This window comes from Photinus pyralis, unplaced genomic scaffold, assembly GCF_008802855.1.
Source record: "Photinus pyralis isolate 1611_PpyrPB1 unplaced genomic scaffold, Ppyr1.3 Ppyr1.4_LG7, whole genome shotgun sequence".
NCBI lineage: Eukaryota > Metazoa > Arthropoda > Insecta > Coleoptera > Lampyridae > Photinus > Photinus pyralis.
The window spans coordinates 23,695,425-23,767,513 of NW_022170738.1; the positions used below are offsets into that span (position 1 = coordinate 23,695,425).

Below are 72,089 nucleotides of genomic sequence, written 5' to 3' on the forward strand. Positions count from 1 at the left end.
GTTCCCTTAAATGGCCTTGAGAGCTGAAAAATAATAGGCGTGTATTATATTGATCGGTGCGGTTAGTGAGGTTCCAACACTGATTGCCATATTTTATATACGAATCGCGGTATCACTTTGCTTTCCCTGTGGTCCTTACAGTTTTTGTTGAAGTGTATGTAATATAGATCGTATATAACACAAAATTTACAGATTTCGCAATCCATCGAAGACATTGGAAATCATATCTGTATAATGCCAAATACACAAATAACTCTTATTCAAACGGATCACAATGTCACCCTTCTGAATAATAAGCGTCTTAACATGCTCATAACACTATCAAAGGAGATGTGAGAGAATTTTAGATTGGAATTAACAAAACAATTGAGAACTATAAAGTAAGTACTACCGTATCAACAGTATCCGTGACTTTTCCTTCACCTACCGATCACGATCGAGTACTGTTCAATCGTCACTTGATGCGACACCGTTGTTTTTTTCGCGTTGAACGAAACTTTGTACCCATATACGGAACCATAAACATGTAAAATTAGATAGTAAGGTTGTAAAGGATTGGGGGTATTACACCCCTAAATTAAACACTATACAACAATTTACAATGGGCGTTTATTGAACAGTAACAATGGCTCGATACATTGCTCTATTTGTCGACCGCCTTTCTTGGATGTCGCGTTAACATTGGATTCTTCTGGAAATTATGATCGCGGAAACTTGATTGAAATTGGAGTGATAATCGTAAGAGATGTTCTAAAAAAAAGTAGAAAAGTGGTATGTGACGATGATGAGAGGTGTAAGCAACTAAGCGACTAAATTCACTGTTTATATGGCATATTGGAGCTAGGGACGCGGAATACCTGATCCTGTATTTGAATTTGAGATAAGATTTTAACTGTTTATTACAAAGACATAAGAAATTTCGGCGTATCTAACATCATTTATTTCCAATAATCACACAGGAGAATGTCAAAAAATAAATGCCCTCCTTACTACGTGACCATCATCCATCTAAAGTGCAGAACGTGTATCGACTTATCAAATCCTATTATCTTCAACTATTGCCTAACTTTTATATTATTTAATAGCATTATAAATATTTTACAAAAGCGTTCGATAGAGAAGCGCTCACATGCATTCGGATGGGGGTTCGTCACAAATAAAGTGTTTATTTTTGTCCAACTGTGACCAGTGATGTGAATACATTTTGAGATATCATCGGAATTGAGTTGCATTGGCTCGGATTTTGATAGCTTTCAGTTTGTGTGCCTAATGGTTTAAAAACTGAAACACTCATTTCTGTTATGCACTATCGCCTCCGGTTTAAATTATCATATAGCCAACTGTCCAGCGGTACTCCCTAGATGATACTATCGCAAAAGTTGCTTCGTGTCTTTATTATTATGTTATATATCTTCTGATGCATGACGCACCGGGAGCGCTTGCAGCGGTAATCTAGTTACAAATACTTCAAACTTTGGTGCATTTGCCATAATACAAATTCTTGGTTGGAAAAGTCGAACTTGCCTCTTTGCGCGTCAAATTAAAGTCAAACTAGGAAATTGTTTCGAAGTGGAACTTTATATGAGACTGTTGCGATTATTTTGCATTCAAACAAACATATGTTTACAGCGCAATTTGACGGGGTGGAAATTACACGGTCATAATGACAAATTTGCATGCATGCATACGCTATTTTACATGAAATATACTAAAAGTGTATGAACACACCAGTTGAAAGTAGGCTAAATACAAACCAATTTGTTACCACAGCGCTCATGTAACTTTGGTTTCTATTTATATTAACGACCAGAACGTTTGCAAACGGACATCTCTTTTGTGTAAAATGTAGTTTTCTCACAGAGTGATTTTTTGTCCTTATCCTCGAAGAACTTTTCCATCTGTAACCAATGAAGCATTACCGGTCGTTGAAGTTTACAATTTACTCTAAAAAGGAGTGTTTGATAAGCTAAGATTCTCTTTTATGCATAGATCAATTTAGCTACACTTAATTATTGTAAAACGCCCTACAGACGGTACGATTTGTCGTAAAACTTATCGTACGACTTGGATCTGAACAATAATCGTATCGCGTGTGACCTTGTTGTTTGACTTATCGTTTACATTTGTAGGGAATTACATCATACGACAAGTTAAAACGATATTTGATACGACTTATCGTTCTTACTGGCATCAGCACCTATACTAACGATGGGCCACCCTGTATAATGTAAATTCCAATGTATTTCAAGGTTAAATGTGGTCGCTAATTTAGATTGAACACAATTGCTGATTTGTATTAGAATTCTTAGATGTTTGACTTTGTTTAAATAATCGTCTTGCATTTTGTTTTAAAGTTAAGACTACGTTTAAGAAAGAACATCTGGAAATAATTGCATAGTCTTATAAAAGTTTATCTCATTGTGCTAATATTATATAGACAGCTTTGATTAATTAATGTCATATTTTTTATTTGATTAAAGCCTAAAGTTTGATGGTAAATTTATTACAATTTAATCAAATAAAAAAATATAATGGAAAAGCTCTTTAAACCAGACAAGTTTTCTTCAAACCCTGATAGTCCTACGGCTCAACAAGAATGGCTTCATTGGATTCGACTATTCGAAAACTTCACTGAAAGATCCGAATATGTAGTGAAAGACGAAGATCAGTTGCAGGTACTGTCAAATTTTTTATCTTCTAACGTATTTGAATACATTAACGATTGTAAAACATACCAAGCCGCTATAGATATTCTTAAAGCCCTTTATGTGAAACCGAAAAACTTGATTTATGCTAGACATCAACTTGCAACTCGAAAACAACTCTCAACAGAATCAATTGATCAGTATTTGACTGCTCTCAAGTCGTTAGCCAAGGAATGCCATTTTAAGGCGGTATCTGCTGAACAAAACAAACAAGATTACATTCGAGACGCCTTTATTGCAGGTTTATTTTCATCTAACATACGACAGAGACTTTTAGAGAACAAGTCCCTTGAACTAGATGAAGCAGAAGAAAATGCTCGATCAATTGAAAGAGCAATTAAAAATTCAGAAACGTACACAAGTACATCAAATTCTGATGGAATATCTAATAACCAATGTTATTCAACACGTTCTGGAACTACTTACAAATGTTACTTTTGTGGAGGATCTCGTCACCCGCGCTCTGTTTGCCCAGCTCGTGATTTTATCTGTACGAACTGTACTAAAGCTGGACATTATCCAAAAGTATGCCTTTCCAAGAAGACTAATAGAACTGTTAAAACTTCTGCAGCTCTTAATGATTCAATTGAACCCAAATCATCCTTGGAAGAAACATTCATTGCAAGTATTGTTGGGGCTAGTTCTTTACCAACTCTATCTAAAGCTACTATAGTAGCAAACATTAATGGAAAAATAGCACAATGCCTAATTGACACTGGTAGCTCCAACAGTTATATCAATGAGAAATTTACAATTATTAATGGGTTTGAAATTTTCCCTGAAGGTACAATTACAGTATCCATGGCATCTACCTCATTGTCATCTTGTGTAAGAGGATGTGTTAAAATAGATCTGAAAATATTAGATCACATGTATATAAACACAAAACTATTAGTCTTACCAAACTTATGTGCTGATATTATTGTGGGCCATGATATCTTAAAATCGCATTCGCGACTTGATGTTAATTTTGGTGGTCCCAATCCACCCCTTTCTATATCTAGCGCTACAGTGTTTCCTCATGTAAATATAGAACCAATTCGAATTTTTTCAAACCTCTCCTCTAATGTGAAACCTATTGCAACAAAGTCACGACGACATTCAGCAGAAGATAATGAATTCATCAGAGAAGAAGTAACCAAGCTCCTTCAAGCTGGAATAATTGAGGAGAGTTCCTCTCCATGGAGGGCCCAAGTAATAGTTACTAAAAATGCTAATCATAAAAAACGCATGGTCATAGATTATTCAAATACTATAAACAAATTCACCGAATTAGATGCTTACCCAGCACCATGTGTGGAGGAGGTGATCTCGGAAGTAGCCAAATATAGTCATTTTAGCACAATAGACCTTGAGTCGGCCTACCATCAAGTTCCAATTTGTGCTGAAGAACGACCGTTTACGGCATTCGAAGCTTGCGGGAGACTGTATCAATTTACAAGACTTCCTTTTGGTGTCACTAACGGGGTACCGGCTTTCCAAAAATTTAATGATAAAATAGTCGACACTGAAAAACTTTGCGGCGTTCATTGTTACATTGACGACATTACAATTGGCGGACGCAATAAAGTTGAACATGACGAAAATCTTAATAAATTCCTTGAAGTAGCAAAGAAATACAATATCAAATTAAACGAGAAGAAGAGTAAATTTTCTACTACTTCCATTAAACTGTTAGGACATCTTATAAGTGAAGGATCGATCAAACCGGATCCCGATCGTTTGAAGCCTTTGCTGGAAATTTCTCCACCTAGTGATAAAGGATCTTTACAGAGAATAGTCGGTATGTTTGCTTATTACTCGAAATGGATTCCACGATTCTCTGAAAAGATTCGTCCTCTGATGATTAGCAAATCGTTTCCTTTATCAAAAGAAGTCACATCAGCTTTTTCAAAACTTAAGAGAGACATTGCCAACTCTTTACTCGTATGTGTGGACCCGAAATTTGACCTCTGCTACGATTAAAACAAACCTTTACAATCTTTTCTCCATATTCGGGACTCCTGCATATATTCATTCTGACAGAGGAACATCATTTCTCTCGAAAGATCTCATTAACTATCTTCATACACAAGGCATCGCTACGAGTTCATCTACTCCATATAACCCTCAGGGCAACGGACTTGTCGAACGGTATAATGGAATTTTATGGAAAACCATGTCTTTGGCTATGAAGAATAAGGCATTAGAGATTTCGCGATGGGAAGAAGTTTTGCCAGAATCATTACATGCCATACGTTCCCTTTTATGTACATCTATAAATTGCACTCCTCACGAAAGGATGTTCTCCCATGCACGTCGTTCGACAAATGGAATAGCTATACCTTCTTGGTTAGCAAATCCAGGAAAGGTACTAATGAAGAGTCATGTACGAACTTCTAAGTACAGTCCATTGGTCGAAGAAGTGGATCTGATTGAGGCAAATCCAGAATATGCTTTAATCCGACGGGCAAATGGGAAGGAAGTTACGGTTTCTTTAAAACATTTGGCTCCAACAGGGGACAGTTCAATATTTGGTCGTGAAGAATCTACAGGTCAAGATCACAGTTTTGAATCTGATCGAGCTGTTCCTCATGTATCAGAAGTTCCTGTCATTGAATCCAATTCCTTCCCCAACCCAGTATTAACAGAAGAACAAACAAGATCGCAACGAGAAAGAAAACTACCGTTGTATCTACAAGACTACATTTCAAAATAACTAGGGGAGAATGTGCTAATATTATATAGACAGCTTTGATTAATTAATGTCATATTTTTTATTTGATTAAAGCCTAAAGTTTGATGGTAAATTTATTACACTCATCTAAATCCGCTCTTGGGATAAGAAGTTCGTTATCGTTCACTGAAAGCTAATTTCTTCGAAAATAAGCAGCTGTACGTAGATGTAAACATAGGTGCTAATTCATGGTGCTGCTCATTAAACAAGTGGGGCGCCGGCGGTATTTCTTTCAAAGTTTTGCCATTAGTAAAAAGCGAATTTGACTGGCGAAAGTTAAAAAAATAATAAGGAATTGTTTGAAAAAGGCAAAGGGGACATTATTATACGGGGCTGTTTAGTGAGGCTTTTTTGATTAGTGAATTACAGTCAGTATTGGTGTTTATAAAATTCTTGCAGAAGGAAGTCTGATAGGTTCTACGAAACTTTAATTCGTCGTTATAAAAGTGAATTTTCGAGTTCGAGTTAGGCTCAAGCGTTTTCTCACGTCCATGGAGAAATAGTTTGAGCGTGTGTCGTGAAGTGTGTCATTTCTATAAGGTTTTGAAAGTACTCGGTAAAGTAAGATTAGCCACCACCAAAAATCCACTTTTACATTTGTAATCAAAGTCAGTTCGTTTAAATCAAGAATCAACTGAAAGTAAAGAAGTGAAGATTCCGAAGCACTGTAATAATTTAAGTTGGGTGTTATTTAAGTACTTTATTTACATATCATACTAAAGCTACATTTCGATGATACCAACAGGTTCGAGCTACCTACTCAAACGAACTAACTATAAGCAATAATCCATGCCACCTTCCTGTACGCAACTATGCAATGTTATTCCATTGAACTCTCTAGGTTCACAGTACAGACAGGAAGTATGACATAGAAAATAAGCATATTAATTTTGGTTTACCACCACAGCACCATCAGTTGATGTTGTGCTTTGTGTGTCAGTTAAACAAAATCGCAGTTATGACCGAATGTTAAGAATTATTAACTCTTTAAGGTAACTGAAATTTTCTTTCAAATTTAATTTAAATCAATCGCATGTGCGTTCTCGGGCCCTGAGTGCCTTTCTTTCTTACTATTATTGATTGATCTTTGTCGAATAAATTTGTATCGTGTGTAAATGATAAGCTGTGTATTTAATCGAGTCCAAGTTACGACCCAGGATATTAGATTCTCATGATAAATTTCTTATTCGTACCCAGGACTAGTACCAGGTTAGGTGTTAATTACAAATTTGTTAAATAATTCCTTGGAATTGTAAGGACGTGTTGTGGGACATATTACAGTCAAAATGTTGATATAAAAAATTGTGGCAAAGTGGACAGGTGTTAATGTAAAGTTTTTGAATTCAGACGTAATTTCACAAATAATACTTAGTTCGGTATTAGAATTTTGTTAATTTGAAGGAAGGTTGCTGAAAATAGATACGAAAACAGGTCATTTTATTAGAGGCTGTTGGTGGCGTACAGAAGATGACGAATTGATTGAATAATTATCGGAATTTTATTCCGCTGACCCATCCAAATGAAACAGTGCGAATTCTAAGGAAGTATGAATACTGGATTGCCATAATGTCTGCCACTGCGTTGACACATGACGCAACGTTTTCGCGTCATTAAACATGACCTATGTCAATTTTCCGTATGCACCCCGTATTAAATTGATGAAACAGTGGAAACCTATATCAACCCCTCGACAATTAACAATACTCGCACGACAAATATTTTACTGTAACCCACGCACCCCTGAAATATCCTCAACTTCTGTAAACTTCGCAAAACTTATACACGAAAACGATCGTAAACATTTTCATCTCTGTATAATACATAGATAATAAACTTTGGTACGCCGGTGGTTGAGTTTATGTTCACAAGTAGGCAAACTTTACCATTGAAAAGCCGCACTGTTATAACTACCAGTGTAAGGCCTCTTATGAATTACCTATACGTCTCGTATTTCTTGGTTGCACGTCAAAATGCTCCCATTTGAGATTCTCAAAGCCGACTGGATTATAGCGTGAAGCAAAAGTTTTACTTTAGTAAACTGCTTTAGCTGAAACGCCCCTAACTTTTCGGTTTATTGAAAATAAAGTCAGTTAAGATTATTATTTTACAAAATGGCAAGCTCCTCATAATTTCGAGCACAATTTCCGATGTATTGAAAACAAATAAGAAGGTTGTATTTTTTAAACAGATTTATGCGATTTCAAGGTTTTTGCATGCTAATTACCAGTGCCTCGATTTTAAGGGTAAGATTTAAGACAGCTTGAGGTTTGACTTACATTAGTGTATTAGTCAAAAAGGGGGGAACTCGTGATCAAGGTATTTTCATTTTTAATTTCTGTAACACCAATCTCAATAGAATTCTTCCTCCTATATTGCTCGAGATCGTTAATTTTTAGTTTCATATCCGCAAATTCACTTTTTAGTTGTTTATTTTCATCTTCTAGATGTTCGATTTTGTTCAGGCTTATCAGGTTTTTCCTTTTTTTTGGTAACTTGCATCCAATGAGTTGGCAAAACCCTTTTGATTAATTATGTCTGATAGATACAATCAATGCATAAATTTGGTCCAAGATGATAACATACCCTTGTGAGGTAGCTTATGACTCGGAGGCATCCTGGTCCACCAAACACAAAGGATCCTGTAAGAAAGATTTGAAAACCCAAAGGAGAAGGTGCTGAATCAAGGTGAAAGGGACGAAATGAGAAGAAAGGTAAAAGAATGCAAGAGTGCAATAGCTTGAATTAGGCTATTGTTTTTTAAAAATATTAAAATTAAATGTTGATAACAAAATACCCTGTACTTGCTGAAGGCAATCGTTGGGACTCACGGGAGTAATAAGCTAACCGCATTAAAAACCTGACTGCTGAAGGCAGAAGTTAAGAAACTAAAGAATACAAAGGGATCTGAGTTAAACATGGTTTAAAAAAAGGAAATCCTTATTTAGATTTAAAATCTCATTCAGGGAGTGTTGAGGCCTTTCTATGTACTGGGGGTAAATCTTTTTCATTTCGAGAAAATCAAGCTTAAGGCTTTTATTACAACAATGTAAAATCTCAAAGTCGTCTTTATTAAATGAATGCCCTGAACTTAGGATATGGTGTGCGAAAGAGGATTTTTGGCTAGGAGTTGAGAAGTTTAGGTTATTTCTTTTGATTAAGGTGATGTGTTCCGAAAAACGCCTTAATCAAAAGAAATAACCTAAACTTCTCAACTCCTAGCCAAAAATCCTCTTTCCGTTCCGAAAAACGGGTTTTGAAAGGACGACCCGTTTGTCCGACATAAACCGTTGGGCAAACTCTACACATTAGTTTATAAACCCCTGACCTCGATAAGGGGGGATCTCATCTTTAGTTTTGACTAAAATAGATGTCAGGTTATTTCTAACCGAAAAAGAAATTGTAATATTGAGAGGACGGAGCAAACGAGTAATGACTTCGGAAAAAGTGCCAATATAAGATAAGGAAACATATATTCTGGGAGAATCTGTAAGTTCTATAAATGTGTAATAGATATTGTAGCCAGAAGATGACCTTTGGTCGAAACTAGTCGCTGCTTCATTAATTTGTTTATTAAATTAGTATGGGGAAGGTTTTGTGTTTTGTCGGTATCTAATATACACTACCCCATTTTGAGTCTCATCACACCATGCATATCTCCGATTCATTGTTTCACTTTGTTAATAGGAAGACAATTCTTCTTTTAAAATCACATATCCGTCTAGACTACCAGTGTTTCACTAGCGTCACAGACTGTATGCTCTCTTTAACAATAACGCCAGATAGCCTCGTTAATTTTTCATTCTTTCTATTTTAGAGAAAAACCACTTCCACTAATAAATCATACGTCGTTGTACATAATTGTTCTTCGGCGACCCTCGAAATTACGCACCGTCGCCCGAACTGATAACCTGCATTGCTTATCTCGCACGTGGCATTGTTTATCTCAAAACCAATTAATTTTTGTACTATAATAACTAAACTTTTAACTCACGTTTAAATGTTCCCTTATATATGCGTTTTAAATTTATCATACGAACTCAATACAAGGAATTGAACTAAATGGTTTAAACAATTACCTACTAAGTTTGCAATAAGGAACTGACATTAAAAATGACAATTCTACAACATTTTCTCATTTTGTGTCCATTTGAAATAAGAAAATTATACAGGATGTCCTGACTGGTATTTCCGATACTAAAACCGAAATTACTTCAACAACACGTATTTTTTACACTACAAGGTGGCTCGCTCTATCTTCGGCATTGTTTCAACCTAGAGAAATCACTCTACCGAAAAATCTAATCTTCAAGGCATTAAGTTACTCCGCGCAATCGTTGACTCACCCTGTACTGTGCAAAATTATCGTAGGTAATTGCACCAGTGCATCAAAATTACCGATAATTTTTTTGAAAGCATGTTGTCTAAAAACTGCATGAGTTTATTTTCATATTTTGGCGAAAGAGCCCGACACCGAAGGTGGAGGGCTCTTTTAACAAAATATGAAAATGACCGAATGCAGTTTTTTACTGACAACATGCTTGAATAAAAAATTATCAGGTTTATTTTGATGCACGAGTGTAATTTAGGGGAATATTTCCCGAACAAGCATTACTTGTCAAACTGACGTTACCTAGTTATAAATTGTCGGTGTATTGTGAAATTGTCCAAAGGAGTTGCCAGTTGCCATGGATATGGACAGTGCAATTATCGCAGGGCTCTTTCGGTTTCTACAGTGCAATTATCGCTGTAATTGAGCGATAATTTCACACCTCATATGGCATTTATGACATATGAGGGAAATATTCAAATTAATATCTCACTAATAATTTATTGTTCGACATATTTCGTAAAATAACGAAGGCACGGATTACTCTACGTTGTATCTCAGTGCAAATAAAAGGAAAACCTATCCAGTCGTAGATGTTCAGGTAACAATTTTGATAAAATGTTTAGGACGGTAAGGACGTTAAACTGCTTTAGGTAGAGACCGAGCTTGGCTGTGTACCTTCTACCACCGTAATTTCTTAATTAAATTTGAATATAGCAGACTGTGCCAGCGTACAAGCGATAGATAGGTACGATAAATATCTAATAGGAGTCGCGACAAAAGGCTCCCCTGTTCACAATGCGATGATGAGACGTTATTACAGCATGAATTATGTATTTCAAAGACAACACTGAATCGCCGAGCCATATAAATACTGTCTGGGTACGCGTCTTTGTCGACAAGTTATTTGATTTAGATCTGCTCGATAATTAACAAATGCTGTGACTTCATCAAAGGGTTCTTATTTATATCCTATAAGTAGTGAAAGAATATTAGTGTATATAGCCACATTTTAACGACTGATTGTATCAAACAATCGTGACGTTAGGCACCGACATTTGTAATCCATTAATAAATAAAAAAAAGGAAAAAGTAAAAGGTCAACGTGTTTCATTCCTCCGACACCCCGAGGGATACCGGAGGCGGGCTGCTCAGGCATTCCCGACCCTTTTCAGCCAGAGAACGGGAATGTAAGGGTAAAGTTAAGGATGGGATCAGAAGGAACGAAGCAGGGGTGGATGGGGAACCATAAAGCGGTCCGTGTACTTGACTATCGGCCCACCAAGCGGGTGGGGGAGGGGGTACTCAATGCGCCCTAATTTCAAACATTTATGCTTTTTCTAACACTGATTATTATGATATACTGATAATTATTTCCCAACAACATAAATGCTTCTAGATTATTGTTACACAATCTGTTCCTTAATCGAAATTATACATTTCAGAACTAGTTTCAGAATTGCGAAAGAATAAGGATCAATTAATTAATGTGTAAGTCTTAGAATGGATTAATATTTATAACAGTAATTATAAGCGCGAAAATTGGAAATGATTGAAACGCAATTCGATTTGCATATATAGCAAACGCCGTTCTTTCTGGAAGGCTCCCGAGTATTCTAGAATGTTCTCTAACAAACACGTCGTATTTCCCGGAAAGATTGCGTCACATCTGTCTTCGCTCTTTATCGCCGATTGTTCTTCTTCCATGGCGCCCCTGAATTGCTGGAATATTCGCTATAATGTTTCTTGATATAAATTCTACTGGTAATCGCACTATAACAGCATCTAAAACAGCTTAGACAACTACCACAAACGGCATTTTTAGAGAAATCATCTACATTTTGTTTTTTATCTACATCGTTCAGAAGCAATGCGGTGGACGGTTGACAATTTTTATACATTTTTTTTTCAAGAAATTCAATTGTGGTTGCCCCCGACAGGATCTTAAAATTTCTTCTCGTAATCGAACAGGTATGGCATTTTTTCCCAACGTTTTTTAAGTAGATTATTAGGCAATACTTCATTTTTAATATCAGGGAGATTATGTGAATTTAAAAAGGAAAGATTCATACAGAAGTCTGTATACTTTGTGAAGATCTACCTTTAATGGTTTGATTTTAAGTTTTGTGTTTTTATTTGAGTGGTGCTACCAGCCGCAACTCGCTCATGGATCCTACCGGCCCACCAGGAAAGTTAGATAGATAGATAGATAGATACTTTTATTTCTACGTTCATCATTGGATATACACAAAAACAGACAAAAAATAACAATCTGTTCTAAAAAAATAATAAAATAATAAACTAAAACAAGTAAATAAGACTCATTAAACAATTACTGTTGTGTTGAGGTTACCATCACTTAAAAAAACCAAGTTAATTCCCGGTATCCCGCCGGCCCCATCCACCCCTCGAACGAAGTTAGGGTGCTGAGAGAAGAATTAACAGATTTATTTATTTAGTATATAGCGTTATAATTACAGCTGTTCAACTATGTAAATTCGCAGGCTCTAGTACCTTACTTTATGTTCCCTCGATGTCGCTTCTCTACATGTAGGTGTTCAAGCAACGCACCCCTGTCACTAGCTCAGTAGAGACGTTGGCCGGAACCAACTATAACATTCGTATACTTTGCCAGCACGGCGGCAAATGTTTCTGACCACTGACGTCACGCAGGGTCTCGCGCACAGGGGGTCGATTTTTGAAACCAGTCGCATCTATTCGTATACGCTTAGATGCGAAGACTTAAAAACGTATACGTTTTCCAAATGCAATTTTTGACTGTTCGTAACTGCCTGGAACCGAAACGTACAGTGCATATGACAACGTCGCCTTTGTTGCTTGATTAGAACTAAAGCGGACTATTTGACGTTTGGGTTTGAGCTTAGGTGGTGAAATGAAGATATTGATCAGTCATTTCAAATCAAAGAATAATAATATTTTAGGCACTGATTAGAATGAATACTCAAAACACGATGGACACGCTAAAGCGAGGGTGCAATATCTACCACGCAAAACCAAAAAAGGTGGCTTGTGGAGTTTGCTAAAAAACACCGCGATTATCAGGGAAACAAACTACGACCTTGACGTGCAAGAAAATGCAAGACTCATGGAAAGAAGTAGCTGACACATTTTGATAAATTGTGCTTCATTTAAGCCTTCTATGGGGTTGCAAGGGTTACGGTTCCTATTCGGGCGATAATTGCGCTTGGCATTTTCTGAATTGTCTATTACAAACACATTCACAGCTTCATCCATTGTTGTAAGTAGATACCTCTCAAGTCTCAAGAGTCAAAACTTCAACACTAACCAATACATAACCCACAAAACGTCAGTTGCGAGCGTTTGCGAACGCCATTTACCCGCTCGCAGAAAAACGAACACAATTGAACGTATACGCAATATAAACGTATGGTCAAACATTGCAAATATACGTTTCTTTACGAATACGTATACGTTTTAAGGAAACGTACGGCCAAAAATTGACCCCCAGGTACGTTTTCTTGCTGCGCGCCGACCCTTGATTTTAAAGTGCTTACAGCGGACGTAAATATCAATATACTTTGCCCCCAATTTTTTTCTGATCAAAATCTCTCGATTTCAGTTCAAATAAAAAAATGTCGAACCTGCCCATTGTACTGATGGGAATGTCAACAAACATGACGTTTCCGAAACTACCGCCCTCTCCTGATAGAAATTTAGATTAATTCCAGATTCCTACAGGAGTCAAATTTCGAATTAATCACATTAAATTTCACATCTTTACAGCTCAATGATAGCTCAGTGATGCAAAATTTTTCCTAAGATTGAAAATTCAAAAGCTGGACGATAGTTCAAGTTTTATTTCCCAGGGCGCCTACGTAATAGTATTTTACATTATTAGCCAGGTAAGTGAGTTTTTACTGGCGATAGGAGAAGTTGACTGGCGAGCCGTCAGGCGAGCCCGCCTGTCATCTCCTAGAGCCAGTAAAAACTATTACCTGGCGTATAATGTACAATATTTTATTTGTCACTCATTTGTAAACAATAGTAAACGTAAATAATTAGTTCTTAAATTGATCTCAAAGAAATGTCTAAAATATCATGTTATCCATGTAACAGAGACTTCGCATTAATTCTGGCCAATGAAATTAATAGATTACTAACTTGTAAAATTTTTACACGTCAGCTGTCAGTTTTACAAGTCAGTAGCGTTTAAGGATGACGTTTACCCGTTTGCGTTTTGTCTTGTTAATCAACGTTTACAACTGAGTAACAAATAAAATTCTTGATCGGTTTAGAACGTAGAGTGGTAATCCAGCTTCAACGCCTATTGAAAAATGTACCTTCGAAAATCTTGAATGACAGAAATTGGAAACCAAAGTTCCATAGGTACCGTGAAGCTATTGGGTCATTTCTATTCCTAGCTGTCGCTTCAAGGCACGACATTTGTTTTTCCGTCTGATTTCTTTGAAGAAAGATGAATTTTCCTAGCGTAAGGAATGGGGAATGGTAAAACAACTCTTGAAGTACATCAAATGAACCCAGAACCGTGGAATGTTGTGGAAGCATGGTGGTGATGAAAAACGGGATCTTGTCCCATTGCTTGGTCAAAATGCGTATCTACGTCAACAGCCCAATCAGAAACTGTTATAGCAAGTTTGGCTGTAGGGGAAGCTCACAAGGTTGCTCGATGAAATGGATTGCAAATGTACTCCTGTGTTTAAAGCGCCAGTAATCTAATGGAGAATCCTGTTTTCCACAGCTACACAACTCATATTGACAACAGAAGGAAGTTCATCTGTGAGGGTTCGGATCTAGGTTTGGATTCTGGTCAAACTAGAATTCAGTATGTGCCTTCAAGAATTTGTTCTACTCACCAAAGCTCTCACTAGACAGCGTTTCGAGAGCCTTCGTAGGATCACCGGAGTATAAGTGAAGTGCCTGTTTGTGAGTGAATAGTGCTTCTATTCTGTAAAGACTTCATTTTTCGGAGAAGTGTTGATGGAAAATCAAATTACCAGCCCTTAATCATTTCGAATGTTAATGTGTTGCAATGAGGGTACATACATAACAGATTAATAATGTCATGTCACTTTTTGCCGTATTAAGCTCAAGGTTATTTTATTTCAAACAACCTTGTATTAAGGTGGCCTTTACAAAAAGTGCAAAAGTTACATTGCGATTTCCTCAATAACTTTGTTTCGAGGTAAAATCATGAGCTGCTGTTAACAACCGATGGTTGCTAAAGGTTTTACCTTGTGAATGAAGTTAAATTTGGTAACAAATTATTATCAGTGTGGTGTATGATAAAAATGAAAGATTTATATTTTATATGGCAGTTTTTTCCTAAATAACGGCGGAAGTGCAGGAATTAGCTAAACAATTTTTGTTTCATGCATAATGTCGTAACATTATATATTTGAATGAAGTTATTGTGGAAACAAATTTGCAATGTTTCAATGTAAACGCCACCTTAAATTAGAAATCTTTTACATTAGAATCTTCAGACAGGGACTACTTCAGGTTGCTATTCCAAATAATTCAGGAACATGACTATAATAAATCAATGACGTGGAAAGCCTTTGCATCCACCTAAATACTTTGTCGAAGCATAGGCGTGCATTTCAATATTCGAAGCCGGATCGAACTACAAAGATTAGAAAGATCGGTCGGATATTTATTAAACTTTGAAGTGACTGTAAAAGGATACTTATTCAGAGATAAACAAATGAATTTCTGAAGTGGCACAAGATGTCAAAACCTTAAAACCGAAACTAAGTCACAAAGCAGCCAATTCAAGTAGTAAACAACTTAATTAGATTGAGAAAATTACGTTTAAGAATTGAAAGGAATGTGAACTGTAAGTTATTTTTAAGAAAATGCGCTAAGTTTTTTTATTATTTCGTCTAGTACCACAGTAAAATATTTATTGGCACTAATCTTTAAGATGCACCTATAAAGATTTAAATTAGAGAAGCATAGTTTTATTATACGTGCATTCTTGTTGTGAGTAGTAAAGGGGTAGAAGATGAGTGATTTGGATGGAGGAAAGGGGAATTGTAACAACGCGAAATTATAGTTTTATGACCTTTTGCTAAGCTGTAAAATGTTGTAATGACGGAATAACCGCATCAGTCTCGGTTAGCTCTTTATGGTGGTGCCTTGGAGTGATTAAGGACTTAGTTTTTAATAAAGCGAAATGGCACGTCATAGTTTCATAAAAGGGTTCTAGAGTAACATTTACATAATTGTCACAAACGGACGCTTGTTAGAAGTTTTCAACTGGCGGACCTGAAAAATTAAAGTACATTGCTGGTTCACCTCAGGGACCGCTCAAGTATGTATGTGGAAACCACGTTTAAATTAAATTTGTCGCCTGATTGTCCAAAGTTTGTAACGAACGCATTTAATTATACAGCGGAGATGCAAAACGCATTCAACATTATTTGGAAAGCAGATCAAAACGGGATAAGTTTGAATTTTGCGCCTACTTCCCTAACTAATTAATTAGTTTCGATGCTTTGTCTGGTACGTAGTTAAAAGCACTTCCTTGCTGGGGTTAATTGTCTTTTTTTTAACAAGAACGCTGTTCGGGGTTAACACGCTGAATTTTAAACAAATTTATTACGTTTTCCTGTTTTCCTGCTGATTATAATCGTTTCCGTACGAGCGAAGAAGAAGGTTAAGTGGAAAACTTTCCGCTTAACGAATGAAAAGCGATTGTCGGTATTTGACATTGTTTTAAACATTCGAAGAAATGTTAATAGTATTTAAATGAAAATTTGTTCTTTTCATCCTACTACCGACGCTGAATATTTGCGGGTGATTGTCGAACCCCCCTTTAAAATTAAATTGAGTTTTAGGTTTCCATCTATTCAAAATTCAAACCATTAGTTTTGTGTAAATGTCATTGATTTAATGTATTTCATGATTTTATTTTAGCTGTGGCTGAATTTATTCACTGAAAATACTCGCCTTTACAAATTATTAAAACTGCAGGGCTTGCAAAAAGTTATTGTTTTGTTAATTACCCATTCCATTTCACTTCCATATGGTGTTTTTCACTGCGGTGAACCGCTGCGAATAATTTTTTGGATGCGCAAGCTTGAAAATAAGCTGCTTGGGAACTGTTCTATTCTAATTTCCGCCCTCTTAGGGTAAAAGCTGTTAACTTCAAATAGAAAAAAGTCCTCTAAAGGCAGGTGCGGGTGACTGTAAAGTTTAATTACTTAAACGAACTTCTCTGTGCGTCAAACTTCCGCTTTTTTTTCCTATAAACCGCACAAAAGTTGCGAAAGATAAATACGATAGTAGTACGCTAGGCAAGGAAATATTTCGAATCGGTTTTGTTACCTACCATTTCTCAAAATTAATTAAAACTTTATTACACAAGAAGCACTTAAACGCGCCAAATCTAAGTGGGTACTGTTTCGTTAAATCGTTTTAACCTCCAATTAATCGCATAATAATTTATAATGCGATAATGGCCTTGTTTAATGTAAGCTTTGTTCGCAATCTACACTATCCTCTTAAAATCCAATAAATCGGATGAATTTATAACGATGCTATTAATTAGTTTGATCAGCTGGTAAATACCCTAAGTCCTTCGCGCTCGAGGCAAGTAATCCTACCTTCGACGGTAAATGAAGGTAAGTTGTATACATTTAAAATGAGTACAGGGTGCATTAGATTGTCGAGTACAAATATTTTTAATCCAATAGATTTATCTGGTCTAGTTAGTCTGCCAAGATATACCTAATCGAACTCAATTGCCTGAAAATCAAAAGATCTTTTTTATTAACAAAGATTCGATACAACTGAATACCGAACGATCCTTGAGATCGTTTAGTTTTAGGCTGTAACTTTTTGGCCGGATAGGCAAACGGACAGACAGCAATACCAAATTATAAACAAGGGTGGATCCGGTGATTGGAAAGTGCACGACTGCAAACAAAGGTTACCAAAATGAACACGAAGATATTTTATTCCGTCCTTGCATAAATCCTGTAATAAAATAAAAACATAACAATTTTCTAGGCCGTGATACAATTAATAACGTAATAATAATAAAAAGATGATGTCCTGATTATGTCAATTAAAAAAATACAATGAGTTTTTCTTAAAAGTGAAAACACAATTTCCTGCCTATGTTCACTTTAAAAAGAAACATATCGACATCATTTACTGCTTTTAGCTTGGTACCAGTGCGCATTGAATTAAATTGAATAATTGTTATAGACATCGGACAGTGCAATTTTCTAAGAGAAACTGCACGTGCATTCCATTACCTTTTGGTGTATTGCTTAGAAAATCAAGGAGGGCCCATTTAACATTGTAATTATTTCCATTAAAATTGAATAATAAATATTGAATTCTGTTGAAATGGAATATTTCGTTGAGGAAGTCATTTTTGAATCTTGCCGCTAGAAATACGCAAATTAGGAAGTTTTGAAGTTGTAAAAAATGTCAAGGTTTGGAAGTGTTTTCCTAAATAAATTCTGGTCATGGTGATGTAAGGAATCTATCTGGTTTGTATGGATTTTGGATCCTCAATTACTGGCGTTCAGATTGCAAGAGTGTAGACCATATTGTACCCTTTTTTTTAGCACAGCGTGGGACAAAGAACCTAAGGGTAAAAAGTACTGATTCTGCAGCTTTAGATTGCGTAGGATTGATTTACGGCCTTTACAATCCTCTCAGATTGGTAGTAAAAGAGACACTAACTAATAAAAAATTTAGACATCGCCATTTTGAAAATAATTCGCCATTTGTAGGTGAGAAAAATTAATTCATGTAGGGGGGTTCATTCAGCGTTGAAAAATTTAAGAGATGAAGTCTCTTAGCAATCGAGGATAGATCGCAAGATTTCAATTAAACGGGACATGAAATTTGCGGAGTGAAAAATTTGACTTCGTTGTTTTGTTTCGGAATCATAAGAGCAGTTCAGGAAATGTAACGTTGTTTTGTAAAATTTTCCGGCGAATTACCTATTAACAGGCGAAGTTTGCGTTTTAATATACACAAAGGATTACTATTATGCAATAAACCGAAGAGGAAAGTTCAGAGTCTTAAGTGTAGAGTGCAAACCTAAATAACCAAATTTTCCTTCAAATAGGAAAGTAATTATTGTGCTGACTAAACGAGTCGATCAGTCATAGTACATATAAATGGCGAAATTGTAACTAAACCTGTCGATGTTTTCAACGAATAAATTCATTTTAAACGGACCTTTGCTGGAGATGTTTTTTTTGCAACTGCTTACTGGTGATTTTCTGCAATTATATTAAACAGTAACAAAGTTGAGTAAACTGAGTAGTGTATACAAATCACGTTCTTGGAAGTTAAAGTCCGCTTACTAGTAACAAACAAACACTGAAACCAAACCCATTTTTCTTCTTGCTGGTCAGTGGAAAAGCGTGACAAATTTTGTAGTTAATTTTCACAGAGTAAAGGGCAGAAACCTGCAGTAAGCAAAACCATCAAAAAGGTAAAATTTTCAAAGGATTTAAAAAGAATTGGAGTTAGGGTTAAACATCTGAAACTATTAGCTTAGTTTTGATAAATTTACTTCTTGTAAATTCGATCTTGCGATAAAGAGTGCCGGTATCGCTGTGCAAGCTAATTAATTTCAAGATAAGGACGTGCAGTTTATGCAATGCAATGACGACCCGTTAATAAATTAAGGAAGAAGAAAGGAATGTTGAAGAGAAAGGCAAATTGTTTTAAATAAGCCAACCGGGCCTAAATCGATGCTTTTTTTGTGGACGTGTTTGGCAGTCTATCGTTATCGAGACTTTTTTGAAAAGACAGTTAATCTTTATGGTTAAAGTGCTTCTAGAAGAAAGTCTAGTCGAGTTAAGCTCAAGTGTGTGTTACGTTACACGGAGAAAGGTGTTTAGCGGAAGCGAGTTTTACGTTTTACAAAGATGTTTCCCGATATCGGTTTAAAGGGAGAATTGTCCATCATAAAAACGCAAATTTTACGTCAGTAATTACAACGAAACCAGCGTCGTCTAAATCGAGATTCAATTACCACCGGATATTTTGGTTTATTACCACTTTAAGGTAATAAGGATTTCTTTCAATTTATTTGTTCTATTGATCGCTTGTTGCATGGTATTTGTTTTTGGCCCTGTGTGCCTATGTTCCTTTCAGATTATTTGACTTGAATAAATTTGTTTTATCAGTAAATGATTGTGTTTAATCGAACCCAAATTATGACATAAATAAGAGTTCTTGTATTAAATTTTTCTGTTTCAGGTGTTAATTAAAGATTAGTTAGTTAATTCTTTGGAATTTTGAAGCGGTTAAGGCTGCTGAATTTTTCATATTAATATTTATGTCAATAACAACATTTTGTCGTTTCTCATTGTTATCTGCTGAGTTTCTCCTCGTTTTCTCCTAAGACTACTAATTTTCTATTCTGGCTCACTTTTTCGTTATGGATGGAATTGCATTTTTACATGGATCCGCCACCTTCAATTAGATTGACATTAAAGTTATCACGTGATACATTACTGAACTACTTCGAAAAGTTGCACCTGGAAATTTGAATATTGTTACTGAATTTTAACAGCAAGTATTAACGAAGACTTTTGGAGATAATTGCTCGTGTGAATTACTTCGATATTTCTGATTGTACGTACATCACTTTGTCATTGTACATTACTCGAAGATTTATTCATGTTAGCTTCATGACGTTAAATCCTTGAGATTAGTTTGGTATACGAAGATATTTAGTTCCCTGTGTATTGTAAATTAGTTTTTGAAGTTAACGAGACCTATTCCAAAACCCATATAATTATACCATTTTTAATTCCGTTATTTGTGTCATTTATTCGCGTTAGTTTATTTACAATTTGATTAATTAGAGATCATTGTTTTATTATGGAAATTTAGTTATGCGTGGGCATCGTATAGTTACATAGTAGTTTCGTTGAAGTTGACGTCACATTTATGCTTTTATCACCGATTCCTACGAGCGATTCGTTGTCGATCAAAATTTTGCATTATTGATTCTTATTAATGGCGGTTTTAGTATTCGAGTTATCTGATTAGTCAAACGTTAGTCATTGCTATCGCAATATTTATCTGCCCTCTTGTTTGTTTGTTTTTGTTGTTACCTGTTTCACATAAGGCAGAAAGCGTCCTTCAAGCACTCGGGAAGGCCGTTACGATCAAAATTGAAAGGTAATATTTTCATACTTCTTAATGTTTGATTACATATTGTTTTCGATGCCTATGAATTGTAATTAATATATTTGTTTGAATAGTCATTTAACAATTGATAGTTTTCCAGACTACGAGTTGATCCCCTTTGCTAAAAATTGAGATAAATTTAAACGTTGACATTTCAGGTCTCGATATGACAGTGTCCTATTTGTAATATATTGAGACCGTTTATTAAATTACCTTCATTTGTGATAACAATTATTGTTTATGTTCTACCCTTTCAATTATTTTATTTCTTGTAACGTTCCGTTGAATGTACTCTTGGTTTGGGTAACTGACTGAATGCGTTCTTAATGTTTTAGTAGTTGGTACAATTGACATAGACATCATATCACTTTTGGTTTTGTCATTGAAATGACAGGTCGATCTTTGCGAAAAATGTTGATTTGAATGGGAAAATTCCAGTCATCACACTAAAATTGTTTGAAGTAATTATCTAACCGTTTTTATGCAAATGACGGTATTCTCTTTAGGTTAAAGTTATTTTCATACAATTACACGTTTTTTTAGGTTATGCCATATGTGTTCATTCAATCATCTATTACCTATCTTTGTTTTACCTATATCGCAATCCGAAACCCATTTATTAATGGGCTACATAAGTCCGAATTAAGTGGAATTAGGTCTGATTTTGGCTTTGTAGTTTTTGTTTGTGCGTTAAGAGCATTGAGGTGATCGTATTAAAGAAGTGCCATGTTCTGGATGCAATGCAAACACTCGCTTTCGAATTGAAGAATGGTGGTACCTGTCGATTAGATGGAACTGATCTGTTAAGAATCGCTACGCAAATGTTATCTCAACTACCGGAACTTGCAGGTAGCTTCTTGGTAATAGCTTTTGTCGTTAGTTGATCTTGCCGTTTATATTTGCTAATGCCGTGACGAATTACTCTGATTTTATATTTTGAATACAAAGTTGCAAATGCATGCTTAATTAAGTGTCCGATCTTTGGTAAAATTCACATGGATTCTGTCTGTAATCCAGGGTATATTAAGTTATTCCTACTTTATAAGTGATCCGCTAGTTAAGTATATCCTTTCCCAGAATTACTGATTTATTTACTATTTTATGCAATGAAATATTATTTGAGTCTGGAGTGTTCATTGTCAATACCAACCGGTGCCCGAGAATATTTTATTTTATACTTTTTATTTAATTTTTGGCGTATATGAGCTTTGTCAAACCTCGGTGGTTGTTTCACCGGAAGACCCATTTCCCCTGACTATCCGCGGCCAATTCCCTTTTCCTTCTCGAGGTTCGCTGCATTCTTTAGCCTTTAGACCAGAACAATAATCCTTAGTCTGTCTTGTTCTCCCTTTCGGTAAATATTCTCTTCTTTTTTGAAAGTTGCTGACCAAATCGGGCCTATCCGGTTTCTATATTTTCTTTCGATCCGTTTTGGCTAGTGTACGACAACCCATTATTCACTCGACCAATCTCTACTTTGCCTAAGCTTAACGTGTAGTTATCTCAAGGTAATTTTGTTACGTTTGCTCAAAGTGAACATAACCCATAAGATAGAATGAGAACTTCAGTTTAAGCAAGTAAAGAAAATTGCGAATTAAATAAAAACGAGTAGGTAATACATAAAGAAGCTATTGAACAGGAAATATTGTATGCTGTGGCAGGTTGAAGTTTAATATTAGGTATATTACAAGGAAAAATATTATTAAGTACATCAATATTTTTAGAGCATATGGAAGTCCCCTCTAAGAGTGAACCAAAACCAAAGGAGTTTGGTATTATTTTTTCTCATTAATTGTTTTCAGTTCTTTTGTGTGGTTTAAATTTGTATTTAGCATCCATCACAAAACTGTAGAGAAAACTGAAGTTGGAACGAGATTATTTTCAAAAAGGTATTCAAACAAGTCCATTTATATAGGTATTTATTTGAGACTGATCAAACCAGAGCATCAGGTTTTAATTTTCACCTATAAGTGGGGATAAAGGACTAAGTTTCTGCAAGATAAGAGTCAATTAAAATGTATTCATCACTGAACTAGCCGTGGTACTAATATGCCGTACAGAATAACATTTATTTTTTTGGAGCTATCCCTTGCATAATGTAAAAGTTAAAAATATCCTACGATGTTCAATACATGCGAGAAGTAGTATAAGGGGAATCTAGAACTACAACACATCTGCATATTAGAGAATCTGTATTACGTCATGAACCCAAACCGTAGTTCCAAAGACGAACTGATTGATTAGATCGCTATCAATAAAAATATATAACTGTTAGTTTAATTATTAAAACAAACTTCTAGCGGTTTACTTAGCGTTTTTCAACGCGAGCTATAATTAAAAGTAAACGTCACAAGGATAGTTCTGAACTTAAAACGAGTTCTTTGTGCTCAAATGTAATTTAAATTGAGTTAGGAGGTCTTTACACGCTTGGACAATGCAGCGGGATCCAATTAACATGAAAATGGAATAAAATAATGCGTTTCGCAAATAATACCCTTCAGTAAATAATACTCAGTTGAAGTTCCCGGGCACATTTCCTCACTGAAGTTTATTCCGAAATTAAAGTCTTATTGTAAATTATACGGCCGTATCCACGGGCGAAATTCTAGGTCAATCTAAAGTTAAATACGTTCAGATTTAATAAATATGTTAATTGGGGACGGATCTTTCCGGTGATTTTAGTACGAATTTCGGCACGTTCATTTTTGCGCCGCCGCCGGTTATTAGCATAATCCGACTGGAAAAGTTGTAAGATGGCTTTGTGCTGTGCTTAATCGCGCGAGTTCTGCTTGAGAGAGAGAGAGAGAAAAAAAAGGTAAAAACTTACCGGCCGGGCTCTCCTCGATCCAAAAGGAATCATCCAAGGTGTAATCGGCTTCTGAAAATTTAACGAATGAGTATTAGCTTATTTATGTGCGTATAGTCGAAACTTTAGTGAGCTAGAAAATATGGCCTAACCACGCAAGTGCAACGTGAATTATGTGTCTATTAATAAAATAGGGCAAAATGCGTATATTGTCTTGTCTAACATATCGCCGTAGTGAAGCTGTTCAGCTACATAGAGAAAAGTTCATCAAGCCTTAAATGCATGGAGTATTTCAAAAAATCTGTGCGAAGCTAATGTAACAGTATGCAGTGCTTTATGCTTTTATATTGTTGTGTTTATTTCGTCTGGAAGGATGAAATCTTCTGAAATCCTAATTAAGATGGTCTCCTTTCTGTGTAACTAACATTCATAATTAAATTTCATTAATTGTCGTTGGTCTATGTAACCGCATGGAGATTGGATATTGTGTTATACGAAAAAGAGGTCAAGGTTTTTGTTTACATTTTATTTAAACGTAGAAAGTTTCCGGAATTTTTGGGTCTTTATCTGTTATTAAATGTAAATGCTTAATTTAATAGACAGGTTGAGATGAAATTTTATTTTTCCTAGAATTTAAGTTTGGATTTATCTCTTAATGTCTGATAACAAATTGATTTAGAAAAATAATCTACCTCTATTTTTGTTAGACTAAGAACGTGCGTTGCCAGTAGTTTTGTTCCTCTCTTGGTTGTCAACTGTGTATGATTGGTTGCTGTATTTTTTGTTATCGGAAGAAGTTATTCGCCTTAAATAGGACAAGAAAAGCGTTGTTTTTTAGTCTACGCAGAACTACGTTTCATTGAAATTTTTAATTCGCCTTTTTTCCCATTTTGTGAGCGGAATTATGTTTCGTTGTAGATGTATTCGCTTCTTTCGACTTCCATCGTTGATTTACGGCCAGTTTATTATTCATTTGAAGCCACAGCCAGCATCGAAAGTTTTCGTTCAATGTGGGATTGAAGATTGAAGAAGTTTTGGTTGTGAAATTTTTCTACGTTTGTTCGTGTCGAAGTTTTTTTTGTCTTACCGGCTGGAGGATTGTCGTAAAGTTTTGGCCATCAAAGTTGCTGCAAGGAGAGGTTTTTGTCGCCGCTTCTTAAGTTTGTCTTCAACATGACTCAGTTTGAAGTTGAGTTTTATTGTGAACGTCCTTATCTACCCGAAGAGGGGATGCTGCGATTATCCAATGTTGTTACCTAGTCCATAACTTTTGATTGAGAAGTCTAATCGAAAAAGTACGAATTGTTTTGGATTCTACGCACCAAAATTAATAAGAAAAAGTGTTTTCCCGAGAAATTTTGTTGTAGTCGATTTTTGGTAAAAAAGGAAGGTTATACACTGCCTTTTTTTGAGGCCCGAAGAAAAAATTGTCTCAGATCGAACCGGAAAAAATTTTCTTATAGAATGTGGCCTGTAGAATCCATAATTTCAAACAGTTCCAAGATTGGGCTACTAGTTCAAAAGTTACAGACCCTTGAATTTTCTTTCGAAATTGGTTTCTAGTCTATAACTTTTGATCGAAAAAATACGAATTGTTTTGGATTCTACGCACCATAATTAATAAGAAAAAGTGTTTTCCCGAGAAATTTTGGTGTAGTCGATTTTTGGTAAAAAAGGAAGGTGCTTTTTTTTGAGGCCCGAAGAAAAAATTGTCTCAGATCGACCCGGAAAAAAAATTTCTTATAAAATGTGGTCTGTAGAATCCATAATTTGAAATAGTTCCAAGATTGGGCTACTAGTTCAATAGTTACAGCCCTTCGAATTTTCTTTCGAAAATGGTTTCTATTCAATAACTTTTGATTGAGAAGTCTAATCGAAGAAGTACGAATTGTTTTGGATTCTACGCACCAAAATTAATAAGAAAAAGTGTTTTCCCGAGAAATTTTGGTGTAGTCGATTTTTGGTAAAAAAGGAAGTTCTGCCTTTTTTTGGGGCCCGAAAAAAAAATTGTCTCAGATCGACCCGGAAAAAAAATTTTGTTATAGAATGTGGTCTGTAGAATCCATAATTTCAAACAGTTCCAAGATTGTTACTAGTTCAAAAGTTACAGCCCTTTGAATTTTTCTATCGAAATTGGTTTCTAGGTAGTGTAGTAAAGTGTCATTTGTGTTAATTGAAAATTTAAATTTTTGTGAACTGTGTACGGATACCTTTTGATTCGATATTTCAATTTTCGGACCAGTAATGTAAGTAGTTAAGTATTAATTTTAGTCTATTTGTAATAATTATTTGTGTTTATGTACCAATTCCCTTTTGTGTATTAAGATTAAATCGCACTTTTGTAATTCTCCAAAAAGGCGGACCAGCTTACGAAGGAATCAGCGGTGGTATATACAGGCTGATTCAAATTCGAGGGCCACCATGGGGATCTCGGGAACTGTAAGATATAGGTAGGTAGTTTAAATTTGGCAAAGTTGCGTATTTTGATGCTTAATAAAATGCAGTTTTAAAACTGAAAAAATTCCGATACTTTCGAAGATATCCGGAAAAAAACGAAATTTGGTAAAATCGTTTTCATTTTTTGCCCTTGACGTCACGGACCAAACGTACATTTCTATTTATCACGTGCTTTTTTTCATTTATTTAATCACCAGTGAATAAACAGAATCGTCTGAATCGTATTTCGGCTTCATGAATGATTGATCATCCTTGTTTCGGATTATCTGTTGCTATTATTTGTTCAGTAAGGTTTAATTATTCAATTAGTAGGGATATTTTTGAACTTAATTAGGAGTAGGTTCTTGGTTTTGGTAAAGATTTGTTCTTTTTAGAATTTTTATGAACTTTTTGGAATTAGTGGCGCTGTAGTCATACAGAGGAAGTACAGGTTTTTAGATATCAAAAGAGACCTATATGGGAATTACATAACCCCCAAAATATATCGCCCCCACCCCAAAACCACTCCCAAGTGGGTCAAAATCTACCTTTTTTAAAATTTTTCTTAATATCCCTAAAACTAAGCATTTTAAGAAAGAATGTCAAGAGAGAAAAATTTTAGAGAAGAAAATTTCCTACCCAATAGGTATACATCATATTTCACAAGGCACTTTTTGCTGGCTGTTTAACAGAACCCTCAAGTTTTGAAAATTGATTGAAGGGTAAAATGCGTATGTGCTGGTTTATAAAAAAACAGAAGGAAAGTATTTTCTGTTAACCACGACATATTTTCAGACATAATGGCCTCTGGGGAACAATTTGATCCATCGGGTGCTTTTTGTTAGATATGCTGTCTAGTTATATAACGCTGCAAACACCGGAAAACAGTGTAAATAGTATATTAAGTATGGAGAACGGTAAGGGCACAGATTTAAATAGTATATTTAAATCTGTGGTAAGGGATTTTTACCGTTCGAAGACAATTGTTTGGAGGAGGAGCGAAGCGACGACTCCAATTATTGTCTGAGAACGGTAACCCTTAACGTTCGACGTGCTTATAAAATTTTTTGCGCGATCGAAATTAAAATTATGTAACCAATATAAAGGGCCCCACACACCTCGTTCTTTCTCGACGTTTTTACCCGACGGGTAAGACGGTTCGGTTAAAACTGTTGCAAAACCGAGGTTTGTGGACTAAAACCGTCGGTTTTACCCGTCGTTCCAAAATGTCAAGTTGTGCTTGATTTTTGTCGGTTTTCGTTCCATCGTTTCGGGTAAACACGAGGTGTGTGGGCTAAACACGACGGTTTTATCAGTGGTGGCACATGCACATTTTAATGCACATTTGAGATAATGACTGACTTAAGGCAAGTCAATAAGCAATTCCTCACGGAATTTATTGAGTTATACAGAAGTATTCCGTGTCTCTGGAAAATCAAAAGTGCCGAATACAGCGACCGAACAAAAAAAATAAAGGTTATGAAAAATTATTGGTAAGACTAAAAGAAGTGGACCCATCAGCGACAATAGACACAATAAAAAAGAAAATAGATTCACTCCGTGGTAGTTTCAGAAAGGAAATGAAAAAAGTTAAGGAGTCAAGAAAATCAGGAGCAGGAGCGGAAGAGATTTACACTCCTCACCTACGGTACTTTGAGCTTTTGCTGTTCCTGACAGATCAAGAAACCCCAAGAGCTGGTCTAGAAAATATAGATCAAGAAGAGGACGAGGATGAAGTAGAGGATAATTCGGAAGCTGAATTGCAGGAAGTAAGTATTTGTTATACATTTTATTGAAAATATTGTTTTAAATGAAAAGGGAATTGTTGATATTTATTGCTTTAAATGTAAAGGTAAAGTAAGTACAATATAAAATGGAATTTCCTAGCTCTGAATTTACAAAATCAAAAACCTATAGCAACAATGATATTAAATAAAGGCTTCTTGCCAAGGGACACTTCCCTCATTACAGAAATACTGCATATATTTTTCGCGAACGTGTTTGGCATTGTCTGTAGCATTTCAGTTGTGGCTGCTTTGCAAATTCACCAAAGTGTTTGGTTCAGGCCGTAAGCCCAGTTGGATTTCACCCCTTTCTATATCTTCACTGTCAAAAGAAGTTGGTGGGCTGTAATAATCACTGCTGCTTTCTCGTAAAAAATTGTGCAGCGCACAACAAGCCAACACCACTTTGTCGATATTTTCTAATTTCATATTAATGGCGGTATGAAATAGTCTAAACCTGGCGGCCAAAATTCCAAAAGCATTTTCGACAATTCGTCGACATCTGGATAACCGGTAGTTAAATATTCTTTTTTCACTATTAAGTTGTTTTTGGCTAAATGGCTTCAGAAAATCCTCGCGAAGAGCAAAGGCTTCATCCCCAATAAATACATATGGAAGGAGACGCCCACTGTTTTTTGGTTCACTTGCTAGTGGTATCCTTAATGTTCCGTCTTTCAACTTGTCATAAAAAGTTGTGTACTCTATAACGCCACCGTCAGATACTCTGCCATTTGTTCCAAAATGACAATAAATGAATTTATAATTTGCATTAACAACAGCTAATAGCACGAGACTATGACTGCATTTATAGTTGTAGAAATAGGAACCACTATTATGAGGTGGTACGATCTGGACATGCTTCCCGTCCACGGCTCCGAGACAGTTAGGAAAATTCCATTTGTCTTCGAACTCTCTCGCTATAGCTTTCCAATCATTTTCCGTTTTTGGAAACTGCAATTGAATTACATAAGTTACATAATTACATAAATTACATAAAAGTATTATTTTTTTAGAGCGGATTAACTGCAAGTGGACAAGAGGAGTCACCGGCCCCATCTCCAGTTGCGATTGTAGGGCCTTCGCGACCTACCTCCGCACAATCAACTGCTACTATGTCCAGCAGTAGTAGATCTGTTACCACCAAAAACAGTAGAGCCAAAAGATGTAAGGCCGATGACATTCTCATGAAAATAGATAAACAATTGGACAGTCAATCACAAGTAGAAGATCAATTTGATGTAATTGGTAAAAATATTGCTCATAAATTACGAACTTTACCACAGCATACAGCACTGTTAACGGAGAAAATTATAATGGACGTAATATTTGAAAGCCAATTAGGAAATGTACACAAATTTACAAAAATGAATCTATACGACACTCGAAATCAACAAAATTGGTCAGCTCAGCAGAACCAGCCGCATTTTCCTCCAATGTCATCATTCAATCCACATAGTTTTCATGCACCCGTGCAACAGCAGAATTTACTGTACCCAGCATCTCAGTATTCACAACAAAGATTAGAGGAACAGTATCCAGGTACTCAACCTCCAATTCAAGAAGTGGGCCACACTGCTCAGAATACAATACAAAATAATCAAACACAGCAATATACTGCAGCTACATATATTGCCCAATTTTCAAGTGAACTTCCGGAATTGTAAATCAAACAGAACTATAATAATAAAGTGATTTTGAAGCTAATTCGTCTTAATTTTCTTACCTTTAAGTACTCATTTTTCAGTACACTATAAATAGCATCACAAGTTTCTGGTATAATTTGGCCTAGTGCTTGAGGCGAAATAACTGCAGAAAATTTGAGATCTTCATAACTTCGGCCAGTGGCCAAAAATCGTAATGTTGATGTTAGGCGCTCGTGAGGGCTAATGGACGGCCGTAAATGAGTGTCACTTTTTTTAATTAACGGTGTTACCAATCTTAAAAGTTTTAGATAGGTTTCCTCATCCATACGAAGATAATAATTATGCCAATCTCCTGGCTCCAATCTTAGTTCCTCCAATAAATTTATATGGGACAACATACCTCGCTTGAGTAGCAATTCCTTGGTCCATTTGGACCGTGATCTTTTCTTCGTGGTTCCTTTTTTTTAACAACTACAGCCGCTGCCACTGCCAACAACTGTACACGGTTCATCTTTGAAAACTGACACAATTTTACCCGAGGTGTGTAGGCTCAACAGTTCTCGTTCCATCGTTCCAACAGTTTTACCCGTCGGGTAAAAACGTCGAGAAAGAACGAGGTGTGTTGGGCCCTTAAATATGCACTAAGAAATTAACAAGCAGAATAAATCGAAATAATCGAAGTGGTATGGTGTACATCACTAGGTAACCAGTTTATTTGTCAAAATTGAAATTAATAATTTCATAAAATTGTACATGTGTCTGATGTAGGTTGCTAGCTTTGCACTACCTTTATGACTTTATGAGCGTCTTTCTATAGGAAACAATAGCACAAATTGTACGTTTAATGTACCTAACAATAATTAAAGATTAAATGTAATGTAAGACTGTTGATTTTTAAAAAGGCGTCGGTAAGTATTTTTGCTGTTCTGTTTTTAGATCGGTAAGTAATTTTGGCGTCGTCGTAATCATAGCAACTGGTAAATGCTACGTACTGTCATGGAAACACACATGGTAAATAGCCAGAAATGGCCGATCGCGCAAAAACGATATCAATTTTATGTAATACCGTTCCTTTACTTTCAATTTTTGTTTTCAACTCTAGCTTTAATAATTTCCGAAAACAAAATAGATTTTGAATACAAAAATTCAAGATGGCCGCGCCTTGGCAAACACCATCACATTGGAGGAGTATTAGGGCCTTTTTATCTCGTATACATTTTTATGAAAACTTCACCTGGCTTGAGGTCGCCATCACCATATTCAAAAAACCTAATTTATTGAAGGTATACGTTCAGTAAATGCATTCGTAAATCTATTTATCACAATTGCAATTGTAATTAATGGGCTTGTCATTTTTAATGGCTACATTATGATGTACTTGGCGTTTTACATATTTGCTCATTGTTAATTACGTTTTATATTCTCAATATCATTTTAATTACAAATTGTTTCAGGCACTATTACTTATTATTAACTACGCCAAATTATAACAGATAATTGATAAAAAGCAGCATAACTGATCGAAAGTATGTACTTGTTATTGCATATTAAATAAGGTAAGGTTTTTGAGATATAATGGGGGGAAATAAAGTGTAAAAGTTACGATTATTGAATACCTTCTAATGGCCGCGTTCGTTTTCTTGGTAGCAACGTTAAGCCAGAAACATCGTTTTACAAGGGGCTGCGTTTCCTTCTGCTTTTATTTTATGGTTTTTGTATGTTCAAAGTTCCTTTTACGGTTTGTTTAAAGTTTTGTACTCGTATGCAGCCATTACATAAAATGCTACTTGCTTCCTACTTCCAGTTTGCTTTGTGTAACTGACATAATTAAAAACTGAGTCAGTCTCAGAACTTTAAATTACATTACGCTGTATACAATATCATTGTAGATACGTATGCGCAAATATAAACAGGAAAGGGAGGTGTAATTAAAATGTTCCGATCGCATGGTGCCGTACGGGTACCACAATGCATAAATTTGCTTAATTTTTATTTGATTTAGTGTCAGACAAAAAGCGGAAACGTAAAGCTTGCTCAAAACACAAAGCAGTGCCGGCGGTGGCATTTTTGCGCGACGGAAAAGAGGGGTGTGAAATAGGTTTACTTACCGTGACCGATACGAGGTCGTATTTTGCTGTAAACACCTACGAAATGCTTAATTATGTCAAAAACGCGACAAATGCGTCAGTTTCAGTACTCCATTTAATACATTAAAGCTCATTCCTCACAAACTCAGCGTTGCAGTGAAGCATCCGTATAAATATAGTGTGAAATTAACTTTTGTTGTTGCATTTTTTTAGGGCGTGTGTATATTTGTGATTTTATTAAATAAATAAGCCCCCGTGTGTCACATAACGAAGGAATATTTTCAGCGTTTACGGGCAATTGACCGCTCTACAAAGCTTCTAGATTCGATGAAGAGCACTGGGACGTATAGTAGGAGGGTTGATTCCAGAAGGCCAATAGCGCGAAATTTACTGTTTTGTACTTTTAACTATGGAATTTATAAATAAATGTGAAAGATAAAATGTCTTATGGGAGGGATAGGAACGGTAAACAATGGGTATGACATCTGATACTTGTATACCAATTAAATTGGCAGAAACCATAGGAAATTGGTTCCAGACGATACTGGTAATGGTGATCAAACCACAAACAACAAAGTAAATTGCTAGATAATTCACTTACTACACCGAATATTATATCTTTATGTTCGAGATATTCATGAATTTCACGATTTGAGCTTTTATAATGTTCGAGACTTCACAATTAACTTTCCAGTGCCTACCATTCTCTACATTACATTTTCAGTTATTTAGAAATGCTTCGCTGCTTTAATTTAATGATGTACGATCTCAGAAGACCTACTCCTCATATTTTAGAGAAAAAATTGTTAATAAAGTCCTATATATTTTTGTCGTGCCTTTCGTAAATAAAAATTTAATCATAGCACAATCAGAAAGCTTTTATTAACCTTTTCGCTCTTTATTTTTGTGATAATGAAAGGTGTACTATTTTATGTTTTTACGAAAGCTCTAACCTTCTCGAAATTCTGTGCTTTATACATTTATGTTGGCGCAGTTCTCCACGCCCGGCTTTTAGGGTAGCAAAATATTTAAGATGTACATGCAGAGAAATGCTAGTAAAATAAGGATACAACTCGAATACTCACGGAAGCTGCATGCTGCAGGCTATTTAACGCGTTCGAGATCTGAATGTGCTTTTACAAGGGGATGCATGATTCGCGTATATTGTAATATTTTGAACTCCTCGTCACGAACTCGACTCGATGGCTGATTTGTAAATTGAACAGCCACATCTTCGCTTTTATACCGTCCAATCTTAAGTCAGCGACCTTCTTTTTCTTTTGTTGGCACATGGCGCCTTTGACACTCCATTGAAACATATACCTCCACGTTTGTGTCTATAGGTGATACTTCTCGCGTAGGAGTTCCATTTTCCTGTATGAATTTCTGTTGTAGCATTAGGGTTGTAAGGGCCAATGCTTTACCCACGCAAAAATACAGGAGGTAAATTCGGTCGGGGATTGTTTTTATCTCAAACACACGAGAGTTACCGACATCGACAGTTCGAATAGTTGATAATATTTATTTGAACCTTTTACAGTCTATCTATATCACATTCATTACGTAACCTATTTCAGTTACGTTGTTATCTAGAAAATGCTTATGCGTCAACCTAGTCAATAATGTACCTTTGACAACTGTAAGGGTATGAATATTTTCAATTACACATAATGCTTTTTGACCCTGGACGTGAAGGAATGAAATTTTGTAATTAACTGTATATAATGTATATTAGGTTTTGTAAACGTATCATTTGTTGTCAGTTTAAATTTAGAATAGAGGGAATGTACTTTGGCCGGGGAAAGGTGCAACGGGGACAGAGAACTCGCAGTGGAACTCGCATTCTAAGCGCAAGTTTTCAACACGCACCATTTTACCGTTACGAATTTTTAAAAAGGCGCCTAAAACTATTGTCGTTTTGGGACAATAGTACCCAATCAATAAGTGTGAATTAAAGCGAGTGTATATTCGGGTTACTGGTAGCTAATCGTATCGCTCAGCGCGGAAGAAATTGCTTCACCATTTACGTGCAAATATGCAGGAGTGAAAAATTTCCTAAAAAGTGAAATCATAGTAACGCGCAGTTAAAAGGGTTCACGAACTACTATTAGATGACCAACGGCAATTTTTATCGCTAGTGTTTTTTTTTTGAATTTGACAAAGGAGCAGTGACCATGTAAATAAAAGTCAAGTTACTGGAATTCATTGATCTGAGGAGACTGTGGCAGAGGGTTGCAGATTTCGAAGCACCAGGACGTGGTCATCTACGACATCGACAATTTGCGAGTCGTAGAAAAAATTCCAAAATTCGACATCGGCCGAATCATCAAGTTCAACAACTCGAGCTGCATAAAGACACTTCATTAATACACTAATTAAAATCCAACGGCGTACGTATTTTAAAACTCGCGGTAATTTTGCGTGGGAATTAATGACAATTTATTTACGAAGTTCGAATTTAACCCAGAGCCTGAAGTGCTAAAGTATTTTCGAAAATTAGAAATCTTGTAGTGCTGTTCTGTTAGGTCAGTTTTATCTGCCGACATCTGCGACTATGCATTTTCTTGTATTTCACACAACGGTTGGGAATTGAGACATACCTCAATTTGGCACAGTACTGTCGATAGTTCTTCAAAGGTCAATGTACTGCTTCCGATCATCCTCCGCCTCCCATAACTCTCCCATGTGAGGGGGCCCGCTCAGGGGATTAAATGCCAATTAACCCCACCTGACCCCAGGCGCTGAATTAGTCCTGGCTAGATTGCCCAGGGGTTCTCTTTGCGTAGTATAACTTCTTCGCCGGCTAATGTTGCGATCTGGGACGAAAGCCTTCGTTTGGTAGGTATATTTTCTGGGGGTGCCCATTGTTCGTTCAGGGTCTTCCTCCGTATTTTCCCCTGTCTGGTTAAAATTATAGATAGATTTAAAATGAGCCGGTTTACACCAACCAATTATAAACACTAATTTTCTACCGACCTTGTTACTAAAGTAGAAGAGACATTTAAGGATAAAGATTGTTCTAGTGTTTGCAAGAGCGTAAGGTTTCTTGCTCTGGAGACTCCGCTTTTTCTATCCTGACTTGGAGGTGGAACTTGGCAGTTCTGCGTAGACGGAATGTGTGGTAACTAACGGAAGCGATTAAACACTAGTACCACCTGTTAAAATTCCTCTAAATGGAATTACAGGTCCCGTACAGTCTGGCCCAAAATCCATCATTTTTCTGCAGATCCTCGTACAGGATGTAAATGAGTTTCTTGCAGTTGCTTTTCCACTTCCTAAGTATGAAACCTCCGCGTTTCAGTAACTCGAACAGCGCTGGTGTAGTAGGAACTCCTCATCTTCCTGGTGGTACAATCTCGTCCAATCTCGTTTAACGATTGCCGATGTTTCTGGGAACTGCTCAGCAGCTTTATCTTCCATCAATTGTTGCAGGTCCTTACAGCTAGGTATCGTGCGGAACTATACCGAAGTATTTTCAGTGCAGTGGCGGACTAATTATAAAACATCCTCGTATAACAGTTACATATGAACCAATAGCCCATGAGTCCCTCAAAGTGGTATGGCGACATGAAAATGGGATAGCGAGCGCTGAGAAGGATACCATGGGAATAAAGGAATAAGGACAGATGTGTGACTAATTATTTTTTGATGGAAGTATGGGTGCAAACAGTCGAGTGCACGAATTATGGTTCTTTTGCTTGTTTTTTGACATTTAGTGTCTATGAACATTGGTAAACTGAACTATGGAGCGTTGCACGGTCGAGCGTTGTCTGAAATTGTGCAAACGTGCACGAAAATTTGCGTTAAAAAAAAGTAAGTTTCGGTCCTTAAGTTATTATTTCATTCAACACAACCGGCCTGCCAAAACCAAAATTGGCAGAATTATGCAGATATTCGTTACGACAGAGCCTGTCGTAGATATAACACCCAAAACGCACGCTCGTCCGGTCCGGTTCTATGCCAGAACTTCCGTGGGCGCATTATATGCCGAAAAGTTGGTTTCGAATGGCCCTCAAGATCTTGAGATTTGACTCCATTGCACTTCTTCATTACTCTTCTCCCTACACCTCGTTACATCTACTTCGATCAAGGTTGGAGCTTGGAGTCATGGACAACGTATGTGGCAACTGCTGGTTACTCGAAAAACAACTACCTATAGATGCATTTACTTCATTGTAGATATCTTTAAACAAGTCGCGCTGTATGCATATTTTTAACGATGATTGATCGTTATAAGTCAATTTAAAGATTACTAATTACACTCGCGGTTGGTAGGCCGTAAGTAAGAAGTTCCTGTCCCAATGTTGATTTAGCTGCGCTCCGATCATTTTCCGGATGGAAGATTTGATGTCTTTAGTACACGACCAACCGTAAAAGTCATTTTCTGTTGACGAAGATAGCAGAAGATAGATTTCGTGCAGTTAGTGTTGACTAATAGTTGAACCTTTTGAGTGTGACTCACTTGTTTGTAAATACTGTGTAAGAACGAAATCATTTTTCTTCACCCTAGCGTCATAGTCCGCCGCGTCATTTATCACGCACTATAGCGAGCAATCAAAATTTATTTTATTGGTCAAACAAAACAAGAAAGCACCCTTCTTCTTCTTGCTCACAAGCAGCTTAACGAATTTTTTTTATTAACTAGGCGTCGACAACCGTCATTAGCCATCGGCTCTTATTACTTGGTGTTCAAAGTAGGTCCTTTAAACCCGATCGCTTAAAGAACTCTAGGATGTTATATATTTCCTTTATTATCAGATTCCTCATATTCTCTCCCACAAGGAAATTGTGCCTTTGTTGATCGAACAATGGACACTCAGTAAGAATATGCTTCAATGTTAGTCTTGAGTTACAGTTTTCACATTGCGGTCGTCTTTGTCCCGTGAGGAGATAGGAGATGTTCGTTTGTTCTATTCTTAATCTGCAGATGGTTACCTGCACCCAATTATTATTGAAATTGCCAGTGTTGAAGCCGATGATTAAATTTCAGTTTCAAATAGTATTATTTTCATTTTTGTGTAGATGGAGTATGCGTTGATTTAATTTTTAGTTTGGGGAAATTGTGATACATTATTGATAACATTTTTCAATTGAATAGTTGTTGTTGGTAAAGTTCTATTGCGTGTGAGGTGTTTTTTGGTCTTTTGGCATCGTCATTGGTAGTGTTGGGCATTCGATTATCTGTCATTCAATTAAATCTTCTCCATCCTGTTTTCTTCCTTTCCCTCGCCATATTCTCCTTGTACCAGAAAAGAAAAAAGAAAAAAATAGCAATTGAACGACAGGTAAGTGATATATTTTTGCCTATTTCAATTAATTAAAACATTTGGTCCTTCGAGCCGGATTTTCTTTTTTATATAGTTTTAGATATTCTCACACGCAATATTTCATAGTAAATTTCATTGGGTTAGATTCGAGATAAAGTTTCTCTGCAATTGAAGATAACATTCAGTTTCTTCAATCTGGTTTGCCTATTCCATTTATGTTATAGAATTTGTTTTGATACGCGTCAATTTATAGTTTTGAGCTTGACATTCTATCTGGGATAGATTTGTGTTTTTGTAATTAACATGGCTACACAAAAAGAACAGCGCTTAAAGATTTTGAATGCAAAAAAGGAGCAATATTTCGCTGGTCTTCAACGCTTGTATGATAATAGTAGGGACATTTCAACGACTGAGAAAGTTGCATATTTTAAGATGAGGTACGCATCATTATCAGAAACCAAATCCAAATTATTAGCAGTGGTAGACGAGATCAATCTTTTGCAATGCGAGTTAGATGAAGAATTCGTTCCTAACTTTAAACTTATAGAAACCATTGACGATTTAGTTTGTCGTATAGAATATGTAGCAATCAAGGTTATCGATAGTTACAGTACCCGTCCTACACCCGCTTCCACGGTGCGTCAAGACCGTAAATCAATTCGCAAATTACCCGAAATGCCTCTGCCTAAATTTAGTGGGGATAGTAAAGAATGGCCTAGGTTTATAGAATGTTATAATAGTATGATCCATAATAATCCCGATTTAAGTGACGTTAATCGCGTTCATTATTTGCTTGGTTGTCTAACAGATAACGCCCTTTCGGTGTGTTCAGGTATCGCACCTACAGGAGAAAACTATAGAATAATTCTCAATGCACTTATAGATAAATACGAAGATAAGCGTTCTATAGCTAATTCTCTTTTAGACCAATTACTTACGTTCAAGCAGAGTTCAACAGAAAATGTACAGTCATTAGATTCATTTCTAGAAAAATTTGATCCAGCCGTAACTGCACTTCGCAAAATTGAAATACCAGACCTAGCAGATTATATTTTCGCCTACTTAGCCCTTCAAAAACTTAATCCAGAAACACAACGCTTGTTTGAAAATACCCGTAGAAATGTGGAAATGCCCTCTTATAATGATATCATCATTTTTATAAAGGAGCAGGCAAAAATTTGTTCAAGAACTAGTAGTGTAGAAACAAAAACGTTTAATAGCCATGCAAAGGGTAATTCCACCCCGAGCAACAGATATAAGCCAACTCATACGTTTATCGCCCAGAAAAATTCGCCCTCAAAGTGCGCATTTTGTAAGAGTAGTGCTCATGGTCTTACAGCTTGTCCGAAGTTTTTAGAAAAGACTCCCGAAGAACGCTACAAAATTACACGCAGTAATAATTTATGCTTAAATTGCTTAGCCTTTCATAAAATTATTAATTGCAAAAGCAATTATAGTTGTAGAGTTTGCAATCTCAAGCATCATACCTTGCTACATTTTCAACGACAAGTAGAGTCGAAACCTTCCGATAGTAAATTAGAAATTGCGATAACAGACAGTTCGCTTCGCAACACTCATTCCCCCATTAGTAGTGGAACTTCCTCTGATAGTGCCAATTCTTCTTCCTTAAACTGTTATTCAATCACCCCTAATAACGATATTTGTAATAGTACGGTGTTACTCTCCACGGCCAAAGTTAACGTATTAGACGTCTTTGGGAATTTGCACGAAGGTAGATTTTTAATGGATAGTGGCAGTCACCCCAATTTCTTAACCTTAGAATTTAGTCGTCGTTTAAAATTACGACCCTCTATTTGTCAGACTACAGTTCTCGGTATTGGGTCTAATCGAAGCTTCGTACATGGCCGGGCCAGCACAGTTTGCATTTCCAAAATTAATGCAGCCCAACGGTTTACGCTGGACGTGCTCGTCGTCGACAAAATTGCTGATCAACTACTCACATCTCTGGTCGATCTAAGTGTTCTGACCTATATTAAGAAGGTTCCATTAGCAGACGATGAGTTTCATGTTCCAGGCAAAGTTGATGGAATCATTGGGGCTCATTTATTTGCCCAATTGCTCGGTAGTCAACGCATTACTGGTCCTCCGAATACCCAGTTAGCCATAGAAACAAAACTTGGATATGTACTAATGGGATGCGCACCTGTGGTTTCCCCAATTGATAATTTACATAGTTTTTTCCTTACTACGGATTCCTCGCTTGAAACATTATTAAAGCGATTTTGGGAGCTTGAAGATGTACCCGCTTTAACATTTGAAAATCCGGAAGATATAGAGTGTGAAAACTTCTTTAAATCAACTTATAAACGGGAAGCGAACGGTCGCTACACCGTAGCTTTGCCCTTTCAAATAGATAGTTCCTTTTTAGGTGATTCGTACGCCACTACCCACCGTAGATTTTTATCCCTTGAAAAAAGATTGGAAAAGGATGAGACTCTTAGGATACAGTACTCGAGTATTATTCAAGATTATCTAACACAAGGTCATATGTCTAAAGTAATGGAACATTCACCCATAGAGCCAAACTATTTTATACCTCATCACGCCATCTTTAAACCTGGGTCTAGCACAACGCCCGTCCGTATTGTTTTCGACGCTTCGTGTAAAACGACGTCGCTTTATTCCTTAAATGATATTTTATTCACTGGGCCTAAAGTTCAATCGGACATCTGTACAATGTTGCTAAATTTTAGGCTGTTTCAAGTTGCTCTCTCTGCTGACATTCGGCAAATGTACCGACAAATTGACATTCGCACGGATCATCGGAATTTCCAGAAGATACTTTGGAGGTTTTCGCCACTGGAACCAATAGAAGTTTATAGATTAAATACGGTAACCTTTGGAGTTAAATGCTCCCCCTTTTTAGCCCTTAGAACTCTGCGTCAGCTCGCAAATGATGAAGAATCGTCTTTTCCACTAGCGTCCCAAATAGTGCGAAGAGATATGTACGTGGACGATCTTGTGACGAGCATACCTTCACCAAGCGTAGCCATAAAATTATATTCGGAGTTAAAGGAATTATTCAGTAGAGGTGGATTTCAATTACTAAAGTGGGCCACAAATTCTTCAGCTTTGCGCGAATATATTCCTACAGAAGATAGTATTACTAGTCCCATATACTTTGAGAATGATAGCCTTAAGGTTTTAGGTTTAGAGTGGAATCCCACCTCCGACTTTTTGTCATTCTCTTTCACCATAATGAGTCGAGCGTGTACAAAACGGAATATCCTGTCCACAATTGCAAGATGTTATGACCCTCTAGGATTCCTTGCACCGGTAACTTTGTTACTGAAGCTCCTGGTCAAAGAATGTTGGACTCTACAATTAGATTGGGACACACCATGTCCTCCCAGTATAACCCAGCGATGGGATTTAATAAACTCTCAATTGCCATCTTAGAATTTAAGATACCTCGTTATATCGGCGTTACTTTGAATCAGCCTGTAGTCATAGTTGGGTTTGCAGATGCGTGTTTAACCTCATATGGGGCAGTAGTATATCTTGTTAGTATGGGAGATAGAACTCAAGGACATCTTCTCGTTGCTAAGACAAAGGTGTCCCCTGTAAAGGTTGTTACCATACCGAAACTAGAACTTTGTGCAGCCCATCTGCTTGCTAAGCTTCTCCATTTTATAGTAGATAGTTACCAATCTCGTTTAGATATTCGCAAACTTTACGCTTTGTCTGACTCTTCAGTCGCCCTTAGCTGGATTGCTACTTGTCCCTCGAAATTGCCAATTTTCATAGCAAATAGGGTTGTTCAAATTCGTTCTCAACTAGACCTCTCCTCGTGGTATCATGTAAACGGTAAAGATAATATAAGTGATTGTCTATCTAGAGGTTTGACTCCTTACCAATTCATCAATAATCGATGTTGGGCGAGTGGTCCGGAATGGCTAAAAATGGATGTTTCGAAATGGCCCATTCGTACAGTCCACGCAAAAGAAAATCAATCAGAAATGAAACTGTCCCTGGTGGCTTCTCAAGGCCAGGAAAATCCATTTTATTCTTTAATAGCACGTTGCTCGAAATGGATGTAATTGTTACGTATAGTAGTTTACATTCTTAGATTTCTTCGACAATTACCTAATAAAAATAGTATATCCGTCTTAGATTTACGTACTGCAGAATTAGCGCTGATCAAATTGATACAACGCAAGCATTTCTCATCTGAATTCGCTTTGCTCACAAAGGGGATTCTACCACCTTCCTTACGACACTTGCGACCGTTTTTGAATGACAATCTTATTAGAGTGGGTGGTAGGCTTAGTAATTCAGACTCTGAGTTTGATGTGCAACACCCTATTTTACTTCCCAAAAGAGAGCACTTAGTAGATCTTCTCATCGATCATTATCACCAGTTGAACTTACATACGGGACCTCATTTAGTGCTATCTTTGCTACGACAGCGATATTGGATACTTGCCGCTCGTGGTATTATTAGACGCAGAATTCAAAATTGTAACACCTGTTTTCGTTTAAAACCCAAACCCCAAATTCCCATTATGGGAGACTTACCTGCCTGTAGGGTGCGACAAGCAAAGGCTTTTCTTCATACCGGTTGTGATTATGCTGGCCCAATTTCGATCATTCCCTATCGACGAAGAGGTGTACGCCCAATTAAAGCCTACATCTGTTTATTTGTCTGTATGGCAACGAAGGCAGTCCCCTTGGAATTAGTCACTAGCTTATCTACAGATCATTTTCTTCAAGCATTTAAGCGGTTTCTTAGTAGAAGAGGAGTCGTTATTGAAATTCACTCCGACAATGGGATCAATTTTATAGGCGCTAGGGCTTGTTTAAACGAACTATACAAATTCATCTTATCTCCAGAATATAATGATGCTGTCCGAAATGAATTAGCTAAACGGGAAATTCAGTGGAAATTGATACCGCCCTCAGCACCACATATGGGTGGACTGTCAGTGGGAAGCAAACGTGAGATCCGTAAAAACCCATTTAAATAAAATCGTACACAATCAGCTACTAACGTATGAGGAATTCAATACTCTATTAGTCCAAATTGAATGTGTACTGAACTCTCGGCCTCTATGCGTTCTTAGTTCTGATCCGTCTGAACCCACCATTTTGACTCCAGCGCATTTTTTAACCTTAGGCCCTTTGACGCATTTTCCGGCATACCACTATAGTAATATTAATATTAGCAGATTAGATCGGTTTCAACTCATCGATCGGATGGTACACGATTTTTGGAAAAGGTGGAAATTAGAATACCTCACAACTCTACAGGTACGATCGCAATGGAACACAGAACATAACCCCGTGCAAATTGGAACCATTGTTGTAGTAGAACAGCCAAATACTCCACCATTGCAATGGCCCTTAGGGATTATAGAAAAGGTGTATCCTGGAAAAGATCAAGTCGTGCGAGTTGTAGACGTCCGTACCAAATATGGTACTTATCGCAGACCAGTTATTAAGGTTTGCCCCTTGCCGTCACAATAGTTTTTTTTATTTTTTTTATTATTTAACGTTAAATTTAATTGGATATTAATTTTGGATATTTCATTAATTTGTCTCATGAACTTTATAGTTATTTTTGTGTAGCTTTCTGAAGCCTGAATGCAACCTTCATCCCGGGGGGAATGTTGAAGCCGATGATTAAATTTCAGTTTCAAATAGTATTATTTTCATTTTTGTGTAGATGGAGTATGCGTTGATTTAATTTTTAGTTTGGGGAAATTGTGATACATTATTGATAACATGGATGGATGGATGGACTTCAATTGAATAGTTGTTGTTGGTAAAGTTCTATTGCGTGTGAGGTGTTTTTTGGTCTTTTGCCATCGTCATTGGTAGTGTTGGGCATTCGATTATCTGTCAATCAATTAAATCTTCTCCATCCTGTTTTCTTCCTTTCCCTCGCCATATTCTCCTTGTACCAGAAAAGAAAAAAGAAAAAAATAGCAATTGAACGACAGGTAAGTGATATATTTTTGCCTATTTCAATTAATTAAAACAGCCAGAAAGGGAAAAGACGTGTAATTTTCTCAATGTGAGCTTGATAGTCATTCTGTATAAGTAGGTAAATATAGTACAAGCAACAGTGCAGATTAAGAACACTTACTTCGAAAGTTTCGCAATACTCGCACATATGACTTTAATTAACAGGCATAAATAAATTCGAAAACCACGAAGACAAGGCGAAATTGAACGCGCGTTGAACTACTTGAAATGAAAATGGCGTCTAATATGAAATACACTCGACTAATTCTGTGCATCTGTATAGCATCGAGACATTGTGATTGCTTCGTAATACCAGTTAAGCTATAAAATGAACCATTTCGCCAAGGAAAACCTGTATCAAAAGAGACTTTTTCGTAATTCGAACGAGGAGCTGGGTTGATGTCGTGCGTAAACCACACTACGAAACACGTCGACATAATTTAGAGCGCCTTGATGTATATTCACGAAGGGGTTTAATCTCTTGGATTATTAATCAATTAACGAAAGCCGCCGAGATTGTTGCTCAGCCCGCGTGTTGCTTGCTCGTCGCCAAATTATTAGCGCACGTTTCCCAATGACGCGAAACGTTCGTATTGAAAAGAAATGAGACCGTTACGTTAGACTCGTTCCCCTTACGCCGTTATTAAGCATCCTCTTCGACGCACCATCCAATCTTTTCGACGGTTTCGAATAATCGTATGGGCGAATGGATCGGTAGAAACGCGCCTTCGAATCCGTCGGATGGATGGACGCGACGACGATGAACTGGGGTTGTAAAAACCGAGCCCAATTTCCCCAAAGTAGGATAATGGGGATCAGGGCAATGTCTTTATCTGTGGAGGCATCGCTGATGGAACGTTGCATACGTGACTAGATTACCATTATGTTATTCAAGCTCCATCAAACTTGAAAGTGCAAGTAAGAAAATTGGTCGAGTTTTTTTGTTATTTTGAATTTAAGGATGACATGGAACGAATAAAAAATCACCGAAATGTATTTCTTTTCGTTTGTGGCTTTTCGTTTCCTTATTTATAATAAAATTTTACGTGCCATTTGATTTGAATCTGTTTTCGCTTTTTCAGTGAAATAAAAATTCGCAAGTATATAACGCATCTTTGCTATTCAGAATGCCATCATGTTTATGTCTTCAAAATAATAATATTTATTATTTTTTTTAGTATTATTGTTCTTTAATGTGCTAATATGCACTTATACCTGTCAAAAATTTATACCACATGCAAAAACTAGTTACAAATAAAACGAGCGTTAAATAATGGCGTCTTCAAACAGCAGTTTATTCTGAAAAAGTGTAGAATTTTGCATTTGCAACTTCCGAAATTGCAGGCATGATGGCATGTTATACAGATGGATTGACTGTTATATACCGTTTTGAAATACTGGTAGTCAGCAGTGCTGCGTTCTTAGGTAATCATTATTCCTTGTTCCACAATCGTCAATGCTTAACTTTTATTATTTTTAGCGCAGCATCGCACTTCTCGGAGATAGATGCATGGGAGAGTTAAGATGTTAAGATCGTGTAACGGGAGCTCGCTTTACGGTTTTTTCATTTCAGCTTTTACGTTCAAGAGATTTGTAACGATAGGTACTTTTATAATGAATTAGGCTACTACTACTACTCCGGTCTATTTCCAGGAATAATGTGTGTTTTCAGGAATATTGAATTGACAACGCTTTCGTAAAACTCTGGGAGATCTTACTTGGAGAAACGAAGATCTTTTGTTTTCTCATGTCATTGTTAAATCTGCGAGTTGCTTATTTTTGGGAATGTAATCAATTGGACAAGTTTAAAACAGATTTTGTAATTTTAAGATTTTTTCCTTTACATTTAAATTTAATCTTCGATTAGTTATTAGTGCATTGGCTTATACGATTCAAGTTTACTCTGTGGGTGGGCATGTTTCTATATTGCTGTTGCATTATGAAATGATAATGAATCAGCGAACGCCCAAGCAACAAGCCTATGCTGAAACCACGCCCACTCAAAAATAAAGGCAAAATAAAATAAAATAAAAATAAATGTGTACTGTGACAATTTCAAACATTAAAGTTTTGTAAAATTTGATTACATTTCGAAAGCTTTAATATGTGCGGTACATGTCATACAAAATTAATTACACTAGTGTTAAAATGTGCTCATGAATAAAATGAAAAATGCTACTTTCGTAATAATCTAAACAGGCAATACATATAAACAAGCATATTCAATTGAGAACATTAATCAAGCTGCTTTTCTATCAAATATGTAACATGCTGTGACAAATTTGCTGTTAATTAAAGCTGCGGTTTATTCAAGCACGCTGAAAATAAACTTCCTTTACGAATATTATGCTTTTATGTATGAGTACGTAAATGTCCGTATGTCGTTTTGGCGTATCTAACGCAATGCAGAAGGATACGATCGGGAATAATGAAAGAACATTGTGATTTGTCCAATCGATATTGCAATAGAAAATTTATTCAACTGTACACCCGTTGTTTCAGATCGAATGTTTACTCTCGCTGAGGATGATTCAGTAGCTAGCTTTAAATTGCGTCACTACATGGTTGCCTTTGTTGTTGTATTGAAAAATTCATAGGGCATTTATGCATACATGCAGCACGATTCTTCAAACGACTGGAGCGAAAAGGTAGAGCTTTTGTTGTAATAAAAATAATATTCTGTATTTTAAAATAACATAATGTACAAAAATTTCATCACAGAACTACTTTCCTTCTGGCGGCCCAAGAGGTTCATTTAGAACAGATTTAATAAAATATCAAGAATAACAAGGAAATGAAGGAAGTAAACTGCAAAGGTAGTAAATAGTAAATATATTAAGAAACAAATGCATAAACAAGTCTTTAAACCACGTGCATCGAGTTTAAGGGCACGACGCGCAGCGGAGTGCTTTTAAGCGTTGCAAGTGCTTTAAAGATCAATTATACACGTGTTCTATTATACCTGCAATACAATTTAAAAATAAGGGAGATAAAATGAAATTATGTTGACTCAACTACTCTAAACTAAAAAAGCTTTCCACAAAGGATACGAGCCAAAGACACCGTTTTCATTTGCAAAAAGCGATCCGAGAGGATATTTTATTTCAATCCCAAATTATAAATAAATAGTTTCATATGTCATATTTGAAGTAACGTTACTTAGCAACCTTTAAAGCACGGCGTGTTTTATCGCCTTTTTACGCACGCTCAGGCGTGTTTTAAACAGCGATTCTGATGCAGGTATAATAAAAACAGTGGTTTCATACCCGACAGATCTACTAGTTCAGCTTTCGTTAATTTAATTATTATTAATTTAAATTTAATGTTAAGAATTTTAAGGGGTTTAAATAGATGTGGACGGCCCGTATTAATTGTGACCTGTCTAAAGCATTTGATGTGATTGATCATGTGGGGTGCCCCAAGGCTCCGTATTGGGACCATTACTTTTTGTGATTTACCAATTACCTTTAGGTCACTGGAATCATTTGTGATGTAATGGGAACAAAGGCACGCCCATGCGCCACGAAGCCTGGAAGGCGAGGTTTCCAGAAATACCGTCCCTGCCCAGCCTGGGTCACATGTACCCAGATTTCCGTAGACAGCGAAATAGATTTGATCAGCTTATGAAACTTATCCATAATACGCGAGTTGAACTGGATGAGGAAAGTTCCAACAAATGTTGGAATTATAACGAAGTTCGCAACGGAAAAAGGAGTGCCCATGCAAAGCCCCATGTCGTTGAAAAAGTTCAAACCCAAGACGCAGCCCTATCGCAGAAAGGTGACCAATGTAAGGAAAGGTATCAAGAAACAACAACACGGAATATAAAGAACACTTATACCGTCTGCCGCTGAAAGAGGGAATTGGAGAAGGCAACCAACTGCCTTCTACAGACCGGATCCAGGCACAAGATTTTCATGCGAGAATTTGAAGAGCTGAGACCAGGGCTGAGACATATGGTGCCTCGAAATGCAGGGAGACACCTGCAAAATACAACATTCCTCACCATGCGGTGTTACAAAATAAAGCTCCACCACAACATTACGAGCAGTGTATGAAACCTCAGCCACTTCCAGTTCAGGAAAAATCCAGAACGCGATGCTAACTGGCCCAAAACTACAAGAAAATTTGTGTGAAAATGGGCTAATAAAGACCTCCAGACTAATGGGCAAATTTAAGAGGGTCCTGATGAATTTGAAGAAAACTCTACCACGGTTGGAACTTTGTGGAGCAGTACTGGCGGCCAAGCTGTACAAGAACAACAAGAACAAAACAAGCTCTCAGACCTTCTTGGATGCAATGGGTCTACTAAGACTATAGGGGACAGATTAACGAATGCAGCATCCATGTCAACTCAAGAAGCCACCCCTTAATAATTCATTTAAAAAGGCATTTGGTCACGCTAATCGTAAAGGATGCCCTTGCAAGATCCTTTCATGGCGGGAACCAGTTCACATTCTCATTGGTGCGACGAAAATACTGGATACTGCCAGCATAATATGGTCCGCCGCGCAGGCGGAAGTTGCATACACTGTCTGCTGCGATTCAACCACAGCACGGCGCAACAGCTTAGGAGAAATCTTCTTTACATACGGGTAAATATGGCACACCCTTTGGCAACCGCGGGAGTCCGGACTACGCAGAACATAGGGAGTTCTGGAAAATTTTGTCAAACAAGCCACCACTAAAAGACGCCTCTCTTACTAATTTACGTCATTCTTCGATAACTCTATCCTTCTTCCTCACCGCAATGATGCCAAACTGACATATAATTGATTTTTTTTTTGTTTTTTTTAGTAAATATAGTTTATGAATTTAACAAAAAGTTACAACATTAAAATATTAGAAATACAATTGTTTAAAAAACATTAAAAAACAATTTACTGTATAAGTACTTAAAATATAAAAAATTTCATTAAATGCTGTCTGTTGCGGTAAAGTGCCTAAAATACAAGCCGCATTTCCCTGCTGAACAGCTAAACTAAATCTTTGTTTTAAAAATTCAAAACAACGCTTCTCTTGTGTTTTTTCAAAAATTTTTTTACTAATTTTTTTGCAGATGGACCCCAAGCGCCAAGTGTTTCTATACCGAAAGGGTAGAAAATAAAACGGTCTAGTAGATTACTATACTTTAGCATCTTTTTTTCCTGCGGATTCTGCAGCAGATCCAGCAGCTGACGTCGATTAAACAATGTTGCTTTGGCTAACGGTATCTACACATGTTACGTCCCATATTGACTGTCGCCCGTTTTTCCATGGTCCGTATGTCATTCCATCTGGGCGTTTCCCGTCATTCCGTGAACAACTAGGGGGTTCCAATAATGATGGAATTCCTGCATACAAAATGCTCCAGATTCCGCAGTACTTCCTGACAATAAACGTGCTTTTTGTAGAGGAATTAATTGTATTAATTCGACGGGGTAACGCAACTGCGATATTGAGAATTATTCCACGTTCTATTTTCTGATTTTATGTAAATGTTTACAGTTTCATCATTGTAATGATGTTATACATATGTTACAATTACATCATTGTTTTATTTCGATAGTGCACTTTAACGGTGACTGCAAAAAAAACTATTAATAATAAAATCGGCTGTTCCCATATAGAAATGATATCTGTGGCTGCAGCAAGATCGCTACGGTCTTTATTTCCTATTTAAAAATGTGGGGGTTTCCACCCTTACTATAAGGTATGAAATGTTTACATATTATGATGTAATTTTGAATTATAAAATCGACGGGTCTCGTTTCTTGTAGTCGGTAAGAAATTATGAATTTAGTCCCTTTCATTTTCACCATACTGTGTATATCTTTATTTTGTAATTTTGAATCTTGCACTTTTAAACTTTAGTAATAAATTTCGAGCCTAAAATTTCAAATCTTGTAATCTTGGATTGTGAACCCTTTAAACCTTGAATCCTTATTATAAATCCAGGATTAAAAATTTAAAATCCAGAACTTTACATCTGACATGTAAATACGATATTGAATTCTGAATCTCTGATTTTGCATCCGCGTCTCGAATCCAAGCTTTTCGATTAAAATTAGTCCTTGAATAACATTAAAATCTTGAACCTGTAGAAACATTTGAACAGTTTTAATTTTGGACTATGGATCCGGAATGTTGAACCACTAACCATCTTTTTTTATTCTTTTATCCCCTTAACGTTTTAACCGCTATAAAAAACTCTTGAACGCCTCGAGATTTTTTAAATCTTTAAATCTATTGAATTACTTGCAACCTTAATCTTATTAACCTTTAGTACCTTCTGAACCCTGTGATAACGTGTCTTAAATATGTCATCTTGTATAATGAATCGTTATCTTCCCTCTTGAATCTTCAGTCTTGTAGATTAAAACTTTAATATTAAACCTTGATCCTAAAACTCGTGAATTATAAATGTGGAAACTCGATTAAATCCGCATCTTTAATCATAGAATTAAATTATCAATAGTTTTGCTTATAATTGCGAATAATATGCCATGAATTCGCATAAATGGCATACGACTGAATGAAAAACGATGAAGGTAATGGATGAAAATTATTATGATAATATAATAATGGGAACTCCTGTCAGGAAGAACAACAGGATCGCGTAGGATAATAGTAACAAAGGGCGACCATTGCGTATATAAGGCGTAAAAAATATAATCCGCAATATTTTATTGAGAATGGTTTCGTGTTAAAACGAATCCATTGATTCGGCTCATTTATCACCATAATATTGTCAGCTCTTAATAATCAATAGTGTAAATTATATACAAAACCAGAAGCTTTTATCGTCATAAATTACGGTGTTTTTCGTTCCGAGACGTACGGTGGTGGTCGCGGCTCTATATATGTGCTAAAATAAAGCATTAAAGTAATAATACTATTTAGAAATGATTTACTACATTCCACCATTATATGTATCGTGGCCAATAAGGGGATTTTGGGGTGGAGGGGGGTATTAATTTTTCGTGGAATTTTCGCCTTTCACTTTTGACGCTTTTAACGAACTATCAATCAATCAAGTTAGATTAATGATTCCCGGCCGACTGGTATCGTAGCGGATTAATACATTATAAAATTTAAGTGCGAGGCATTTTTCAAGGCGAGTAGTTTATCCCTAATTCAAAAGCAAGAGATTCGAGCAGAAAATTAACGCCGTTGATTTTACCCTTTAATGAGAAAGCAATGTACCTACTAAATTGGTGACGGAATTTTCGGAATTTCAATTGCAAGATCCACCCACTAATGCTCATTTATTTATGATCCATTGCGCCCAACTATATTATCATTTATTCAGCACTGTGCCATAATTAGTGTTTGAAGACAACGAGAACCGCTTACGCGTTTTTTTTTTGTATTTTCTTACGGGTGAAAAGTTGATTTATCCCTTCGTTCGTTCGACGGATTTCCATGCATTTGCCATGCAGTGCTTTTAAAATTTGCATTTGTTGTACAAGCCGACGTACTCCAACAACCCTTTAAACTTTCTCAAGAGGTTTACGTACAAGTCTTTGAGCTTTTGTATATTATGCTGAACTGTTTTGAATGAAAGCATAATTTTGCATTGGGCCTAAAAAATAAAACTTGCAGATTGAAATCCTTATATACGTCGTAATAGATATGTTGGCTGCTCGTAAATCTTGTGTTATCGAGCCTGCAATTTTGTTGATGAAACTTAGTATGTTGGCGAGATTGGTAAACAATATCATTCCAAGGAAAGTAAATTGATACGGGAAAATTTAATAAAGAATATATCTTCGGTGGGCGTTGAAAAAAGTAATTGAATTCTTTCTTCAACAGGTACCTATGACTTTATAAATAAAATGTGTCAGTAAGGGGAAAATGTACCAATTTACCCGTTTCTCGTAGCGTATGTAACAAAAGTTTGTTGATTCTTATAGGACCAATTTGGTACATCACGTGAAAAACTCATGCAAGGGATTACAGATTTACTTTAATATGCATCATTATTTTATTTTGTCGTCATGAAGTCGTCTTCCACAGGCCTAGATGTTGTTGGTTTAATGTTTGATAACGTCGCGTATTAACGTCAAGATAAAATTATGTGAATTACAATTAACCGTTCGTGTTAATTATCAAGGGGCGCGTATCGCAAATTTGACATTCGTCTTTATTCGCGGGTAAGTGTGATTCGTGGTTGTTGATTGATGGTTGACGCACCGTAAAGTAAAGCGATTATTATCAAAGCACATGTTAACTGTAATTACAAGGAATTATCATGTAGTTAACATCTGCTTTGATAATGGCTCACGCAATATACAGGGTGTCCATTATAGAATATAGTATTAATCTGGGTAAATATCAAATGTATACAAAATTTTTTTATATGAAAGTTGTTTAAAATTTTATTTCCCATAATAAGGCAACATGCAATTGTTTTTATGTCAGAAAACCAATGAGTAAAGACAAACAATTGAGTTTTTTAAATGGCAGTGCACCTTTTCATTAGGCTCATTTGATAGAAATTTTTTTCTCTTTTCGATGATATAACATGTTATTTATCCTTATTCAAGAAAATTTTTCAAAAAAATTTATTATAATTAGACCAATATCATGAATCCGAGATATTCCACATCAAATTAAAATGGTTTTTATCGCAATGAATGTTTAAAATATTCATCATTAACTGAAAGGCAGTTACATAATCTATCACAAAAAGATTGAAATAAAAATTAATTTTTTTTACACGGGTGCTAACGTGTTACGTCATTGAAAAGAGAAAAACAATCTCTATCTAATGAGCCTAAAAGTGTGCATTGCTATTTAAAAAAATTCAATTGTTTTTCGTTATTCATTTGTTTTCTGAAATAAGAACAATGGAAAGCTGTCTTATTATGGAAAATAAAATGTTAAACAACTTTCGATTTTGTATACAGTCGATAGTTACTATATTCCATACATACTGGGCACCCTGTATGACAGCACTTTAACATAATCTTTCAATATTCAAAGTCTGAAGAACACATTTATTGTATAGTACTACTTCACCCCGACTCGAATTTGAGTAATATGAATTTACAGAATTGTTTATTTAATTCGACTTTGATAGGCGTTGTAACGGGACTTCCCTGTACAGAAAATTACGAAATCCTTAGGTATGCATGTAACCTTGACGCACGAGTATTTGTGTTTTAGCATTGGAAGGAAATTGATATTTATTTCATTGTTTCATTTACTTTGACCCGAATTGGAATATTATTTAACCGCGAGGAAGCTAAACGGGAATTAGCAATGTAAAGTAAAAATCGCGGTTGGAAGTGCAATTTATTTCACATGTAGATAAATAGGACCATAAAATCTGTTTTATGTATATAAATTCAGGAAAGAGGTAATTGAATGAGTCACTATAATAAAGTATCCGCAAGGAGAGTCGGTTCAAATGCGTCTATTCATACCGAAGTCCAAACTAACAAAAGTTTGTGAAAAGGTCAACGTGGTTCATTCCTCCGACACCTAGAGGGATACCTGAGACGGGCTGCTCAGGGTTTCCTGGCCCTCTTCAGCCAGAGAACGGGTATGTAAGGATGGGAACGGAGTGAGAGTGCTAAGAGATCATAGTATCTGTGTAGTGGGTTTCTCTGTCTCTCTTTGCTGTCTGTGGTGGCTCCATTGAATCGTTTTTACGGATTTGTATTTGCATTGAAACAATACGAGGTATGCTACATGATTAGGCAGCATTTTTTCTCATTGCGTATATTTTTTTGGGGTTTTATCTTCACTCAACCTTTTCTCTTTTATCGTACTTTCTTTGGAATACCTTTTTAGACTGACCTACCTGGATTTTACTTACGACCTACGCAGTGCGTGGATGAGATTGCAATTTTTACTCGGACCCGCTATTTTATCAAGATAGCGACGAACAACACAATGGATGTTTCTATATTACCGACTTGGAGGAACTCCCCGCCATTTCAGTAAAACAAAACAACTGATTCTACCTGCATGAGCTACTTCCCGTTTATACCTAAAGATTTCGATATTTGTTTCGGAATTGTAAATGAAAGTATAACGAAACACCTTTGAACCTGATACTACGTAGGTACTTTACTTTGTCGGTACCGAAGGTCTGATTTTTTTTATATCGAGACCCGCTGTTGTCTGCGTTACTTTCTAATTTAGCTTGAATTAATTTGATTGCCTTACTCTAGAACAGAAATTTAGATACTTGTGCATCGTAAGTAAGTATTTTTCTTGAATTTAACGTCACGTTTCTACACAATTGTAAGGATAATCCGGGGCGAATCAAAATTTTGCTTTTGCAAGCACAAAGTCATTCGAATTGTTGAGTCTTCTTGAGTGTAAGACTGCCTTCGTGTCAGACGTTAGCATTGCTATTTCGCAATATTTTATGTGTCGCGCGAATCACTACCTCTTTTATTTGTTTATTTGTGTTATTGTCTGTTATAGATTTGCAGAACGCGCCCTTCTGAATTCAGATGGCCGCTACGATCGGTAAATTTTGTTATTTTCGACGACTCCTTAATTTAACGTTTGATTACTACTGGTTTTCGATACAATCGAGTTGCAATTATTATATATATATAGCTCCGTTATTTTCTACTGAAGCCCGTTTTGATATTAATACTTTCTCCGATTGCGTGTTGATTCCCTTTTTATTACTCTGAATTCAAATATTGACATTGCCGTTCTATATATTAGTGTTCCATTTGCAATATTTTTGAGATCATTTATTAAATTACCCTCGATTGTTACGTGAATTGTTTTAGCCCTATCAAATATTTTATTGCTTTAGCTTTTTAAGACCGGAATAAGGATAAAAATATCCTTGACCAAGAAGTCTGCATTGTTTCCCCTTTTGGTGGGTATTTTCGCCTCCTTTTTCAAATTTACTCAAGACTAAGTGGCGCCTATCCGGACTATTACTGCAGTTCCCCTTTTACTGATTTTTGCTTGTGTACAAGAACCCCGATATTCATCCCGGATTTTGTAACATTTTCCCAAAGTGAACGTAACCCATTCTTAAAGTGGAATTTTACCATCTTTTCTATTTTATGTTCATAAAAGTAGGAGAGAGTGGGTGTCCATGCATTACTTGTGTTTTACACTGTTCAATTTATTAACGAGCTCCTAGCGAGTTTATAATTTTGCGGTGTCTGTTCGTCTGTCCGTTAGCACGATATCTCGATAACGAATGAACCGATTACGATGAAATTTTGACGTGGATTCTTTATCAAATTTGTAGATCGGAGTTCGTGAATTGGCAATATAACCAAAAAAATAAGGAAGGCCCTTTTGATATCTCTGTGAGTTATGAACCGAATTGCATGAAATTCAATATGCGTATAGCTTTAGCCACATAAAAGGTAATTCCAAAAGTTGAGCCTAATCGATCAACTCAACATTCACAGTGCCCTTTTCGTATCTCGACCATTTACAAACCGGATTGAAAACTTTCTTATCTATGAAAGCATTTAAATGAAATTTAAAACATAGCCACTTAGAATAAAAGCAAATTTAACGCCAGTTTCAAAATTTGGTTTTGTGCATAATGTGCAGTGCCCTTTTTCTTATTTATGGAAGCAATTAAATGAAATTTCGAAATTTTTTCCTCCTGAACACACACTTACGGATAACATTACTCTAAAAACGTCAAACGGAAAAAAATGTTGTCTTTTGAGTCTACCAAAATTTCACAGAAAATGTCATTAGGACCGTTGGTTCATCTTATTAAGTGGAATTGATCTGTATATTAGTAGTAGGTATTAACCGACAAAATATCTCCGTTTGCTCATTACCTTCATTTGCCCATATCTCATCTACATTAGTTTGGAGAACTCATGGTTGTCCATACCCTTACCGATGCGCGCTACTGATATTCGGGAAATGAATGTTTCGTAAAATCGCAGCATACAAAATTGGAAGTAGATCGTGTAAATTAATGATCACCAGACATGGCTAACCGATGATTTTCGTGGATTACCCTGTGTAGTGCATAACCTTCGCATTTACGTGAAAATACAGGCATCAGCATACACTTTTGTGTAAAAGTGTTGACAATTGCTATGTAACGTCCTTTTCAAAACTATACTTCTAGTTATTAATATGTATGTCCAAATTCAAACTGAAGTCTAACCACAGCCTGCAGCTTAAACGATACCTAGCACTTAGCGACACTAAGCGGAAAGCCGTAAGTTATACAATGTAGATAGCTTTATCTTAATAAGCACATGACAAGAACCCTTACTCTTAGCTTGATATGTCATGATAGATAAAATTATACACCCTGTTAAGTTTTGATAGACCAACAGTGCTCATAGAGTGCGACAAGGACAATAAAGAACTTGTAAACATATCTTGACCGTCCTCGATGATCCACAATCTTAAGTAAGAGACAGTATCGATAAGGTTAACGGCAAGTTTGTGTATGTTTACTTTCCTACTTAGAAAATGAGACCTTCGACTCAAAATAACATTCAACGTTTTGAGAAAATCTGAGAGAAATTAGGCACGAGTTACTATTATAAAACACGGGAACATTTTAAATGAAGACTTTTGAAAAGCCGGAGTGACAAAATGGTTTACATTCGTTCTTGAATACGGACAGACCGCATTTCAAACATTTGCTTTTGGATCGTGTCAACGCCACTGTAGAATTAACAGCAAAGATGAATACGACTAGCGATGGAATGAAATAAGGAAAGCAAATAAGGAGTGGTTGGAATCATTAAAGTGGAAACAGTAATTAATTAAATCACAGAAAGGAAAGCATTGTTTATCGGATCGTTTCGCAATACCTTGCTGAAAGAGGCATATTCACGTTATAAAATCGATAACCACACTTATTAAGCTCTATATGTAATTACATTTCACCATCCATCTAATGGTAGATACTTGATTATTGATAGTGGTTCTAAAGCAACATGTCGCAAAACACCTATCTAAGAATTCCAGTAATTGGTTTTGACACCAACGTAGGTATAGAGTAATTAGTTTTGGTCAAAGTAAAGTATACACTTTTCGTTTGAGTAATTGATACTCTTGGTGAATTTATACGAAATCCATCAACATTTTTAAAGTAAGAACGTTATAATTACACTACAATGTTACTAATGATGTAGAAAATATGGGCATACTGGTTACCCATTACACAACAAAAAAGACACTTCGTTGGATCCAAGCGATATTATCCAATACAGGGTGTTTTTTTGGCAGCTTAAGTTAAACGTTTCTGGGAAAGTAAAATAGGTAGGTTTTTAAAAATTTGTACTTAGGAGTTACTCTGACGGCCGAATCGATGTAAAATATTTTCAAAATTTTAAATGGCAACCCCTATTTTTTATTGCATTTTTGGATTCTACGTGAAATTTCAGTTCTTTTGATACCCGTATGTCGATATCTACCATTTATGGTTTTTAAGTTATTTTGTCTTTAAAAAAAATGGCGGATGCGGATGGTACCTTGATAATTGATTACTTGGATAATTGCATTGTATGTTCACTTTTAATTAAAACTCACTGTAGGTACTATAATACTCAATATACGTGAAAGGCAGTAGGCGCGGTTCTCCACGTGGAACAAATTGTAGCTACCGGACAAACAATTTCGATGAACGGAGATCACGAAAATAACCTCGTTTATTTGGGAGATAATTTTATTTCAATCAATAATCAGAAAAGGCCAATGCCATTGTAAAGAATATGTTTAAGAGGGTCAGTGAGTTCTAAAGAAATTTGTTGAATAGAAGCTTACGGAAGAATCCTACGAAATTGCACATCGGAAATTGAATTAAAAATTGGAAATAAATTACGGAAGCATAACAGTGGTCACTTCAGAGGGTTTGTAGAGCTTACATTGGCTTTGAAGTGTCGAAGCTTTAGCTTAGAATTGCCGCAATTTAAAGTGGTGGTCTTATTTGAAAAGGGGCTCGCAATTTTATAGCATCCAACCCGCATTCACACTATCGAAATACATATTCGAGTTTACTTTTGAAGTACCTAGGTACCTCATTATTAGAACTGCACTTATCTCGCAATTTACGTTTATTTCCCAGCTTAATTTGGGGTCTTGGTGAAGTTGTTTATAATGACCCCGTTTGTTTCGCAAAGGTCGTTACAAATTGAAACACACATAGAAGAAAATTGTTATGGCCAACGGTAGCTAAACTAACCAGATTAAATCCGGTGACACTTTAAACGTCGCTAAACATAACATACAACGCGGTGTTTTCGCATTGGACGCCGCTCGGAGATTTGTGTGCTTAAATGTCCTTAAATAACGTTAAAAAGATTAGTATTAAGGTAATATATGTGAAAAGAATTCTAGCGAAAACCATAAATTTAAACCCTACAGGCCATCTAAACTATTTGTAACTTTATAGGGTTTTCTACGCATCTTTGACCTACTAAAAGCTCGTCAACGTAAAGGATTGCGGTTTTGTAAAAGGGGTAACTTAATTCGAACTACCCATTAACAACTAAGTCGCGGTAATCATGGACGTACGTCATTGAGGCTTATAGTCTTGATAGAATCTAAACGGTCGATAATGTGGAGGACCGCTTATTTTTGTCATCCCACGGCGATTGATGGTTATATCGCACGGTTCGATTTAGAATCCAAACGCTTTGCCAGTCTTATGCACGGTAAAGCGTAGGAATTCTAAACCAAAACATAACAATATTAAGCACGCTTTTTCTCAGACTCATTCCTTCCATATGATAATTGGAGGAGATTGATGCGCGAACCTTACAGATTTAATTTTTTTGATACTCAATCTGAAGTTACGTGGTTTTTTTCAAGGAAGAAATACCAGAATAGCTTGTAGTATTAGTCGGAATATTGAAAACCTGTGAAAATTTTTGTTAGAGGAGAAATTGTAAGATGATTTTTTTATTGAAAATTGACATGAATTTGAAAAGAATTGGTTATTTAATTTTTCTCAACCAAGGTTGCTTTATTTTCTGAAAACTTGTGATCGCGTTTAAATAAATTTTTACCACGAAGTCGTTGTGGTCCAAGGTGCACAACCTTCATTGCATCGGTTAATAGATATGACATCAAACGGTACCGGGTAAAAAAAGACAATTCATTTTTTTACATTTCTCTACTGTGGAACATTGGTCCTTTAATCCAAATAATAAACAAAAGTTCAACTATTACAGTTCGAGAAACCTAAAGCCTAGTTTGTTTCGTATTCAAATTGTCGAGATTCACTTTCAACGATCAGTCGAGTTTACCATGCGATACAAAAGGGCCGATTGTATTGCAGAAAACGTTCTACAACCCAATTTTATAAAAGATGTATGCTGAAAATCAATTTTAGAATTCCTAAACAGGTGAGTCCAATCCCTGTAAGCCGTTACAGGTTACTATTAAAAAAAAATATTCCCCCATTGATCATGCGGAAGTGATCCACAAATTCAAAGTACGTACGTAGATTGATAGTAAACTTTTTATAATTCTGGATACCATAAAAAGCTTTTTTTTTAACTGTGTGTTCCAGGCAACATGTTCACCGTGTATATCTATTACAAAAAGACGATTAGAGGCAATTAACAGAACAAAGAAGAACTGAGCAATTTTATTAGTGAAATTCCAATACGGTCGATTGGTATTATGGGCTTACGCTTAAATTAAATATAAATATAAATTAAATAAAAACATAAACGGCATGTTTATAATTGATGAAGCGAATTGTAACGGTAGCTCGCTAAGAGGTTTACATTTGCAATTTTTAATATTTATTTGGGTCATAGTACGGATGTGTAAAATATCACATGTACCACATAGGAATAGTAATGAAATGGGAAAATAAAGAGAAGCTAGCGTAAAAGTATAAGTTATAAACAGAACGCACTAGCGATAAGCGTATAGCGGTCTAAAAATTTAGTTGCAGAAAAAGAAAAGGTAGTGTAAATGTTAGAAATTAGCGAAAAATCGAAAACCAGTTTTAGTAAAATCGCACCAGTAAAGAGTCCGTTAACTTGGCCCCCCCACTGAGAGATTTGATAGTCGTATTATTTTGAAATGAATGCGCTCGGTATGCGCTCATATGCGCCACCGATAATAACTCTTGCGCCATTATCGTTTTTTAGAAATCCGAAAAAACATTTGGGGGGGGGCCAAGTGAACGTAGCCCCCCTCCCCCCCAGTACGTATTTTGTCCCTTGTAACTAGGTCACCTGATACATTTGGTTATGCGCTCAATTGCGCCACTTGAATTAAAGCTAGCGCCATTACGGTTAAGCCGTGACAAAATTTTCAAAAAGTGGGGGGGCCAACTTAACGTTTTTAAAAGTTACTTTTTTTTTAACATCTTTTCATACGAAATTGTACTCTCAGGTATGCGCTGAAATGCGCCGTAAAAAGATATCTTTGCGCCATTATTGTTTTTTGGTTATCCTTAAATATATTTGGGAGGGGCCCAGTGAACGGAACCCCCCATAACGCATTTTGCTACCGGTATTTCTGCCACTCGATACATCTGGTTATGCGCTCAATTGCGCCACTTGAATTAAAGCTAGCGCCATTACGGTTAAGCCATAAAAAATTTTTAAAAAGGGGGGGGCTAACTTAACGTTTTCAAAAGTTACGTTTTTTAACATGTTTTTTCTACTACATCGTACCTTTCATCATGCGCTAAAATGCGCCGTAAACAAAAATCTTGGCGCCATTATAGTGTTTCAGAAACACTATACAGGGTGTTTTTTTGGGAGATTTAGTTAAACGATTCTAAGAAAGTAAAATAGGTAGGTTTTTAAAAATTTGTATTTAGGAGTTACTCCGAAGGACGAATCGAGGTAAAATATTTTCAAAATGGACGCACTTCCGGAAATAACTTTTGAAAACGCTAAGTTAGACCCTCCACTTTTTAAAAATTTTTTATGGCTTAACCGTAATGGCGCTAGCTTTAGTTCAAGTGGCGCAATTGAGCTCATAACCAGATGTATCAAGTGGCACAAATACCGGTAGCAAAATGCGTTATGGGGGATTCCGTTCACTTGGCCCCCCCCCCAAATATATTTAAGGATATCCAAAAAACAATAATGGCGCAAAGATATCTTTTTACGGCGCATTTCAGCGCATACCTGAGAGTACAATTTAATTTCGTATAAAAAGATGTTAACAAAAAGTAACTTTTAAAAACGTTAAGTTGGCCCCCCACTTTTTGAAAATTTGTCACGGCTTAACCGTAATGGCGCTAACTTTAATTCAAGTGGCGCAATTGAGCGCATAACCAAATGTATCAGGTGACCTAGTTACAAGGGACAAAATACGTACTGGGGGGGGCTACGTTCACTTGCCCCCCCCCCCAATGTTTTTTCGGATTTCTAAAAAACGATAATGGCGCAAGAGTTATTATCGGTGGCGCATATGAGCGCATAACGAGCGCATTCATTTCAAAATAATACGACTATGAAATCTCTCAGTGGGGGGGCCAAGTTAACCGACCCACCAGTAAATTCATTTGTGGTCGTAAAAAAAGACATTGCCAAAAGAAAAATTGGCGCAGTAGATCCCGAACGATATTAACCAGCGCACGTATAAATTCGTATTGAGAATTACCGCAAAAATTTATACAATTACAACGGATGTTTCCAGCGAACAAATCGTAGTTAAGGTGACTTTGCGACACATGATTTAATAATAACTCGTGTTGTTCGAGAGAAAAGCTGGTTTGAATGCAGTCGATATAAATAAAAAGTTTATTGGCTGATTATTTCCATACAACAAAAGGTAATCGTACGAGGAAGATTCAAGGAAACTTCAACTGCGTCTTTCCGTGCAAAATATATAAATGTTTCTACTGTTTAGACATTAACTGCTTTGTTGATTATTTCTATGTAACGGATTTGCTGTAGCACCATTGTTTTCCTTATGACGTGTAACAGTTTTACTTTCGCAACCACATATTGAGTATTAATTGGTTGACGGCCACTGTATTGTTTGTTTAAGAACCGCTGTAAAATTTAAATTATCTGTCAATTTGTTTGTGGTGGTCTATTGGTGGATTCTGTCACGCAAGCCTCATTCTGTGGTCTTCTTTTCCTCTGCCTCCTTCCACTTAGGTGCACGTTTGGTTCGACCCGTTGAAGTGTAGCGTAGTTTAAATAATCTATGTTGGTCTAATTGCAAATTCTTCATTGTTTCTGGCGATTGAGCTTTTTGTTATGCAGAGTATCGATATAATTTGGAAGCGAGCTTGGGCACTTGTCTCCGGTCTGGAGGATATAATTTGCATGTATTAATGTGCTTTTTCTATTGGAAATTCGAACCGTTTAGTTTGAAAGTTTTAATTTCGAATTTTAATTTCAAGTTTAATTTCAAATCAAGCGAGCTTTCCATTTTCCATTATATTCACACCAATTGCCCTTATCAGCGCCAGCTTCTTGTCAAGATATCGGAAGGCGACCACTTTCTTTGTGTACGGTTTGCGAAAACAGCACAGACAGTTAATCAGGATAACCCATAGTATCAGTGCGAAGTTAAGGAATTCGTAGAGCGTTGTGCTACATAGCCGGGGGGTCCGGTGTTCGAACATGAGCTGAGGTAAGAATTTTTTATCTGTGACAGCGATGGGAATTTCCTTAGATCAGTTTCGAACATTCTGCCGGTTACTCCGAATTACGTGTATAGACCTTCTGCAGGGACACCTCTAATTAAGCATTAGAATAAGAGAGCGACAATAAATAAATAAAATAAATAAATAAATAGATAAATTAATAAATACATAAATAAACAAATAAATAAATAAATAAAACTACAATTAAAATACCGAAACTAGTAATTATAGAGGATAATTCCTCTTTAAGGGGAATTTGAAGGAGAATCCTTGTAACAGCTTAGAGATCCTTATTTGTTCATTATCAAGGATTGTGAGTAATTTTTCTCTTAACGCACCTGTAATTGTATAATCTCATCCATAGTTCGCCTTCTCAATACATTTATTTATTTTTGCGTCATTCAAGTTAAATAATAAATACCATCGATCACGATCGATTAAGGGGATAATTTAGTTTGGGATTCATTGGGGCCGAGTTCAATTTTTAAAGTTTTGATATATGGAGATTTATTTGGTATTAGCGGAGGATATTTTATGTATTGTTATTGAAATTAAATTAAATTATTGTATTAATTTTGAAAGTATTTCTCTATTTCATTTTATTATTATTTTTATTGTATCTTTCCAGTGTTATGCAGGGAAAGTTAAGTTAAGAAGTTGGGTGGCGCTCAACCATCGGAGGATGTACGAAGATTTTATGCCCAAACGAACTGAACGCTGTAGGGAATCGCAAGCCTTTTTCCGTTTCCATAAGCTAGCTGGCCGTTCATGCGGCGGGGTTTTTAGAAAGGCAGTGCCATTTACACTCGCATTGCAATCCCTATTGGTTTAGTGTCCCCCTTCTAATGAAATGACCGCTAAAACTACGTTTCTGTTTCACACATTTCGAACATGAGGCGGAAACTTCAACCATTTTTTACTGAAAAATCTGGAAAGAAACAAACTTTTCAACTGGACTTTTTAAGATTGCCTTTGATGCAACCACTTGAATAAATTCATACAAGAGCATGAAGAGTGTGTATTTGTTAAATACTTTTTTATAGTTGCACAATGGATAAAAACCCTAAATAATGGTTTAAGTATGTTATTGTTATTACATTCAAACCGAGCATTTGAGATGAGTTTCTTTATAAGAAAGTGCGCAAGATGGGAAATAGGAATAGCTTGCATTCGAACTGCAGAAGTCGAGGCACAAGTCCTTGCATTCAAGATCCTTTACTAACAACTGTGTCGCATATTTCCGGCTTTATGGCTCAGTGGTAGAGCGTTGGGTTATAAATCCGGAGGTCGGGTGTTCGAACCTGGGTTGAGGTGAATTTTTCATCTGTGGCGGAGATGGAAATTACCTTAGACCAGTTCCGAGCATTCTACCTGCTACTCCGAATTAGGTTTTCGTGCAGTTTTCCTAATTCGTAAGGTAAATACCGGAGTAGTATATACCAACTTAAGACCTTCTGCAGAGGCACCTCTAAATAGCATTATGCGGGTCACTCTGTAATTGGGCGCATGCCTGTTGAGGGCCCAGAACAAGAGAGGGATAATAAATAAATAAATATTTGATCGCCCAGGATCCTTCGAAATCGAATGTCACGCGGCACACGGTGAATTCCGCAATATCAAACAGTTTAAAATAGTATTAACCTTTGTAGTCATATTTCTATTTCCATTACCCTGTATTACATGTTCGCGCATCGTTGAGTGCAACCAATATGTCAATTCTCTAGTTACTTTTATATTTTTGTGTTGCCTGCCCGTTTTAGTTTCTCGATCTACCGATCAATGACGTCAGTTTACTGTAATTCGATACCTTGCTGTCATTGGTTTTAAATTCGTTTCCTTTATCGATAAGCATTAGATATTACCATTTATGGTATTGACATATCCATCGGCTCTCGTGGTTGGTTGGAATTATTCGTCGTCGGTTGCATCGTGACCGGAAACAAGAAAGTTAGCGTTTTTTTTCTCGCCACCTGCTTTTAGAAAGACGGTCGATTTGTGATCCCGAGTTCGGGGTGCTTGTTATATCTTCCAGTGGTTGATTTTGGATCGAACACCCTTGCGAAAGCATCTTTTAACCAAGTCAACCCAAATTAATGTTTGCACCAAGCAGTTTCGTTTTAATGCTTGGGGACAAACTTCCGTAAGGAATTTTTTTTGTATTGGAGGAATTTCAAGCCACCTTAATCGTAAGTTATACTCCGTGTGATCGAATCAACTTTACCTTCTTTCTATTTCTAGGGGGAATCCATCGTATTTATGGTATAAGAAGGCTACCTTACTTTAACGAAGTTCTTTTTTTTGTGTACTCTCTGCTTTAAGAGGTTAGCGCATTATATTTGGTTAACCGTGGCCATAATTACATTATATTTTAGAGCCCTTATAAGGAGTCAAAGTCCAACGATTCCGTAGCTTCTACGTACTCTCTAAGCGAAACACATCTACGTTAAACGACAACATGCAGGAGTTCCGTGTACTGTAAAATCTGCCGTTGAAACGTTACTATCTCTAAGGCGCAGCCAAACAGATACTGCGGACACCAACCCTTTTGACACCTGTTGCGGTACATAGAAAACCGTTAGCCGTTTACACGTACACCAGGAATCTTAGGAACCAGAGACCTACCTATCGTAGTGGTGATATCTTATTATTGTTTAAACTATTGCCTTTGTGTATTTGCATTTCATTTAACCCAAACTTATGTGGTAAATGTTAACTGGCCGAACACTAGAGCCACCCATATTACTCTTAATTAGTACGCTTGAAATTGAAAGGGAATAATTTGCTTTAATTAACTGCATTTACTCATGTGAAGTAAATCACCTGTGAAGTACAGAGCTCTATACTATGATTTAAACTTCGATACCCTACAAGCTACCAATCAAGGTATTCAATCCACTGTCAATTTAACCCATTAAACTCAATCACTGTGCAACGGTAGTGGGTGTTCTATACCTACTTTCAGGATTTTTGGTGTGAACTAGTTTCAGCTACTAAATTTATGTAATATTTCATTGGGGGAATTTTATGTAAACCTTGGAATTTGGGATAATTATTTCAACACTTATACTTGGGGTTGTTTAGTGTTTACGTAACGTGTTTATTATACTTTATTGATTTTTTTTTATTCCCATTTGGGGAACATAACTTTTGTGTTGGTGTTACGTATGCAGGTGCAATTGCACCCAATAAACACTTATTTTGGTGGGTTATCAGTTGCCTACTTTAAAGCTAAAGCTACCTTTCCTAGTTCCGGCAGTGGCAAGCGAAACTTAAATTGGAATTAGGTGGCGCCCAAGAGATTTTAATTGAAGCGACCAAAAGTAAGTACTGGCGACCTAGGTTGGATCGAGGAGTTATAAGTGCCAATTACCAATTGAGTTAATTCTGTTACCCACAACCCTGTACATTAGTCTTTCTCTCTCCGCTGTTTGCTATTTGGTCAACAGAGCTAGCTGGCCGGTCAGCGGCGTGTGTTTTATTTATGAAGCACATGGTATTTTTGTAGTGCCTTGCATTTTGCTGCTTGCGCGTTATAAATAATAAAAGTTTTCGTGTTCCGCTAGCTTTGAAATTAGATAAAGTATAAACTACACCCCCGATTTATGATTACCCGTTGTTTTAATAACGATATGAAAATGTTGACCATCTCATTCTAAGAATAAATACCCTTAGGAATTAAGAACACTCTGTTTTTGTGTTAGTAAGATAATAAGAAGTCTTACAACTTCTTGCAGCATTATTAAGCGAGAAGAAAGCATGAAACGGTTTAATTAACTTTTAACTGTATTAAACATTTAGTAACTTTGTGAATACTCCAAATTGCCACGGTACGGCATAAAGAGAAGCCAGTGGAATGTACCACAATTTTTCTCATTCCCTCAGAAATTCTATATCGTGGCCAGATGTACCATTGTTTTACAGGCTTCTTTCTCCCCCTTACTTTATCCGTCCGAAGCGATGCCGATAGAGACATCGGAAATTAATTTACTTCCAAATGGGTCAATATTAAAATTTAGCTACCGCTATCAATTTTGACGGGTTTTTATTAAAACGTTTCCATTATATTTTATTCCCCTACATCAAAGAATCCTTATTAAATGTTATTCAGAGTGATTTAAATAAGGGGCCACAATACATTGAAATAAAGTTTATTACGGCAAAAAATCTTACGGCACATTTTCATATATATTTCAATTTTTTGTAGAACTTTGTGCTTTGGTCCTCTGAGCCGGAAACGAGCACCAAGATCGTTGTTAATTAAGCGTCTTTCAGCCTCGTTCCATTTGTGCATTTGGTAAATACCGTTCAAATTTTATTACACAAAGTTGAAAGCAGTCTTCAGGCATCCGCTCAATTCAGATCTGCTAAGGCAATAATGAATAGTACGACAAATCCCACGCCGTTTTCAATTTATTAATGTGAGCGTATATCAGTGGGAAGCCGCAATGTAAAAAGTTTAACACATCCTGTAGCACCAATATTAATTAAATTCTATTTAATAATATTCGCGTTCATTTGTATTTGCGGTATATACCTATTTGTGGAAAAAATTAGTGCGGACAAAATGTGTTTGGATTAAATAGAATATTATTCAATAAATTCAGTATTTTAAGTGGAGATTTATAATAAAATCCATCAATTGTGGGTTTTAACGGAAAGTAAATAAACGAGTCCAAACAGTCTAGAAAAATATAATCGAGTGCACAATATTTCAAATCATTTCAAAAAACCACGGTAAATATAAACCTAAATAAAGTGAAGAACTAATTATAACAATAAGAAAATTAGCATAAATAATAGATTTGCATTGCAATTCTCTCGGATTACGTAACCGCGAGGCCTAAATTAAACAAGTCGATCGACGTAATTTTGTGGTTTTAAATGTTCGCGCTTTCGGTATTTTGCAGGATTGTGCAATTTTATATATAAAGGTTTTAATTTTATGTGCACCATTGCTGTTCCCCTTTAAAAAATGTAAACCTACCCTTGGAACTGCTCCCTCCGTTGTCAGGGCCAGGATTAAAGAGCAGCGAATTCCGGGCCCAGCAGCAAAAAGCTAACTCACAGTCCAGGTCTCATTTCTGCAAATTCGTTGTTAATTTAACGATATTGTTGTCATTTTTAAGCACAACAAAATTAATTGTTACCTACATGATTGGGATAATATTTATAGCATAACAACACCAGTACAATATACTCGCACTGCAGCCCCAAATAACATTGGGAATCGCATTCTTACTGTAACGCTACTTTGTAATAATTACAGCTACCTGTTTTGTGTACAAAACACAAATACCCTTTTAAAGTGTTAGGATTGGAAACGCAAATACTGAATATTGAACTACTTAATTGCGGATAAATCAAAATGTGTAATTGAAAATTGAAAACATTGGTACGAATTGCGGCTAAACACTACCATAAAATAAACAGAATAAGCAGTTTTTTCGTTATGTTAATTAAATATTCACACACAAGTTGGATGAGCGCCATTTACGATTCGGGCAAAATACTAACGAAATCAAACCTTGCGGGCACATCTACGTGTGAACTTACCCAAGCTTGTACAGTAGTTGCTAGAGGGTCGAAAATAGTTTTCCTGACGATGGGTGTTCTAAAACGGTATACGCAGTCACTTGAACTGACATTCCAATTTATTTGCAAGCATTAGAAATTTAGCATATAATGTCTACTTGGTATCTGACATGGAAGAATGCAGATCATTTCTTTAAAATGAAAAACAAGAACAAATTTAACAGGCCTCATCCAGTTTGCCACTTGTAAAGTGTAAAATTTACCTATTTAAACGATAAGGGTGCTTTTTTGATAACTTTATATTCTTTTGTATTTTTTAGAGTTTTTTTCAAAAAAATAAAGGGGAGTTTTTCCGTCCGTCCGTGTGAAGGACGTTGATGTCACGTTTGATAGATATATGTCCCCCATTAGAAGAAATGTTTCCCTAATCACTTCGGGATAATGCCCAAATTTGGGCAAAAGTCTCAATTATGACTAATTTTCATTGGCTTGATGCACAGGAACTAGATTTTGTAGTGTGCTTGTCATACTTCCATTTCGGTAGTGAGTTTGGGTTTAAGACTCGCACTCTGACCTCGAAGGTGGCGAGTTCAAATCCCACAACTTTTTAGTGGTACAGATCTCCTGAAGACCATGCTTCGGAAGGCATCTAAATCTGGCGGTCCCATGACTGTCGTTAGGTCCGGCAGACGACTGTTGATGCGATCTGAAAACGTCTGTAACCCGCGAGTGTCTCTCATACGATAAAATAAATTAAAAAACTTCCTTTTCGGTTAAATTCGTAGAGCAAACTTCAATTATTCAATAATTTAGTCGCAGAAACTCTAAAATCCCCTGTTTTGAAGTACAATTAATTAACTTACGTGTTCCTTCAGGCTTAGTCAACAAAAATGCGCTATCGTCAGGGGCCATTTTCGTTTTTTATCAATCTTCCATTTTTGGAGGATAAAAGTACTTTGCTGTAGTTTTAGAAAATATACACCAATTATGTGGTATGAACTTTTTGATACGGCATTTGAAGGTAAAAAATAAAAAGTGAAATTCAGTTTTTTGCTCAAATCTGTGTCGGTGAATATGATTTATGCCTTGGGTGAAAGTGAAAAAATTAAGATTTCAATACAGCTTTTGATCTCCTTAGGAATAATTTTAAAGGGTCGGGGAGGGGGAGGGTCACCTTCGCCGTGGGGGACTAGGAAATAAAATCGATTGATACCTGCTTTGAGGAACTTCATCGATATCACGTTAGCTCAAGAATTCGAGGAAAATCATCATACTATAACTGCTGTGTAGGAGTATTGAACGGAGAAAGCAATATGCATCCCAATTTTATTTATTCTTTATTTACAGCCAGCATAACTTTCACTACAGAAAATCTAAATTTCTCCACCACGTTAGAACATTAGCAGTGTTGGTCCTTAAATAATCGGCATTTATTTTTTTAAGGGAATGTTCAATTTCGCAATTAGTTAAAATCATCACAAACAGAGCAGCCAAAAACTTTCTATTAACTTTACACGAAACAAGACGTGGGCTCAGCATTATAGTCTATACCTTATAACTATTTAGATGTCCAGTTACCAAACTGTTGGATTGGTCGAGGAGCTCCTGCTCGTTAGACCATTTCAGTAAATAAATTGAAACATTAAAAAAATTATAGTTCCATTTGAAAAATTGGGTTTTACGTAAGTACTTGAAGTTGGTCAGACCTTAGGTCGGACCCGCAAATCTCTGATTCGGGTATACGAAGAACCACCTTGAAGTTTACATACTTTCATGACCACCAGGTACGTGAACAGCCGAAGAGCTGGTGTCTGGAGGCGCCTCGTTATGAAAAGAATTTATGTTTTGGTTGTAGGAGTTCAAGATAGAAGTTAAAGGTAAATAATTTCATTTCTAGAGTTGTGCTTCCGCCGCCGTTACCTTAAAGAAAAGCTGTAATTAATCCGCCGTTTGCAACCGTATCCATCAAGATATTTTAACTATCTTTGCTGCGTTCGAAACTCTTGTCATTCAGAAGACGAGCGCAAATTAATATTTTAGAATTTCAGTCTCGTTAAGTAATTGTTAGATGATTTGGGATTCCTGTGTTCACTTGAAACGAGAACTACAGCAGCAAGGCCATGCAGGTTTACGGCGAAATCAGTTTGATAAGAGAGGGAATAGATCAATGAATTCTTTGCACTTTACTGTAGAGTATTACTCAAATTTGGAAAAAAATATATAGGGTAATATTCGACTGTTTTCGGGCGCATTCTGTAACGAGCGCATTTAAATAGGGTTAACTTTTTGATGTTTTGTAATATGTACTAAAGTTGCATTTCGGTAGGGATGGTTTGTGTCATTCTGTTTTCCCTACGTTGAATGACATTCGAAAGTCTTGGCGGCTACCTCTTGTCGATAACAGGAGATAATGCTATCTCAAGTAGGTTTTTGATGACCAAAACTGCCGATGTAGAAAATACGCAGCATGATTTTACGGCAAGTTTGGGAAAAGCAGGATTGCACATTTAAACTTGCGTGGGATTTTGAGGAAGGTACGGCCCTAGAGCTAGCGTAATTGATGGATGTTCGAATCGAAGAAGTTAAGGGTTAAAAATAAATTAATAAAGCTCCATTTTTAGGGCGGCAATTGATTAGGGAGTTAGGTGCGCCATTTTGAGAAAAAATTTTGGGTTGATGCGTGTCACGGTCCGTACGGACCGTGGATGCGAGTTGCCAGCGAGCGGGAAACTACGTTCAAATAGTTAGTTTGGTAGTTTGGCAAGAAAAATTTAATTCGAGACACGCGAATCATTGTTTACGTCCATCCGCGGAAACATACAGGATAATAGAAGATTTTACAAAATGGGTCCGAGAATTTAGGATCAATATTTATCTTTCATTACAAAGGATTATAACTTAACCCAGATTCATTAAATAGATTCTCCGGCCAAGTAGTAAACTTACAGAAAATTTTCTTGGGTAGAAAATCTTGCTAATTATGAATATTGCACAGTATTATCTAACCCGAAAAAAACCTTAACATGATAATTTAAACAGCACCTAGTATTCAGTAAACAAAAGGACGATTTTGATGAAGAGATTTAGTACCGTAAATATCCATTTAGACCGCTTGCTGTGAAATTGAACACACTTCAATTACTTCGTCATCTACGATGTCGCACATTCCACGAAATTTAGGTTCAGAGCCCATTTCAAGGGAAATTGTCATTTTTCTTGAGCCTAAATCAGAGTGCATAATTGGACTTGATAAACGCCAGCTTTGACAGAATGTTTCGCGCGTCCCCACTTACGCTGAAAATAGTACGCCATTTTTCGAATAGCCTTATGTCTCCTAACAAAACACGTGCGGTAATTAAATCTCGACTCTTTGTCGCAAAACAACTAGATAAAACGTATGCTAACTTGCCCAGATGTGCTACATTTTAACACGCAATTTCACGTTTTACAATGAAATAAAGAATTTTAAAAATCGATAGAATTTGAATAAAAAAAATTTATACGCAACTACAAACAACTTTTTTCTAAAAGGAAAAATAACACTAAGACAAATTCAAATGACAAGAAATAACTTTGTGTTTATTTGTAAATAATTTCCCAGATTTACAATTAATAAAAAAATATATTCTAACATACAGGGTGTCTCGTCATTAATTATGGTGTTTAGATCGAAAGAACGTCTAGATGACGTTGTTTACACAACACCTTTTACTTTAAATACAAAAGCAACGGCTGTGGTGTCTTCTAAGGTACGTTAGCAACATTTCTTGACCACTCTACAAGGTTTCAAATACACCTAGGTAATGCGCGTCAAATTTCATCATCCAATATGTTAAAAATTTAAGCAGCATACCACACCGGTATTGTAGCAAAAAAAGGATTAAATATCTTTTTACTGTCTCAATTTGCTGTTAGGTATGTGAATTTGAATTTTAGAATATTATACAGTTTGTGATTATTTGCGGAAGCATTAGTGAATCCTCGGACCTCATTTGGAAGGGTCGAACGAATTAGTTCACTTCACTGAAATTAAATCGACAAGAAATTTTGAACGCCATAATGGCAAATCTAACAGGGTGATATGTTTTAATGAAGCAATTAGGTTAGAAGGATTTCAAGTTGGCAGACATAAATTTCAGAAAAGCTCCGCATAAAAAAGGTCTCTAAAATGGCTTATCGACAAACTGACGTCATACGCTCGTCGTAAGTGTTGCAGTAGTTTTTTGCCTGTTTATAATTTGAACAAAGGAAATCGGGATGGTATTTGAATACAGATTATACTAGAAACGATAATCCTAGCTTAGCCACCCTCATTTGTTAATGTCACTTTCACTAATAAGGAATTACTTGTATCCCTTGTGCAATTTCTGTTGTTACAAATAATTCAGCAGACCGCCCTTATTTTGAGATTATCAAAGGCTGAGTTGTGCTATGCGAGGCCGGAGAAGAGCGCATCTTTCATGAAAAATAAAAAGGAACGTAGCACTTTAAGTAATTAACCACATAATTAACGACACTGCTAATCCCAACGTAAAACCATAATAGGTCTTTTAGAACTTAATTTCATTACTTCTTGGACGACGAATCTTACACTGTTGTATTTCATGGACATGGAGTTCTGCCGTTATATGCTAAGCACCACCGACTTCGATCTCCGTTACTTATTAATTATGTACTTAGTCGTACTTAATGTGCACATTTATTTCAAATGTCGAGAAAATTTTACTTCTGTTTCAGTCACAATTCAATCGGTGAGAAGAAAGGAAGTGAAACGGTGGTACAAAAGGTTTTACGGCATATAAAATGGGAATCAACACAAAAAAAAACGAATAATAGACGGATATAGCACAGAATAGTCCATAGATAGAATGGAATGAATATTGTACACGCATTCGCCATTAAACTTAATCTAAAGGAAACTATATTAACCGAATGGGCAGTGAAGATGACACGGAAATGATGAGTGCGCTGTGTAGTAACATAAATGACATGGCACTGCGGTGAAGTTTTGAAATTAGGACGGGATGCAACATTCTGTGCTGCATAGAAATGATGCACCTATACTAATAAATTAGTAGTATCATA

General features: G+C 36.3%; 1 protein-coding gene and 1 pseudogene across 1 annotated transcript; one reads left to right on the forward strand and one right to left on the reverse strand.

Annotated features, from left to right (window-relative positions):
• Positions 1–27,477: 27,477 nt before the first annotated feature.
• LOC116177060 lies at positions 27,478–29,843 on the forward strand (annotated as a pseudogene).
• On the reverse strand, positions 28,138–29,924 carry LOC116177061 (putative nuclease HARBI1). Its single transcript, XM_031495923.1, has 2 exons — positions 29,676–29,924; positions 28,138–28,903 (listed from the first exon to the last, which is right to left on the reverse strand). The coding sequence occupies exons 1-2, from the start codon at positions 29,919–29,921 to the stop codon at positions 28,190–28,192; spliced, it is 960 nt and encodes a 319-aa protein (XP_031351783.1). The 5' UTR covers positions 29,922–29,924; the 3' UTR covers positions 28,138–28,189.
• Between the last annotated feature and the right edge of the window lie 42,165 nt (positions 29,925–72,089).

What these genes read in the sequence shown, in the direction of transcription:
- LOC116177061 (XM_031495923.1), bottom strand. Translation starts at nt 29,921, where the DNA reads ATGGATGAGGAAACCTATCTAAAACTTTTAAGATTGGTAACACCGTTA. An exon ending in TGAAAAATGAGTACTTAAAG is followed by an intron (nt 28,904 to 29,675) that starts GTAAGAAAATTA and finishes ATTCAATTGCAG; the next exon opens with TTTCCAAAAACGGAAAATGA.